Source organism: Mesoplodon bidens, assembly GCF_964165515.1.
Source record: "Mesoplodon bidens genome assembly, chromosome: 17".
In the NCBI taxonomy this organism is placed as follows: domain Eukaryota; kingdom Metazoa; phylum Chordata; class Mammalia; order Artiodactyla; family Ziphiidae; genus Mesoplodon; species Mesoplodon bidens.
This window is the reverse complement of record NC_138174.1, coordinates 6,075,737-6,147,825: the sequence shown is the minus strand read 5'-3', so window position 1 is coordinate 6,147,825 and position 72,089 is coordinate 6,075,737. Positions and strand designations below refer to the sequence as shown.

At 40.8% G+C, this 72,089-nt stretch overlaps 2 protein-coding genes and 1 long non-coding RNA gene across 11 annotated transcripts in view; 2 read left to right on the top strand and 1 right to left on the bottom strand.

Annotated features, from left to right (window-relative positions):
- The window catches only part of SLC46A3 (solute carrier family 46 member 3), an 18,073-nt gene extending 11,988 nt beyond the window's left edge, over positions 1-6,085 (top strand). The window contains exons 4-5 of one of the 3 annotated variants that reach the window (XM_081214973.1): positions 1,391-1,547; positions 3,540-6,085. In XM_081214973.1, coding sequence (XP_081071099.1) covers positions 1,391-1,547; positions 3,540-3,624 — 242 coding nt within the window. In that variant the 3' untranslated portion in view covers positions 3,625-6,085. Of the gene's footprint in view, positions 1-1,390; positions 1,548-3,400; positions 3,497-3,539 lie in introns of those variants that run through there. The other 2 variants (XM_081214971.1, XM_081214972.1) reach the window with 2 other exon arrangements.
- Positions 6,086-23,342: 17,257 nt separating this feature from the next.
- On the bottom strand, positions 23,343-36,249 carry POMP (proteasome maturation protein). The gene is made up of 6 exons (XM_081214970.1): positions 36,146-36,249; positions 33,548-33,645; positions 31,559-31,619; positions 29,697-29,798; positions 27,917-28,010; positions 23,343-23,512 (listed from the first exon to the last, which is right to left on the bottom strand). The coding sequence occupies exons 1-6, from the start codon at positions 36,146-36,148 to the stop codon at positions 23,445-23,447; spliced, it is 426 nt and encodes a 141-aa protein (XP_081071096.1). The 5' UTR covers positions 36,149-36,249; the 3' UTR covers positions 23,343-23,444.
- Positions 36,250-36,260: 11 nt separating this feature from the next.
- Positions 36,261-67,444, top strand: LOC308605206. Of its 7 annotated transcripts, XR_014013641.1 has the most exons (10): positions 36,269-36,365; positions 45,333-45,545; positions 50,085-50,167; positions 50,843-50,961; positions 52,364-52,428; positions 52,521-52,671; positions 53,391-53,593; positions 54,666-54,779; positions 57,271-57,361; positions 67,309-67,444. It is a non-coding gene; the product is annotated as an uncharacterized lncRNA (long non-coding RNA). The 7 variants fall into 7 exon arrangements; XR_014013642.1 differs by lacking the exons at positions 57,271-57,361; positions 67,309-67,444 and having other exon boundaries at positions 54,666-56,672; XR_014013644.1 differs by lacking the exons at positions 54,666-54,779; positions 57,271-57,361; positions 67,309-67,444 and having other exon boundaries at positions 36,269-36,359; positions 53,391-53,567.
- Positions 67,445-72,089: the final 4,645 nt, after the last annotated feature.

The window sequence follows — 72,089 nt, the reverse complement described above, 5'->3', positions numbered from 1 at the left end:
GACAGAACTTTCATTTTGGTCAAAAGAAGACACAGCATTCTGCAGAGAGATGTTTGTTTTATGAACATGTGTCCTGTTGTTCAGTGAAGACTCTGAAGCGCAGTGTATGAGAATATGTTTAATAAAGTGAAAGTTTAAATAGATAAAAATCAATACACAGTCTAAAAGATCAAGACCGTGGGGAAAGTTAGAGTCTAGACGTGTAAACTATAACCAAGCTGGGTCCTCAAGCTTGCCCTTTTCCTTCCTATCAGTCCAATCAAACACAATTATTTACAGGATTTGCACTGTCTGTAAGAAAAATATATTACAATTCGTCATGGAAAAGTAAACTCGGCAAAGTAGGGAACAAGCAATGGCTTAAGAAGAGTCTGCAGAAACTACGTAGGAACTTATGCCACGGAAGCCACAGAGAGCTGAGAACAGCCACATTTGTAGTGATACAGGATTTGACAAAGAGGAAAAAACACATCAAGATGACCAGCTGTCTTTCGGAAGTTTCACTCTTCAGTCAGTATGGTCTTGGATTCCAGACTAAACTCAAAACTTGTAGAATAATGACCATTTCTCTGATTGTGAGCTTGGGCCGACCATGCAGCCATTTCAGGCTTCTTGAGCAATGCTCCATGGCCTGCCCTTTCCCACACTCAGCGTGTGGCAAGCGGGAAGGACAGCAGAGTCCCCTCAGAGGGGAGCCAGTTGTAAGCACGTAAGACAGAAAAATGTGTTTTAAAGAATCACTCAATGTCAGACTGTGGCATAACCTTCACTACAGCACCGGGCACTTACGTAGTTACTTGATGAGTCACACAGGAATCTTGTGTGACTGAACTTCTTGTTACTCTGGAGGAAGAGATCAAATTCAAATTGCAGAATGTATGGTAAGAAGATTATCTCTCCGCCTTGCCTGTCACTCTCGCCAGATCTGACTTGACCTTTCAGAGGGCCGGTGGGTGGGACGTTGCTTGCCTGGGAGCCATCCTGCCCCTGCAGGTGTGTCCCAGATTAGCGCAGGGACTGAGAGTGGAAGGTGGCACTGCGAACCTCAGGGGCAGGTGGGGCTGCGTCTTAGGCTGTAGCACGGACGGGAGATGCGGCAGATTCCACACGCCTCAGCTTAGAGTGCCTTTTAGCTTTGCCGCACGGACCCTGGAAGTACTGATTCCAGCTCCTCTCACACCAGGTCCAGGGAGAACTCCTGAGCTCCGTTTCTTCACCCACAAAACGGGTGACTGCCTTCTCAGGTATTTTGAGGGAGTAGCTTTCCTTCACCAAGCAGTGCCCCCAGGTCTGCACTTTTCACTGAGTAGCCGTTTTCTGCATTATTTTTGTCTGTTGTTTTGTAACTCAGCCTTTTCTCTCTCTCCCTCCACACCCTGACCCCAAACAGGCACCATGTTCGCTTGTCTCGCTTTCTTAGAAACACTTGGCGGAATCACTGCAGTTTCTACTTTCAACGGAATTTATTCAGCCACCGTTGCTTGGTACAAAGGCTTCGTCTTTCTGCTCTCCGCTGTTTTATTACTAATTCCAGCCATCAGTCTATGGTATGTCATTACTTTTTATCCTTTTATCAAAGGACGGATGGATTGAATTCCCTGACCTCACCAGTACAATTACATAGGTCTGTTGAAGTTTTGCCTCGGAATGTACTTTTCTCAAGAACTTTTAGACATGAAGACATCTGTCAATAATTTTGGAGACTTAGAGACAGTGGTGTGGCCAACCAGGACTAAGAGAAGGAAACACTGGGTTAGACAGAGACTCTGAGAAGTTACCCCCTTATCTTTAAATATGAACAACTGATGAATTTAGTGTCTAAGAATATATATGTATAATCAGTACATATATATTGATATGTATATTCAATACACATATATTCTATGAAGATGTATATACATATATATACATTCAAACAATGATTTCCTACAGTATAATATCCCCTGAAGGTCAAAGATTGCTCTAAGAAGATATACTTTAATACAGATTCTTGGGTAAATGACAAGAGCAGATAGCATGCACTGGATATTAAGAATTCTCTTCCCTTTACAGAGAGTTGGCTTATTTGATGATTTCCTTTTCAAATGTAAATATCCAAGTAAATACAAACTACAAAATTCTATTTGTGAATAGTACATAGAATGAAAAGACCAGAGGCATAAACTTACAAGAAATATGTATTCTCCCTCTCCCTTTCAATGAACAAAATGTGTAAGCCAACTAGATGAGTGGTTGTGAAAACGCACAAGCAAATATATTTGACACATTCTCTGGGGCCCAAGCATTGAGCTAAGAGCTCATTAACCTGCCTCTGCTGGGCTTGCCCATTTCACACGGCTGCCGCAGAGCAGGGTGATGGGGATGGGTAGAAGGTGGGGCACAGGGTCTGGCATCTGCCTTCCCCTAAGCACTGTGGGCTGTGGCTGTGAGGGAGCGAGGACAGAATCTATCCACACAGGCTTTAAACTCTGCCATGGCTGTGAACTCCTTAAAGGGCTGGCCTGCGTCTTATTCAGAGTAGGACCTCGGTACATACTGTCTCAGTGGGATGCTGATACCTCGATCCGTGTTAGATGGACTACAGTAGTATTTACAGTTCCTCTGTAACTGTGATGAAAAGCTATTTTTACTAGGTATCTTTTTAGAAGGAGACTATCACCTATTGAATTGGCAAAATTAAAACTCCATGCTTTGCTAGTGAGCACATGATGAGACCATCAGCCTTATACTCCGCTGGGAGTAGTGTTATTCGGCATTATCGTTCTTGGAAAGCAATTCATGAACATGTATCAGAAGTTTCCCCCCAAAATTCATGGTATTTGAACCTGTGATCCCATTTAGAATCCTATCCTGAGGAAATGATCAGAAATGTCAAAATTTTATATATAAAGAAGTTCATTATGGCAAAAAATATTTTAATGACCAAAATGGCCAACAACAGGAAATGGTTAAGTAAGTGATGGTGCATCCATATCATGAAAAATGACTTTAATAAGAACTGTATTACATGGGAAGTAGAATAATGGATCATTTTAATTTTATTCTTCATGTATTTATAAATATCCTGTATGAACACATATAACTTTTATAATTGGAAAAATTAGTGCAGAGAGATCAAAGGTCATTATGCTTTTAATAATGCACCTAGTGTAACTGTAGTTGGTCTTCTGAGATTTTTTTTTTGAATCTGTTCAATATTTTTAAAATTAAAATTACATGCTATTTTCATTATTTCCTGATGTCTTCTATCCCAGCTTCAGTTATAGGTATTAAACATGAACTTCAGTAATAGCTTTAGTTACAACTATTTTATGTGGACTATGCAGAGCAGACAGTGGGACAGGTGGACATTTTAGGGATCTGGAAGGGGAAGAACTCATGCAGATTCTTTTATTTTCAGAAAGCTACGCATACCAAGCCTGTTAGATTCAAAATACCAGTACCCTCCTTCTTTGTGTGATTTTCTAAAAGCCACGTAACCAGGGAGAAGATAGACTCTACAGATTCTGCCTTAATCGATGTCTTCCTTGCTTTGGCAGTGCTGTCAAGCGCATCAGCCGGAATGCGGGAAGCTCTGTCCTTCTTATACAAGAAGAATCCAGCGAAGACACTTCAGACAGATGATTAATTGTGATTGAAAGAAAATCCAAATGCTCATATCATATACCCTGGACTTCTGAAGGATATAAACTAGCTCCACAATCAGCACTTCATGAATAATCAAGGCTGCAAGTCCTTTCTTCTAAACAGTCAGAGAAATAGTTGCTGCTCTAGCTTCTTACAGCACCATGCGCTTTGAGCACTTTATGAAGATCATGTGACATATTCCCAGTAGATAAAAGAACAAATCTCAAGACACCTCCCACTCTGGGATTTACTAAAGAAACTGAAACTTATCCGTATAAGATGGGACTAAGAAATCTGATACAATCAAAAGCAATAATCTCCCTGATATACTCCAGTCTCTCACATTAAGACAAGGAAGAACTCTTTGTCTGCCTCAGTTTCTTCATCTGCAAAATGACTTTTTGACCCCTCTCAAAGATTTTGAAGGAATAACTGTTGAAAATTATGATGAGTCAGTCGCTTATAGGAAAATGATAGAAGTTTCAAGTATTCATAATATAATTTTCTTCTACTTGGGTAATGCTTTGTTTTTTAGAGCCCATCAAGGTGTTAGTGATAGTCAAAGCTCTCAGTAGCTGCAATATCCTTCAAAGGGAAGAACTTTAATGAATACGTTTTCACTTTTCCTCATACGTTTCATCAGTGACAGGCATGATAATATTTCCATAAGTAACACAGGGGTGACTGAAAAAAAAGATTACAAGTAGTTCCTAAAGAAATGTAAAAACTGAGTAAACAGGCAATCATGATGTAAAGTAACTAGTATTTATAGAGTCAATATTCATTCCTTCTTTCTGTCAAAGGGTATCCATCTCTTACTGCCTTATACTCATCCTGGGACCACCATGGTCCCTGAAAACACCGCATCCTCTCCTGCCTCCTGTCTGCACACAGGGTTCCATGGGGCCTTCTTCCCTCCCTACGTTGAAACTTTTAAGTCTCAGCCAAGGCATAGCTTCCGCTTCCTCCGTGTCCCTTCCGGACATTTCTACCCTCACCTCCTGCCCACCTCCACCCCCCACCCCCGTCCCTGCAGGGCTCCCACAGCTCTCTGGGCACTGCCATCCAAGCATTTTCCCTTGTCTTGTAATGTTTGTTCCCCTACTAGACAATGAGCAGCTGAGGACAGGGACAATCTTTGATTCCTCATTATATCCACAATAAAATTTGAACTAAATGAACACAGAGTTTTGTTTTCACTTGTAAAAATCATTTAAAGCTATATATTTAATGCATTATGAGAGTAACCACTGATACCATGCCACAGTCATTAAGCCAGCCTTGCAAATAAATTGAAAAATATGTAGCCCATATGCATTTATGGTTTATGGTATTGTCACAGGTCCTTCAATATCTCCCATGTTCTAAGTTTCCATACATAAGAACACAAATGTCTTGAAGTACACCTAGCTGACTAACTCCTCTGTAATCTCTTGAAAGTAGGTAGAGTCTTCTGTTTCATAACATTGTTTACGGCTTTTTCCTGTAAGGTAATCGATGATTGTTTGACCAGCAAATAGCACTCACAATTTAAAAGACTAGAAATTCTTTTTTCCAAGACCATTCCTTTCAGGTTTAGCTAATGCCTTCTGGGCTATTCTCAGATTGACCGATTGATTGATTTTTGTTTTACTTCCTGTTCAATGCTCTTCCCAGAACAAAAGAAGAAGTACTTTATGGTTTACAAAATGCTATGTCAAGTTATTTTACCCTCTTAACAACCCTGCAAAGTAGATCTTCCTTTTTCCCATTTTATGGACAAGGAGGGCAAGTCTCAGGCTTCACCTGACCATGGTTATTCAGCTACCACTAAGCAATAGTATTATACAGAGATGGATTTGGCACTGCTGAGGTTCTTCACAGAAGGGTGACAGATTATAAATCCAATATTGAGAATTGTATCAAGGAGAGTATAAAGTACCCCCCCAAACACATTAGCACTACCAGTACCCAACTAACTGCCCATAAGATTGACTTTTTTTTTTCCTTGTTGCGGTACGCGGGCCTCTCACTGTTGTGGCCTCTCCCGTTGCAGAGCACAGGCTCCGGATGCGCAGGCTCCGCGGCCATGGCTCACGGGCCCAGCCGCTCCACGGCATGTGGGATCTTCCCGGACCGGGGCATGAACCCGCGTCCCCTGCATCTGCAGGCGGACTCTCAACCACTGCGCCACCAGGGAAGCCCGAAGATTGACTTTTTTGAGGTTAAATAAGGTCTATAACAAAGTCCCTTCCAGCTCAACCTTCCCTGATTTTACACATTCCACCTGAACTGAAGAGAACACACATGGGAATGTTTAATACAGTGGGAGGATTAACAGATAGTTTCTCAGTTGAGCAAAGACCATTTGAGATGCAATAAGTGTATCAGGGGACTGGACTGGGGTAGCCCAGGGTAAGAACACAGCATGAATGGGCTTAGCCATCTCCAAAGAGTCTGTCCTAAGAGATAATTAGTAAATGGGATGCCGGGAGCCTAGAGAAGCATGCAAGCTGATGGGGGTATTTAGCCAAGACATGGGGTGGCAGGGGTGGAGGGGAAGCTATTATCTAACCTCCTGTAATGTGACCTGATTATCTAATTATCTGAACAAAGAATATTAATGGATGACTTGTTTTTATGGTGTCTATATAAAGAGGAACCAAAAAGAAAAACATGTTCCTTTCATCTAGGACTGTACAAGGGCGGTTAGATATACCATATCTAACAGAAATAAATATTTTCATGACTCGGGAGGGTGTATTTCCATTTCTATGAGGCTGGACTATTCAGTAGGATCCTCCATAGCCTGCACTGCACAACTCAAGAAGCCCCTTTTCTCCACTCCTATGCTCACTAAATAATCCTCTGGTTACTCACTCAGTATCCAAAAATCTTGCTAATAACAATAAGGTGCCCTAAGTTCAGGCTTTCTTAAAGAAATGTCTGTATATCAGGACCACCTAAGGAATTTTTTAAAAATCTCTGGAGATTCTAATTCAGTTGGTCTGGAGTGGGGTCTCAGAATCTATGAAAAAAATCTCCCCAGGTGACAGATACACATTCAGATCCGGAAACTACTGCTCTAGATAAGTGCTTCTCACCCCTAAATGCACATTCAGACAGTCAGCATGGGCGGGCAGTTTAACAAATACAAATACCAAGCCTTACTTTAGGCCAGTGGTTCTCAGCCTTGGCTGCTGGGCAGAACTGCTGGGGAGCTTTAAACACCGCCGATGCCCAGCTCCCAGCCCAGGCCAACCAAGTCAGAATTGCTGGGAGTGGGAGGCGGACAACAGTAGTTTTTCAAATGTTCTCCAGGTGATTCCAGTATGTGGCCAGGGTTGAGAATCACTGCTCTAGATCAGGGGTCAGCAAACTTTTTCTGTAAGTGGCCAGAGAGCCAGAACGTAAATATTTTAGGCTTTGTGGGCTACACAGTCTGTCACGGCTACTCACTTACCTGCTGTCGTACCACAAAGCATCCTAGACTGTGCATAAGCGAACATGCATATAGCTGTGCTCCAATAAACAAAACAAGCAGCAAGCTGAATTTGGCCCAGGGCAGTAGTGTGCTGAACCCCTGCTCTCTCAGTGGAGGACACACATATTTTGGTTACTGGAGAGATATGTCCCTCATTGTAATTACTGGGATTCTAGGTTATAGAATACATAAAATAGTGTTAATATAAAACACTTGTTATAGCGCCTGGCTCAGTTCAGGCTTAAAAAATCAGTCTCATTTGATTAGCGTGAGGTAGTCCCTTGAGTCAAACTGATTCTGGTTGCACTTGACAGAAGTTTCTGGACTTACATGGCTACAGATCATTACTTAGAGACAGCTTTCTTGGGAATGATATGCAGCTAGAATGTGATCAAGATGGGACATAGCCCAGATGGTTTCATTGCCAAACATTTAAGGAACAAACAGATCAATTCTACACAAGTGTTTCCATAAAATAGAAGCAAGGAACATTTCCCAACTTGTTTTATGAGGTCAGCATTATCCTGATACAAAACCAGACAAAGAAACGACAAGAAAAGCAAACTATTCCTAAAAAAAATAATAATTTAAAAAGACAAGTTAGGTGATACAAACTTTAACACTTCATGAAGGGGACAATCTACATTGGGAGAACGGCAAAACGGAGTGGAAGGCAGGAAGCTTTTTATAGGATAAAGAACACGGATCAAGAAAAGTCATCACTCAGGATCAGTTCCAGGACCCTTCCCTCCCCCTCCCCCTGAGGATACCCAAATCCATGGATGCTCAAGTTCCTCATGTAAAATGGCACAGTACTTGCATATAACCTATGCACATCCTCCTGTGCACTTTAAATCATCTCTAGATTACTTATGATACCTAATACAATAGTTGCTGGAATGGCAAATTCCAGTTTTGCTTTTTGGAATTTTCTGGAATTTTTTTTTCAAATATTTTTTATCTGAGGTTGGTTGGATCTGAAGATGTGGAATCTGTGGATACAAAGGACCAACTGTATAAAGCCCAGAGTTGGTTTGGCATTTGGGGATGGGCTGACTGGATATACTGCCTTTCTGGTCAAGAGAAAAATTTATGGACACAAAAGTTACCTAAGTTTTGGTTTGCTGATGTGGCACCCAGGCAGGAACAGCTCCACCTTGGGCCTAGAAAGTTATTTCAACACTGCACACTCATATGTCTTATGAACATAAACAAAAAATTCACAAGAAAATATAACGAATCAGGTAATATATAAGAAAGATACTACATCCTGACAAAGTGAGGGTATCCAGAAACTGTAAGGCTGACTCAATATTTGAAAATCACTTAATGTAATAATGCATCCTATTAACAGACTAAGGATAAAAAAACCACATGGTCATATCAATAGATGCAGAAAAAATATTTAACAAAATTCAGCATCTATTCATGATAAAAATTCTCAAGAACCTAGGATCAAGCTAATAAAGGGCATCTACAAAACAAAAACAAACAAACAAAAAACCCATACAGCTAACACGATATTTAATAGTAAAAAGACTGGATACTTTCCCCCTAAGACTGGGAATGAGACAAGGATACCCCATCTTACAATTCCTATCCAACACTATACTGGAAGTCCTAGCTGTAAGGCAAGAAGGCATACAGATGGGGAAGGACAAAGTAAAGCCGTTTACCTGCATATGACATGACACAGAAAATTCTAAAGCTTCATTAAAAAAAAAAAACTACTAGAACTAATAAATGAACTTAGCAATGTCATAGAATACAAAGTCAATGTACAAGAATCAATTCTATGTCTACATACTAGCAACAAGCAACTAATAAAATCAAAATCAAAACCAATACCACTTAAAAATAGTATTGAAAAAAACCCACAAAATATCTAGGGACAAATTTAAAAAATATGTTTAAGACCTATACACTGAAAACTATAAAACACCGCTGAGAGAAATTAAGGAAAACCTAAATAAATGGAAAGATATGTGCTTATGTATTAGAAGACAACACTGTTAAGATATAAAAGTTCCAGAAGAAAACATTCAAGGAAATCTTTATAATCATGGGTTAGGCAAAATTCCTTAGACAGGATGCCAAAGACACAAAACACCAACACTCAGATTAATTGGATTTCATGTAAATTAAAATTTTCTGCTGTTTGAAACACACCAATGAGAAAACGAAAAGGCAAGCCAAGACTCCAGAAGGTATTTGCAATACATATATCTGACAGATGCTTTATATCCAGTATACATTTAAAAAAAAAAAAAACTCTTGCAACTCAACGAAGTAAGCAAACTACAGATCTGCCTCAACTTATGATGGGGTTACATCCAGATGAACCCATCATAAACTGAAAATAGCCTAAGTCAAACATGCACTTCATACCCTGAACGTACCGAACATCACTGCTTAGCCCAGCCTACCTTGAACGTGCTCAGAACACTCAACATTAGCCTACAGCTGGGCAAAATCATCTAACACAAAGCCTATTTCAAAATAAAGTGTTGAATATCTCACGTAATTCATCAAGTACTGTACTGAAAGTGAAAAACAGAATAGTTGTCTGGGTCCAGAATGGTTGTAAGTTCACTGGTTGTTCGCTCTTGTGACGGCGTGGCTGATGGGGAGCTCTGCTCGCTGCCACTGCCCAGCATCACAAGAGAGGATCTATGCATTTCGCTAGCCCAGAAAAAGAGCCACAGTCAACATTCAAAGTATGGTTTTTACTGAATGCCAATTGTTTTTGCACGATGGAAAAGTCGAAAAATCATAAGCCAAACCATCGTAAGTTGGGGACTGGCTGTACCTTTTAAAAGGTGGAGGAAAGGGCAAAAGATTTGAGAAACCAGTTCACAAAACAAAGATACAGTAATGCTCAACACCATTAGTCATCAGAGAGATGCAAATTAAAACCACAATGAGATACCACCATGTACTCTCCAGAATGGCTAAGTTTAAAAAGTGTGACAAGGGCTTCCCTGGTGGCACAGTGGTTGAGAATCCGCCTGCCAATGCAGGGGACACGGGTTCGAGCCCTGGACTGGGAAGATCCCACATGCCGCAGAGCAACTAGGCCCGTGAGCCACAACTACTGAGCCTGCACGTCTGGAGCCTGTGCTCTGCAACAAGAGAGGCCGCGACAGTGAGAGGCCCGCGCACGGCGATGAAGAGTGGCCCCCACTTGCCACAACTAGAGAAAGCCCTCACACAGAAACGAAGACCCAACACAGCCAAAAATAAATAAATTAATTAATTAATAAAAAATTTAAAAAAAAAAAAAAAAGGAAAATAAGTTTAAAAAAAAAAAAAAAAAAGTGTGACAAGACCAAGTACTAATGAGGGTGCAAGCACCTGGAATTTTCATGCACTTACCATGTGACTCAGCAATGCCACCTAGGTTATTTATCAAGACAAATGAAAACAGATGTCCATACAAAGGCTTGTATATAAATGTTCATAGAAGCTTCATCCATTATAGCCCCAAACTGGAAATGACCCAAATATCCTTCAATACATGAATGAGTAGACAAAATATTGCTATATCCATATAATGAAATATTAATCAACAATAAAAGAGAACAAAACTACTCAACATTGATACGTTTTTAAACATTATACAAAGCAGAAGCCAGACACAAAAAATTACATACTGTATGACTCTTTTTTTTTTTTTTTTTTGCGGTACGCGGGCCTCTCACTGCTGTGGCCTCTCCCGTTGCGGAGCACAGGCTCCGGAAGCGCAGGCTCAGCGGCCATGGCTCACGGGCCCAGCCGCTCCGCGGCACGTGGGATCCTCCCGGACCACGGCACGAACCCGTGTCCCCTGCATTGGCAGGTGGACTCTCAACCACTGCGCCACCAGGGAAGCCCCTGTATGACTCATATGAAATTCTTGAAAAAAAAAAAAACTAATCTACAACGTCAGAAAGCAGATCAGTGTCTGCCTGGGGCTCGCATCAGGAAAGACAGGGGTAAAAAGGGACAGGGCAGAACTTTTAGGGGTGGTTTGGTGGTGCTTATACAGTTGTATACGTGTATTTGTCAAAGTGTATGTAACTGTATACTTTACGTGGGTACATCTGTTTTAGGTAATTACACCTCCATAATGTTAAACAAGAAAGACTATATCAGGGCTTTGAAGCCAGCACTAATATTATGTCTGAAAGCCTTGGTAAAGGTATGTTATCCAGCTTGTCTGGCGAAAGAGTTAGGTGGCCAGTGAATAGGGGATTTACATCGGCGAACTACTCCAACCTTCCTTCCTCTCAAAGCATTTGATCTCCTCCCTCTATACCAGCAGTTCTCAGAGTGTGGTCCCTGGATTAGCAGCATCACCATCACCTGAGAACTTGCTGGAAACACAGATTCTCAGGCTTCACCTCAAACCTCCCAAATCACAAACTCGAGGGGCAGGACCCAGCCATCTGTGATTTTAAAAGCTGCCCCATGATTCTAATGCACAAAGAAGTCTGAGAACCACTGCTCTGCACGACACGAAGGACCTCTGGCATCTCATCTTCATTCCGTATAGGGCTGTGTTGAATCCAGTTTTGGAAATTATTAAAAACACATCCACTTTCTTGAGTTAAATGAATCTGGAATTATCTTGTGTAAGGGCATCATATTGTTAATCTAAAAGCACATTCAAGATCTCTTCCTTCACATGTCCCTGAAATTCCTGTAGACATAAACTGGCAAGGTCCCCACATTCTTTCTACATGTTAAATTTCTTTGGGTTTGGCCTCCAGGGGGCATGCTGGGCTCTAACCACTAGCTCTGGGTTTGGAAATAAAGAGCACCGGGGCAAGAGGCTTACTGGCTTCCCTGATACACTGACCCCTCAGGTGAAGAAAGTCTTAAGGAAAAAAAGGACGACTTCTAAGTGAAGTGAATTCTTCCTTCTAAGTGAAGAATCTGCTTCCTTCCTCAGTCATACTCCCCCTTAGTTCTCAGGGTCCTACACAGCGCTCCAGTTTTCACACTTTAAACCTGGCAGGGCAGTAACTGCACCAGCTGTACTAAGTCAGGAGACTCACATCTGTCTTTTGCCAAGTGCTCTCTACCTGTAAGAAATGACACTCTTTAGGTTTCTGTAGGTTGGTCTGGAGATTTGAATATGTTATTTACTTGCTTTAAACTTTCACTGCTGTCAGAAGCAGCCACCCCACCATCCTTACTTCTTCCCATTCTGGTTGCCCAGAACCTTGCTGTAAATTGCGTGTGTGACTTCAAGTGACCAGATGGGGTAGCTATTTTACAAGTGCCTGCCAGGGACAGCTAGATTTCCTACCTGGATTCACTGCCTAACCTGACTCAGTGAGATAACTCAGCCCTAGTTCCCAAATTTCTCTGGGGACGTGTTTCCTGTAACACCAACTGTTTAATGCCAATCACTGCATCATTCAGAGATCCCGTTTGCAGGCAACAACGTGTACTGTTTATTTCTGTTTATTTAAGCCCACGGGGATTTACTGGAATAACAGTAGGAGCTCACAGCTCCAATAAAAAGCTTAGGAACAGCCTAAGAAAACAATCAAGAGCCAGGGGGGCTCCAGACATAAAGCAGCAGTGACACAGCAATGCTCATGCAGCACGAAGGGCGAAGGGCACTGCCTCTGGCAGTGATGGGTCACCTCACTGTTCCCCTCCTGTCCTTGCTCTAGAATCCAAGTCCAGGACTGAAGCTTGATCAGCTGACCTGGGTCACAAGCCTTCCCCAGGAGGCATTAGGAGCAGAGAGGTGGGCCCTCTTAGCACTCTAGAGAGGGAACAGCACGACCTCCCCCAAGACAACACAACTCAGAGGAAAGGTGGTTCCCCTAAAGCATTCAGAGTCTATCAGAGTAGATGCCGGACAGCCAAAATAAGACAAATGAGTCCTACAAAGTGCAAGGTGAAATAAAGAGAAATGGGATCTGGGTGCTGACCTTGCCTATCTTTCACCCAAAGCCAAACCCTGTAAGTATTCAGTTCTCATTTTATTAAGGAAAGAGAGAGCCTCTGAAGCCAGGGGTGACAAGAACACGTTAAACTGTATCACAAAGATGCAAACGGTAAAAACCAGACTGTAGAAAACTCTATGGAACAAACAACTTGGTTTCTTCAACAACTAGCAAGAAAAAGAGAAAGAAATGGAGGTAAAAAGCCGTAAATTATGAAACAGCTGGCACAAAACCAATCACAATGTGTGTAAATTACTTGGATCTGATTCAAACAAAATAGCTTAAAAACTATTACTGGACCTTCAGAAATCTGAATACTGACTGGACATTTAATTATAAGGAATTATTGTTAACTTAGGTATGATAATAACAGTACTGTGGTTAGGTTAGCTTTATAAACTGAAACATTTACACCTGTAAATAATATCTGGAATTTCTTTCAAAATGACGTTGAGGGGGAAAGTGGGTAAAAAATATAGATGAGGGCTTCCCTGGTGGCGCAGTGGTTGAGAGTCCACCTGCCGATGCAGGGGACGTGGGTTCGTGCCCCGGTCCGGGAAGATCCCACGTGCCTTGGAGCAGCTGGGCCCGTGAGCCATGGCCACTAGGCCTGTGTGTCCGGAGCCTGTGCTCCGCAACGGGAGAGGCCTCAGCAGTGAGAGGCCCTCATACGGCAAAAAAATAGATAGATAGATAGATAGATAGATGAAATAAGATTGGCCATGGATAAATTATGGAAGTTAGATGATGGAAACGTGAGATTATATTGTATTTTTCCACCTACTTTTAGACTTTTGAAATTTTCCATGATAAAAAGTTTAAAAAGAAGAAAAATGCAATGCTTCTTGGGCCTTATCAGTTCCCATTGTCTTTTCTTAAATGTTCATAATATAGTGCCTACTTTTAAGCCACAGTGCCAAATGGAGAAGGCTCTGGCTGCCCTTGCTTGTCCTGGACTGGTGACTTTCTCATGTGATCGGGCAAGACATCAGCAGTATTAAGGGCAGCAGTGTTTCCCTATGGCTAATGATAACTACGATTATGATAACTAAAGTATCTCAAATATATTCAATATTCTGTGAAAAACATTAATTAGTAATGCTAAAAATTAAATGTAGCACTTTAAAACCAATGTAATTTTCTGTTCAAATGGAACGTCTATGTATTCATTAAAATGATTAGATTTAGGGCATTAAGAAGAGTAATGATAGAAATGGATTATAATACATTAAGTAGGAATCCATGAGTCCAAAGGATACCTTAAAGAGGAAGAGAAATGGGGGGGAAACCTGGCTTTACAAAAATCTGTCAACCAATAAATGCAGAAGGAATAATAAAATATCACAATTTTTCGGCCCTTTCCTGTCTCCAATGACCATGTTGCACATGACTGAGGTAAAGATTTTTCATGGATGCTAAAACCTCTGGGTGAAAGGTTCTTCGGGAACAGGATGTATACAAGGTCTCAAGTTATTACTTCACAGATTATTATTATTAATTACAAAAGGAAAACTGTACTATTACAATGGAGAGCTCTGACGGCCACCACTTGTCCACCAAGTGATCGTACTTAGCATCACCAATAAGTGGGACAACCTGACCTCACATGGCTCTTGACATGACACAGGAAGTACATACATCACCTTTGTAGACTTCTTGCCAAAAACGTTTATCCTGAATCTACTCGTGAGGAAATAAGGCAGCATGCTGACAATTGGTGAATCTCATGAATGTTATACTGGGTGTTCTATGTATTTTTTTTTCCTTTTGGCTGCACCGCATGGCTTACGTGATCTTAGTTCTTCGACCAGGAACTGAACCCGGAACCATGGCAGTGAAAGCCCAGAGTCCTAATCACTGGACCGCCAAGCAATTCCCCTCTATGTATTATTCTATTTTTCTCCAAGTTTCCAAATTAATAAGAGTTGGTGAAAAAAATAATTTGGTTTATGTTTTGCAAGGTTTCTATACAATACAGAAAACAAAAAGAGTGGCTGAAGTCTTGAGTTAAAATCAATTCATCTCTCCAAAAGCAAATAAGCCTAGCCAAAGTGAAAGCTGAATTCCTTCTGGTCCCTCACTGATCCAAAGCTGTATCCTCTATGTGACCTCTATTTCGTCACAGAGATGAACAGTATAGCTTTTGTCTCCACCAGGTTGAGACACCGAAAAGAAGCAAAAAGACAAAGTACAACTGACAAAGCATGTCTACTGGCTCTAGACATAAATTCAAGATCTCGGAGCAAACTCTAAACTTTCAAAACTTGATTTTTCATCTTTAAAAGAAAAAACATTTTAGGGCTTCCCTGGTGGCACAGTGGTTGAGAGTCCGCCTGCCGATGCAGGGGACATGGGTTCGTGCCCCGGTCCGGGAAGATCCAACATGCCGCGGAGCAGCTAGGCCCGTGAGCCATGGCCGCTGAGCCTGTGCGTCCGGAGCCTGTGCTCCGCAACGGGAGAGGCCCCAACAGTGAGAGGCCCGTATACTGCAAAAAAAAAAGAAGAAGAAAAAAGAAAAAACATTTTAAAGTCCCTTATACTTTTTTTTTTTTTTTTTTTTTTTTTTTTTTTTTGCGGTAGGCGGGCCTCTCACTGTTGTGGCCTCTCCCCTTGCGGAGCACAGGCTCCGGACGCGCAGGCTCAGCAGCCATGGCTCACGGGCCCAGCCGCTCTGCGGCATGTGGGATCTTCCCAGACCGGGGCACGAACCCGTGTCCCCTGCATCGGCAGGCGGACTCTCAACCACTGCGCCACCAGGGAAGCCCCCCTTATACTTTTTCAATCTGGGGAAAAAAAAAAAAAAAACTCTGCTGAAATTCTATTAACAAACCTAACAGTATGTTCTCATACTTAAACAATATTTAAGGATGTATAATACAACAGAAGTATAGTTTTTTTAAAAATTGAAATATAGTTGACCACAATATTATGTTAGTGTCAGGTGTACTACATAATGATTTGACATTTGCATACATTATGAAATGATTGTCATGATAACTCTAGTAACCATCAGACCCCGTACAAAGTTATTACAATTTTATTGACATATTCCTTATGCTGTATATTACATCCCTGTGGCTTATTTATTTTATAACTAGAGTTTTCTACTTCTTAATCCCCTTTACTGATTTTGCTCAACCCCCCCTCCTCCTCCCTTTGGCAACCACCAGTTTGCTTTCTGTATTTGTGAGTTTGTTTCTGTTTTGTTGTATTCCTTTTTTTTTTTACATTCCACAGTAAGTGAAATCATATGGTATTTGTCTTTCTCTGACTTATTCACTTAGCATAACACCCTCTTGGTCCATCCATGTTATCACAAATGGCAAGATTTCATTCTTTTTTGTGGCTGAGTATTATTCCATGATATATATATACCACATCTTCTTTATCCATTCATCTGTTGATGGGCACTTACATTGCTTCCGTATCTAGGCTATTGTCAATAATGCTGTAATGAACATAGGAGTGCATGTATCTTTCCAAATTAGTGTTTTTGTTTTCTTCAGAAAAATACCCAGAAGTAAACTGCTGGATTGTATGGTAGTCCCATTGTCAATTTTTTGAGGAACCACTCTGTTTACCACAGTGGCTGCACCAATTTACATTCCCACCAACAGGATTCAGGACTCCCTTTTCTCCACATCCTCGCCAACACTTGTTATTTGTGGTCTTTTTGATAACAGCCATTCTGACAGATGTGAGGTGTTATCTCATTGTGGCTCTGATTGGCATTTCCCTGATAATACGTGATGTCAAGCATCTTTTCTTGTGTCTGTTGGCCATCTGTACGTCTTCCTTAGAAAAATGTCTATTCAGATCCTCTGCCCTTTATTTTTTAAATTTTATTTATTTATTTTTGGCTGCGTTTGGGTCTTTGCTGTGCGCGGGCTTTCTCTAGTTGCAGCGAGCAGGGGCTACTCTTCATTGTGGTGCTCGGGCTTCTCAATGTAATGGCTTCTCTTGTTGCGGAGCATGGGCTGTAGGCACTCGGGCTTCAGTAGTTGCAGCACGTGGGCTCAGTAGTTGCAGCACGCAGGCCCTAGAGCACAGGCTCAGTAGTTGTGGTGCACAGGCTTAGTTGCTCTGCAGCATTGTGGGATCTTCCCAGACCAGGGATGGAACCCATGTCCCCGGCATTGGCAGGCAGACTCTTAACCACTGTGCCACCAGGGAAGTCCCTCTGCCCATTTTTAATTGGGCTGTTTTTTTGATGTTGAGTTGTAAGAGTTCTTTGTATGTTTTGGACGTTAGCCCCTTATCGGATATATCACTTGCAAATATCTTCTCCCATTCAGTAGGCGGCCTTCTCATTTTGTTGATAGTTTGCTGTGCAAAAGCTTTATTTTTTTCTTCTTTTTTTCTGACTATTTATTTGGATCCCCTCTCTTCTTCCTTGATAAGCCTGGTTAAAAGTTTATCAATTTTGTTTATCTCTTCAAAGAACTAACTCTTAGTTTCATTGATCTTTTCTACTGTTTGTTTTTTGTCTCCATTTCATTTATTTCACTCTGCTCTTTATGATTTCTTTCCTTCTACTAACTTTGGGTTTGGTTAGATTGAGATTTTTCTTTTTTGCTGAGGTAGACTTGTATTGCTATGAACTTCCTTCTTAGAACTGCTTTCGCTGCATCCCATAGATTTTGGCTAGTTATTTCCATTTTCATTTGTCTCCAGATTATTTTTTTTTATTCCATCTTTGACTTCTTTAGTGACCCATTGGTTGTTTAGTAGCATATTGTTTAGCCTCCACGTTTGTGTTTTTTGTAGGTTTCTTTTATTTTTTTTCTTGTAGTTGATTGCTAGTCTCATCCTGTTGTGGTTAGAAAAGTTGCTTGATACGATTTTAATCTCCTTAAATGTATTAAGATTTGTTTTGTGGTCTAGCATATGACCTAGAGAATGTTCCATGTATACTTCAAAAGAATTTGTATTCTGTAGCTTTTGGATGGGATGTTTTATATATGTATACATGTTAAGTTCATCTGGTCTAAGGTATTGTTTAAGGCTAATGTTTCCTTCTTTTCTGCATGATCTGTCCAATGATGTAAATGCAGTCCCCTACTATTGTGTTACTGTCAATTTCTCCCTTTATGTTTGTTAACATTTGCTTTATGTATTTAGGTGTTCCTATTTTGGGTGCATATATATTCACAATTGTTATATCTTCTTGTTGGATTGATCCCTTGATCACTAGGTAAAGTCCTTTGTCTCATGTTACAGTCTGTTTGAAAGTCTATTTTGTCTGATACAAGCATTCCGCAACAGATTTCATTTGCACCTTTTCCCATCCCCCACTTTTAGTCTTGTGTATCTCTTGTAGGCAGCATATATATGGGTCTGGGTTTTTTTATTTGGCCACTCTGTCTTCTGATTGGAGAATTTCCTATGTTTACATTTAAAGTAATTATTGATAGATATGTACCTATTACCATTTTGTTAATTGTTTTCTGGTCGTTTTTGTAGTTCTTTTTTGTCCTTTCTTCTTTTGCTCTCTTCCCTTGTAATTCGATGACTATCTTTAGTGTTATGTTTGAATTCCTTTTTTTTTTTCCTTTGGTGTGTGTCGGTGTGTGTGTGTATTATAGATATTGGGGTTTTGGTTGCCATGAGACATATATAACAACATGTATATGATTATTTTCTCTCTTAAGTTCAAATGCATTACTAACCTACATTTTTACTCCCCACCCCATGTTTAATGTTTTTGGTGTCATATTTTACATCTTTTTCTGTAACCTTTACTTATTGTGGATATAGGTGATTTTTACTACCTTTGTCTTTTAACCTTCCTCTTAGCTATATAAGTGGCTGATCTACTACCTTTACTGTATGTTTGCATTTACCAGTGAGATTTTCCTTTCATAATTTTCATTTTCTAGTTGTGGATTTTTCTTTTCTGCTTAGAGAAGTCCCTTTAACATTTTTTTTTCTTTCTTTTTTTTTTTTTTTTTTTTGCGGTACGCAGGCCTCTCACTGTTGTGGCCTCTCCCGTTGTGGAGCACAGGCTCCGGACGCGCAGGCTCAACGGCCATGGCTCACGGGCCCAGCCGCCCCGCGGCATGTGGGATTCCCCCGGACCGGGACACGAACCCGTATCCCCTGCGTCGGCAGGCGGACTCTCAACCACTGCACCACCAGAGAAGCCCTAACATTATCTTGTAAAGCCAGTTTAGTGACACCAAACTCTTTAGCTTTTGCTTGTCTGTAAAACTCTTTCTCTCTCTTTCAAATCTGAATGATAACCTTGCCAGGTGGAATACTCTTGGTTGTTAAGTTTTTTCCTTTCATCACTTTGAATATATTGTGTCACTCCCTTCTGGCCTGCAATGTTTCTGCTACAGTCAGCTGACAGTCTTATGGGAGTTTCCTTCTATGTAACTAGCTGCTTTTCTCTTGCTGCTTTTAAGATTCTCTCTCTTTATTTTGTTGCCACTTTAATTATAATGTGTCTTGGTGTGAACCTCTATGGGTTCCTCTTGTTTAGGACTCTCTGTGCTTCCCGGACCTGGATGTCTGTTTCCTTCCCCAGATTAGGAAGGTTTTCATCTGTGATTTCTTCAAGTACGTTCTCTGCCTGTTTCTCTCTCTTCTCCTCCTGGCACTCTCGTAATGCAGATGTTAGTATGCTGGATACTGTCTCAGAGGTCTCTTTAAAACTGTCATCCTGTTTTAAAACTGTTTTCTGTTCAGCTTAGGTGATTTCCACTACTCTGCCTTCCAGATCACTGATCCATTCCTCTGTACCATCTAAGCTACTGTTGATTCCTCCTGGTGTATTTTTTTATTGTATTCTTCAGCTCTTTTTGGTTCTTTCTTATATTTTCTAACTCTTTGTTGAAAATCTCACTATATTAATCATTCTTCTCTCCAGTTTGTTGAGTATCTTAAAGATCGTTACCTTGAACTTTGTATCAGGGAGGTTGTTTATCTCCACTTCATTTAGTTCTTTTTCTGAGGTTCTTATTCCTTCTCTTGGAACATATTCCTCTGTCTCCTCATTTTGCCCAATTCTTGGGCAAATTTATTTCTATGTTGCATAGGTCAGCCACTTTCCTAATCTTGGAGACGTGTTCCTATGTTGGAGATATTCTATGGGGTTCAGCAGCATGCTTCCCTCTGGTCACCAGAGCTTTATGCTCTAGGGAGGCTGTGTGTGCCCTTCTCTTGTGGCAAGGCTGACTACTGTGGGTGCGCTGGCAGTGGGGCTGGACCCTGGCCCATTTGGTTGCGAGGTTGTGCCTTGTGCAGTGGCTTGTACTTGCTGGAGGGCAGGGTAGGCTTCCCACGTGGTTGGGTGTTTGACCCAGGGGGGCACAGGGCTGCTGCTGGCGCACTGATAGGTGGGACCAGGTCCCTGGCGCTAGCAGGACATGAGAATTCCAAAATGGTGTTTCACAATGCTGGTGTTGTTGTGGCAGCACAAGTTCCCCAAAATGGATGCTGCCAGCATCTCTCCCCAGGGGGAGTCCCAGTTGCCTCCTGCCTCCCTGGATCCAAGATCAGCAAGCAGGTCTGACCCTCTGTCCTTTTGAATTAACGTCTACACTGGGAGTCAGGTTGCATTTACCCTTTCAGAGAGAAGTCTGTTTCCTGTAGCCCTCTGGCTCTTCTGAACATAAGCCTCACTGGTTTTCAAAGCCAGATGTTCTGGGGGCTCATTTTCCTGGTGGAGGACCCCCAGGCTGGGGAGTCCAATGGGCTCAAAACCCTTGCTCCTTGGGGAGGATCTCTATAATTGTGATATTCCTCCCACTTCCTCACCAACCTGTGGGTGTGGGTCCTGATATACTGTATCTCTGTCCTTCCTACCTGACTCGTGCTTCCTTCTTTATGTTTTTAATTGTGGGAAATCTTTTCTGTTCGTCTTCAGGTTGTTTCCATAGACAGCTGTGTGCTGTAAACAGTTGTCATTTGGGCATGCCCATGGGAGGAGGTGAGTTCAGGGACTTTCTACTCTGCCACCTTGGCCACTGCCCCCACCAAGGTATGGGCTCTTAATTAAGGATTTGTTGTACTTGAAGGAACCTGAATTTCAACTTTGAAATCATGAGCTAAATAAGTTCAATAAAGTATCACATTTTTGGTTTTGCTTTATTGAAATATCAAGTCAAAATTTGGTTAAACTTAGATTCATCCAATTGTAGACTCCAGTGGAAGATTATACACTATACAGTCTTTCAGCTTTTCAAAAGTAATCTACCTGTTCAGACAATTTTCTACACTCTTGAAATGGCTGTATTCAAAGGAGTAACAAAATGCAGGAAAGCACTGGGTTATACTTATGTGTACTCCTGAAAGAGGGATAAAACCCACTGCAAAAAGAAAAATTAATAAAAAATAATAAGCCTATCGTTTGTATTTTGTACAGAGGGTAGGAGTGAAGAGACGTGTCTAGTGAAAGAGCCATCCCATGATGTGCCAAACAGCACTCAGTTATTTGCAAACCCACCCAACGCTTTGAGACAATAAAACCCACAAATTCCTTTAATCACGTATATATTTTAAAAAGTAACACAGAACTGTATTATAGTCCATTAATTATGTTTATATCTCTTTTATTGTGAATTTTATCATTTTAGTGTTAATAAAATTAATTTTAATCAGGCACCGATCTGTGAAGTATCTCTTAAACCCCCAAAATACTAAACTAATTCCTTAAAACAAACCCCACAGCATCTGAAAGAAAAAATGCCTAACTGAAGAGTCTGGCACCTAGGCAAAGTATCTCAGAGGAACCTGAAATTTACTCTTATGAAGGAACCCAAATCATCCCAACTCCAGGCACACACTGTAGTTTGCAGAGACTACTAGAAAACTTTCCAGCACCGAGGTACACAGGAAGAATTAACTGATGCTAATGAATGTTATTACTATAAAGGCAAAAGCAAGCATATAAATCAAAGGTTCTCATCCCTGGAGAGCTTTTCAAAAGTAGACTTCCTGGGATCCACCCCAGACTCGTCCTTCTGGAATTTCTGAAATTCAGACCCTGACACCAAAATTTTTTCACAAGATTTCCAGGTGATTTTACACGCACCCAGGGATAAGGATCATGGGTGTAAACACAAAGGAGGTAAAAGAGGAAAAGGAGAGAGGGGGAAGCATGAAGACCTTCAGAGAATAAGCACTAATCATGATTACCAATTTCTGTGTTTAAAGCATCAGCTTTTCCATTTAAACTATGTTCATTAATTTTACAGTACCTTCTACTGGTCAGGAAGAGTATCTATTATTCCTAAAACTAACTAAGGTACAGAAATCTCCAACTTTGTTAATTAGTTGAAAGAGAACACATTTAGAAACAATCCATTAGTGAACCTTCATTATTTCTATATTTTCTCATAATTTAAGTGTAAAGTGGGTTGGCAAATATTGTGTTGGCGAAGACAGTTTTAAGCTCAATCTCAACGGTCAGGAGCAATTTTTACCGTAGGATGTTTAGCAGCATCCCTAGCCTCCTTGCACTAGATGCCAGTTGGAAACCCTCCCCAAAGTTGTGGCAACCAGAAATTTCTCTAGACATTGTTAAATGACCCCCCCGACTCCCAGTGGGGAGGGGAAACATTGCCTTCAGTCATAAATCAGTGACTTAGACAATAAAAATACTCCTGAGAAATTGATAATCTTTAATTTTGTATACTAGGTCCATAAAAAAATACCTTATTAACAAAGAACAACCATAGGGAAGATTTATTTTTAAATAAACTATTATGGAATTTGTTCATGAACAGTTGTGTGTGTACATGAATGTTCTTTTTTTTTAATTTAAGCATCTTATATTAATCTATGCAGTAGTACAGTTTAATTGACATGTTAATTGTTTAATTTTTCACTTTAAAGACAAGACCAAAATCAAAACCTCTGAACTTATACTTTTCAACCTGAAAGAATCAAAGAATGTAGTTATAATTCTAAAGTAGCATCAATAAAGCAAGTGTTATTCTTATGAGTATTAAAGGACTATACTGAAACAAGGTAAAATATAATACTCTTATTTTGTACTTACTTTGAAATGCTGCCACTGAACAGATGTTTATTCTGAGAGATGCTACTATGAAGTTTGCAGGCTCAAATACCAATAATGGTTATTCAAAATTAAATTTATGAAATAACCAGGAAATAGGCTGAATTGGAACCTGTGCGTAGTTTTATGATATTAATTAGCAACATTTTTTAAAGACACAGAAGCCTATTGTTTTAATATAAATTAGAAGTTTTTAAACCACCTCCCTTTAGTGCCTTCAATTATCACATAAACCAAAAACCCAAATAATTTCAAATGATCACAGATACTATTTAGGCAAAAATTCTCATGTGTCAGTACTTTTAATGTTGTGCACATCAAATTATAGTAAAAAACGACTATAAACAAGATGCAGCCCCTCTATTTCCATGAACAGCACACTGCATTACAGTAAACCGAGCTTATATTCAACCATCAAATGTGGTTCTCCCATTAGTTCACTTTGTGACGGGTCTGAAAACAAACAAAAACAAACATATTAAAGAACGAGACACTTAAAATGGGTGCATTCTACTGTATGTCAAGTATACCTCAATTCAGGTGATTGTAAAAGAAAATATAGATTGAATAAATTCTTTTTCAAAGTTCTTAAGTTTTCCAGTGCTTTCAGTTGACTCTAGGAACAATCTCTAAGAGATTAAACAATCCGTAATCTAATTTGCAAAACCCATTTTATTTCTATCACTCTGTGCTCTGTTGCAAATACATATATACACAAACCAGAATTCTAGAGCAAGAAAACCTTAAAAACCTTCTCTCTTGTCTGTACTGATGTCAGACAAAAGTCTTACTTTAACTGCAATAATGCATCTAAGAGTTTTTAAAATGAATAACAACATTAAGCTTCCTACAAACAAAGCCTCCTCTCCTCCACACAGGACAAGAAACAGAATAAATACCCAACGAAATAAACTGTAAAATCAGTTTGTAAAAATAAATAATCATTAAAATAATGATTACCAAGAGTAACAGCTCAATTTGGATGTTTCCTCACTGGATCTCCTAAGAGACTGGAGATTACTGTGTCACATTAGTTCAGCAATCTCTACTCTTGACATCTGTCACACAACAAAGTAACCTTAGCAACAACTGATACTGTTACAATTATTAAGAGTAAATGGCTATGTACACAATAGGCATCCAAAGCCCAAATTAAGAAAAAGTATGTCCGCACATAAGTACAAAGAACAAAGATGTTTGCTGCAGCGCTGTTTTGTGTTAATAACAGAGAAAACTCAATACATGTATTGATGCAGCATACCTACTACCATAAGATAGACACAGTATGATACCAATTGTGATAAAAAAATATATACACAAAGCAATGCCAGATATTTTCTGATTATATATATTTGTATGAAGACACACAGAAAAAAGTCTGGAAGGACATACACTAACTAAAAGCAGCAAGCAGCAGGCAAATAGGGAAGGAGGGAGAGAAATGGGTTTGGGGTAAACATGGAGGACTTGAGTCTCAGCTGTAATGTTTTCAATTTTTAAACAAAGAATATCCTTATTTATATAATAACAACTTTCCTTTTAAACTCTGCTTTTTAAAGCTTTTGACTGTAATAAAATACGTGCTTATTAAATAAATCACTTGCACCAGAAGACAGCACACCATGTAAGCAAGGCCCTGGCCCGTGAGACTCCCAGGGAGGACCCGGCCTCTTGGTCAGTCTCAGTTCCCTCATCTTAAAGTGACAGAACTAGAGTAAACAGAAGGCCGCTTTCAGCATTAAGAAAAAGTCTAGTTGTGACTTTCTTACTGCCTTCCTCACATTCTCTTCCCTTCCTTAAAATATAATGTGCAGATTTTTCTTGGCCAAGCACGTCCCCGATGAGCAAGCAAACAAAACCCTGATCACCTCCAACACTTTAAAAATGTAAATTGCAGAACTATACAGATTTTCATCACAGTTGACTAGTCTTCGTATCACGCTTAGATTAACACACTACTCCCTCATTAGAGACATTAAAATTCCTTCTGGGTCAAATGTGATGAGAATGTGGTGAGCAACAGCTTTCAACACTCATCATGGATTAAGCACCTTATGAGGCACTGGAGACACAAGAGTTAACAAGACAAAGTCCCCAGCTCTCATGAGGCCTGTATTTAAGTTGGGGAAAACAAATAAGAAACAAGAAAAATACTGAAAAAGTGATAAGCAAAGAATGAAAATGAGGTGACAGGGTGACTGGGACTACTTTAGACTGCGTAGTCTCTGAAGGAGTGACATTTAAACTGGCATCTGAAAACCGAGGGGGAAAGTATTCTAAGCAGAAGGAACAGCTAAGGCAAGGCCCTAAGGTGAAGCCATAAACTGTCCATAAATTATACAGTCACAGTCCCCACAAGGCGGAAACTACCCAAAGTACAGCGCAGTGATCTCATCCTGACAAAAATCACCTACCTAAACAGAGGATCTTTCTAGTTCTTAGTTGCCTTACAGAGATGAAAGGAATGAATATATAAAGATGTCCATAAGATAGCTAGTGATCTTTTTTTTTTTTTTTGCGGTACGCGGGCCTCTCAGTGTTGTGACCTCTCCCGTTGCGGAGCACAGGCTCCGGACGCGCAGGCTCAGTGGCCATGGCTCACGGGCCCAGCCGCTCCGCGGCATGTGGGATCTTGCCGGACTGGGGCACGAACCCGTGTCCCCTGCATCGGCAGGCGGACTCTCAACCACTGCGCCATCAGGGAAGCCCCCGCTAGGGATCTTTTTAAATCTGAAATTCCATCACATGTCGTGGCTTAAAATCACTCAATGGGTATGGACACCAAGGGGGGAACGTCGGAGTGGGGGCAGGCGTGGTGGTGGTGGGATGAATTGGGAGACTGGGATTGACACAAATACACTAATATGCGTAAAATAGATAATAAGAACCTGCTGTTTAAAAAAATAAAATTCAAAAAAAAAGATTATAGATTGAAAGAAAACAAAAGAGCTGAAGAAAAAATAAAGTTACAATCTTCAGATGTCAAAAGAAAAAACAAATCACTCAATGGCTTTCTGTTGCATTCTGAATAAACTTTTTATGGTCTGCAAGGCTCTGGCTCCTCTGTACCTGCCTGGCTTTCCAACCTCACCTTATTCTACTTTCCACTTCCCTCGAAACACTCCAGCTACATGGGCCTTCTTAACATGTTCGTATGTGTGTTGAGAGACAATTCTCTAGGAGCCTTTCTTGATTCCGCAAGTCTTGGAGGCAGAGGCACTGTCTGCCTTTGTTCTGGACTCTCTTTCCAAGGCTGTTTCTAAAGAGAGATTGTGTTGCCCTTGGGGCACAGAATAGGCAGGCTGACTGCCCATTATAAGATTCAGGTGCCCTGAACTTCAGGTTCCCCTTACTGTAACAAAATACACTCTATATGCAGGTTTCATCTAACCCTCTTCTTGCTGCCCTGTGGGAACTGGGGCTTAGGGACCCAACAGAAAAGCTGATGCTCTGGCTTCTGCTACTGCTGTGAATAACAAACTGCCCTTTGTCTCGAGGAGTCTGTCTCTGCCAGCATCCATGAAACCACAGAGGGCTAACTTGTTAGCTTTTAAGTGGAATAAACCCTTCAGAGCTCTTTGGCTGTTCTCAGGTTAGAGACCCTGGACATATAGCTTCTTCTGTCTGAAATATTCTTCCCTCTACTTTTAGCTCAACTAATTCATGTATCTTTCAGGAATCAATTTATATGTCATATTCCCAGAGGTGCCTGGCCCTCCTACCCAACAACAAACTATACACCTACCCTTTTTATTCCTAGAATTTAATCACTGTTTGTAACTACATGTTTGTGTTTTATCTGTTAATGTTTACCTCCCCCATTAGGAAGCACAGATGTTTTGTTTTTTTCACCGTCGTATATTCAAAGCCTAGCCCAGTGCCTGATGTATAACAATTATTTTACTGACTGAATAAAATGCTCAGTATAAGTCCCTCTCCCTTTCTTTCACATGACTTTACAGAGGCCGATTTTTAAATGAGTCCATTTTTATAACTAAAAGATAATTATAAACCTGAACTATCACCTTACTAATTTTAAATGAGGTCTAAATTCAATGTAAAAGCTTAGGGATTCCAGGTTTTCCTTCATTCAGAAAGTTCCCTCAAGGAAGATTCTCAAAGAGGAGGCTTATGAGACTTCTGCTGCGTCCACAGCATCTCGTTACCGGACATTAGCAGCCAAGCAAAAGTAATATAATTTAATCCTGTTGGGTTTTTCTGTTTCTCCTAAACTGCTGAGGCATAATGAACAGAGGTAATACTGGACAGAATTATATTTGTTTACCTTCCTCAGAACCAGAAAAAAATAAAGGATGCTGCATGTACTGCTCTTACTTAAAAGTCATTTATGTCATACATAAGACAATCATGCAGAGAATTTTGTTAAAAATGACAGATTCTTCTTTACTATTCACCATCTATAGAAACACAACAATTACTTAGGAGGACAGGGTGGGTATTTTTTAAAGAAAACTCTGATCTTATTTTTTCTAGTTGTTTTTAAAACTAGTCACATCCCACAAACATTCTGAATAGTGCAACAACAATCCTTGTTTAAGCTACCCTAAGAATATTGTATTGGACTCACACATCAGACTTTATCCTCAGGATATGAAAGGAATGACTGTCATTAGTTGACTGAAATGACTATAATCTCAGAGCTCCATAAATAATTTTCACTTTTAAAACCAGTTAAAGAAGTTATTACCATTCAACTTTATCTTATTTCATTGAATAAACACAAATGAATTCAATCAGCTATAAACTCCACGAGGAGGAAGACGCTGTAGGTTTCATCTGCTGCTGTTGTCTTGTACATTATTGGGGCTCTATAAAAAGATATGGAATGACACTTACCATTAAGAATATCTTCAAATCCAATAGTCTCATCATTACCCCTCAAAATATCCAATGAAAGGTTTGAGCTTGGAAGAAATGGAAGACGCTGAACCTTCAGGAAAAGTATAAAAAGGCAAAATTAGAAAAAACCAAGGGGAAAAAATATACATGACCAAATTTCACATTCTTCATTCTTTATTTGTAAAATTCACAAAACTAAGTAACATATCAATTTAACCAATGTGGGTTAATCAATTTAACACGCAAGTTCACATTTGAGGCCCAAACCAAAATTTTAAAAATTCCTCAACACTTTATGCAAAATATATACACTGAAACTGAAAGCTTTTTACTAACACTTAATAATCCCATCAGGTTTGCTCATATTTGAGGGCTTTGCTTCTGTCCAGGAAAACCAAAGCACATACCATGTGATGAAATGCAAACTGCTAGAGCCTAACACCATTCTTTGTTCCTAATAAACGTGGGATGATCAAATTCCTTAAGAAATTCCAACTCAGCGAGAGCATTATTCTACTTAGTAAACCAATTATTCATTTTTTACGTTGTTCTGTATTGTTCACACAAATGTTTAAGTTATGACCCTTTAAAACGGTACCGATAGGGACTTCCCTGGTGGCACAGTGGTTAAGAATCCGCCTGCCAATGCAAGGGGCACGGGTTTGATCCCTGGTCTGGGAATATCCCACATGCCGTGGAGCAACTAAGCCCGTACGCCGCAACTACTGAGCCCGCGCGCTAGAGCCCACGAGCCACAAGTACTGAGCCTGCGTGCCACGACTGCTGAAGCCAGCATGCCTAGAGCCCGTGCTCCACAAGAGAAGCCACCACAATGAGAAGCCCAGGCACCGCAACAAAGAGTAGCCCCCACTCGCCACAACTAGAGAAAGCCCACGCAGCAACAGAGACCTAACGCAGCAAAAGATAAACTAATTAATTAAAAAAAAAAAACAGTAGTGGTTAACTAGAAATGAATCTCAAAGTCACCTGTGGGCCTTTAAAAACCACAATGCCATTGTGAACTAGTGTTATATACTTTTTTCAATTATTAAATAAAAATACTGCAGACTAGTATCTAAGTACAGTGGAGAAAGCATGGGCTGTAGAGTCAGAGAGATCGGGATTCAAATTCTGCTTTTCTTACTTACTTAGGCTTTGCCTAAGTTACCTGACCTGCCTCAGCCTGTTTCCGTATCTGTGAACTAGGATAGTCGCACCTTCCTCTCAAACCTGTAGCATGCTGCAGTGTGAAGTATACATATATAGTCACCGGCATATAGTTTGTACGCAACAAACTTTAATGTAGCCAAAGCAAATTTTCAGTTTTTCTGTCCTTTGGAAGTTGTCCAGCAAAATCACTGGAATCAATGCAGCGTGATATGACAGAATCCAGAGCACAGGTGGGGAGACACTTGGAAGGACATTCCCGAAGATCTTCTTCCTAAGCAACAGGTGAACTCAGCAATACACCACCTGCCTCTTAGATACCTCCACCTGGATATTCCTAGGGGCATCTCAGATTCAGTGTAGCCCCCCAAAGGAGAAAAACATGGGAGGTGAACACAGATACTGAGCCTATAATTTAAAGGAGTTTTCCATTTCAAAGCTTCTTTTCTCTATGAAGTAGAAATCAAGGTCATATCCTAAAAGGGGGAAAGTAGGGGAGAAGAGAAGGTAAGGTCTGTACAGCCGTTACTAAAAGAGAAGGCTCCTTCCAACTCATGTCAACACACAACACACAGGTGGGATGCACACAAACTGACATTCATAAACCCACCTGCTGCACTGCCTTGAATTCCATTTGTAGTTTTAATGGAGCAAATAGACCCTGGATGTTTCTTAGTGTGGAAAAGTTCATTTTATCTTGGTTGAGCTGGAACTACAAAGACAACAATGTAATTTTAGATGTTACTCCACATTCTGCTTCCAAAACAGTTAGCACTGATACGCACGTGACACAATACTTAGAGGAAGGATTTCAGTATCCATTAACTGAAATAAAAACGAAGTATTTTTACTAATTTCTTTGACAAATTTTAGAATATGTATGTCTATATTTTACCTGGCATCAGGTGTCCTTCACTGGTGTACAATTACCACCTAAAATTCAGATTTACAGAACTAATACATTAAGGGAATGTTTTTCACATTGCAGAAGTGTATTTACAAAGCATAATCATATTTCAGTGCTGTTGATTAGAATTACTGCAAAACTGGTAGAGCAAAGAAAAGGTATAAATAACCTCAGATCCAGAAAGTTTTATACAGGGACAATAATTAGTAAGAAAGTTTTAAGTATGAAAGGATTTCATAAAAGAAATAATCACACCCATTATACGGTCCTGTTAATTAAACTACAATGCTTGAACTCCACCTTTCTGAGTAATTGAGTCTGGGGGAAAAAAGAAACCCAAACTCTGAAGCCTGTCCAATTTGTGTTGGGTACTAAGAAGCAATTTTATTCTGGAATCATACTCTAAGCACTAATACTACTTCTAAAAAACGAGTCAGGTTTACCCCCATCTAAATATGTATAATTTATCTTTTGAACCCAAATGCAGAGCTTCACATTCACCTCTTTGTTTTTCTTGAAGTTGTGGCCTAGTCTTTTGGTCTATTGGGTCATCTATGATGTAGTTCACTTATTCATCAAAATGAGCTACCCTTATTGGCCTTTTCTTCCATAAACCTGATTTGTATGTTTCCTATGGCTAATCCGAAGTCTCTGAAAAACAACCTTCTCAAGTCATCTTCTGAGCATGAAACTAGAATGCAGCTAAAGCAGCCAGGGGCCTCTTTATTTTCTCGTCTAATTTGAACTTCAATTTCATCATCAAATTATTTGTTCTACTCTTTCTTAACGAAAAATCTTGCCCCTTGCTGAAGAGGGAGGAAACAAAACAAAACAAAACAAAACGGAATAGGTCAGCTTCCTGTTAACTGGGTAACACTGCACCATCAGCCCCAAGTAGTAAGACACCTCCTTCTTCTTGCTCTGAATGTGTTATTTAAAAACCCTTTAGGTTGTCTTTAGGACATCTGTACAAGCTATACCCTCTGAGGAATAACCTTTCCCCACCTATTTATCTGGTTAATACTGTTCTAAAACTGTTCAAATGCCCTCTTCTAGAAAGCTTTCCACAGGTGGTTGCTCCATCCCTAGTCCTCTACAACACTTTATGAAGCCCCTATCCACTGCTTATCCTCCCATTAAAATTTCAGCCCCTTAAGGATGAGGACTATGGCATATTCACCTGTGCACCTACCGTGCCCAGCAGTAACTTGGAGGTGCAGGGCTTGAAAAAGAGGTCAAGGCTAGAGATATGGGCTTGGGAAGATCAACAGCAAAAATGGCAGAGAAAAAATATAAAAGAAAACGGGATCATCAAAGAGAACATATGAAAGGAATGGAAAGGTGGACTAACCTCTAGAAATGTCTACAAAAAAAGACAAAGAAGAATGTGTAGAAAGGGAGCTTTAGTGAAGCAATACAATGATAACTCAAAGATTAGGATATTGAAAACAAGGCCTCAGGTTCTTCATGGTTAAATGCTCAACACCATAAGTGTCTTAATCAAGTATTATTAAAAATATTTTTCTACTAGAGGATAAAAATAAAAACACAGGTAACATACTTACATTTTTTTCTGATAATTCAAGAGGATGACTGGGCAAAAGTTCATTTTTCACATAAGAAAACCTGAAAATAAACATATAAGATGGAAGATTATACATTACTGAATACCCAGAGCTCAAAAGCACATCTATCACTGCTGTCGTGTAAATAAATGGCACAAAGGAGTTCTGGGGGGAGGAGTGAACTCTTCTGCATCCTGAGTGTGGTGGTGATGGTTCTGGGAATTAACACGTTTTAAAATTCATAGAACTATATACCAAAAGGAAGACAAGAAGTCAAATTTACTGAATATTGTTTGAAATGCATCTATTATAGATACTGGTGGTCAAGACTTCAATTCACTGGGGAGAACCCCCCCCAAAAATGGTGCTAAATGATGCCCTGTATCTAGAAGAAATTTAATAAAGTATGTTTAATACTATTACTCTGATGACATGATTCTTGTATTATATAAAATATCTAAGCCTCTTTTGTTCAGATCTAATGCATATTCAATAGTTAATATATTTTTGGTAAACACATGTTGAACGATCTGTTTGACATTTACCAAACACCTACTATGTATAAAGTACCATATTAGGTGATATACAGCTAGAACCAGGCCGCTGGTCTTTATCACCCTTGATATATAAAGATGACTATCTTATTGTCCAAACCAGGATCTGAGAGCTGAAGGAAACCTTAGAAATCCTGGAACGATCGTTTACTGAATACTATCTTTGTACAGAACATTATCCCCAAAGTGGAATTTGATAATGGCTCTGCTCATGGCAATCTTTTTTTTTTTTTTTTTTTTGCGGTACGCGGGCCTCTCACTGTTGTGGCCTCTCCCATTGCGGAGCACAGGCTCCGGACGCACAGTCTCAGCGGCCATGGCTCAGGGGCCCAGCCGCTCCGCGGCACGTGGGATCTTCCCGGACCGGGGCACGAACCTGTGTCCCCCGCATCAGCAGGCGGACTCTCAACCACTGTGCCACCAGGGAAGCCCCTGCTCATGGCAATCTTTCAGTCTAACTGGGAAGGAAAAGCATTTCATGTGAAAACAAAAAAAAACAAAAAAGAATCACCCGGATTGGTTACTGGCGATACTATACTACTGCCAATTCCAAAGGCAATATAGTGCATCTTCTACTACGGAATGAAAAGACAATGGTGAGGGATTATATCTGCTCCCAGAGACCAATATGAGAATGATATTCTAAGACAGTAAGATTAAACACCTTAAAATTGGATATAAAATTCAAAAACTCAAAACACAGTACGTACAAAGGGGGGAGGAAAGCAGTATCCTTATTTGATTAAGCAGAAAAACAATCTGCCAAGGAAAAGGACCAGTACTAGAAATTCAGACCTAAACATAGAGAAAAATAAAGAAAATCGAGGGAAGGGGCATAACTGTACTGAAACTAGAAAAGAAAAATAAGAGCAGCTAAGACTTACCCAGAGCTTACTAATGCCATGTACTGGTCTAAGTATTTTCCATGTGTTAGCTCATTCAAAATAACATATATGCTATTACTAGCCTTATTTCACAGGTGTGGACACTGAGACGTATAACAATTAAGTAACCTGCCCACAGGCATACATCTAGTAAATGGCGGAGCCAGGACCAAAACCCAGAGTCCATGCTCTTTACTGCTATGTTCTAGTGTCTCCCAAAGAAAAGTCAATTACTCCAATAGTTAATCAGATAAAGAGACAAATGGCTCTCCAAGTTATCAGCAGCACAAAGAAGAATCCGACCAAATCATGCTACTGGATAACATCTCCTAGGAAGATGCCCTTTCCTGGGAACCTACTACTCTGATAAGATGCTTCTTCCACTACAGAACACATCCAATCCTACCCTCCCCCTCCTCCCCTAAAGTGTATTACTTGCTACCTCCTAAATTAAATATACATTTATGGCCTATCAAAATATTTAAAGAATACTGTGAGAAATAATTCACATTTTACCATAACAAAGTCAAAGTCACAATTCCCCCATATACCCTTTTCGAAGAAGATCATGACTTTCAAAAGGTCCACTTGCTGAAAGTTCAGTAACTGGAATACTGTCCTTTAGCTGAGATCCCAGTCCTCTGGCATTCTACAACAGAAAGGAAAAACACGATTAAATATAAACAGTTCAGAAAAACACTGAACATCTCTGTAAAAAACACTGCTTAAGCACTGGAAATTAAAGATAAGGTCTTTGCCCTCAAAGGGCCCAGTCTAGACAAGTACCATGAGCCTTAGCATTATGGTAGAGGAATATACATGGTTCAGTGAATAAAATCGAATTTGGGGTAGGAAGAATTCCTGAGTTGGTCTCTGAGTGCTGTCAGATGGAAAGGCATTCAAGTAAAAGAAAAAACATGGGTAAAAGTACAAATGAACAAGCTACAAGTAGTTTGAGATGACCAGGTAACTAACTACATGTCTGAGTAGAGCAGTAAAGGCTGGCAAAAAGAAAAAATGAAAAGGCTTAAATATGCAAAGAAACTTCTGTTTTATTCTGAAATAGACAGAGAGCCTCTGAAGGGTTATGGCATGATCAGATTTACTTTTATTGGAAAGATCCCCCCCTTAGGTTAGAATGATCGGCACAGAATGAAAAATGTTGAGGGCAGAATCCTGGGGAATACCATTCCTTATGGACAAGGAAGAACAAGGAAAATGGGATTAAGAACAGAGAGAACAGCTAGAAGAGAGGAGTCACAGAAGCTAAGAAAAAAAGGGAATTTCAGAAAGTATTTGGTTCCCGTAAGAGGGTACTACCTATGAAAAATAAATGTACCTAATCAGGATGGTATAAATAAAAAGAAATAAAAACAAAGACTCACGGTATATTTGGTACTACTGCATTGTCACCCTACTCCTTTATACTATAATTTAATCACCAAATATTTATTAAACATCTACTATGTGGCAGGTTGTCTACTAGATACTGAAGATACATATCTGTCTTCCAGGGCTTAATCTAATGAAGATAGAGTAAACATGCAACTAAAATGTAATACATGTTACCATAGTTAAAACACAAGATGCTGAGTTTAAGTTACTTGTTTCTGAAATACATCATCCCTGCAATTCTGCAGAAAAACGTAAAACAGCTGCAGGTAGTATGGAGTGTTATACTCTTCTAGGAGAAACTATTCTGAGAAACCAGCTTTTTAAATTGATGTTTTACTTTATTTGTATATTTTACTAGGTCAGGTGCTGCACAGTGTCCCGGGTTTCTTCAATCTACCGCCCCAGTCCAGGCTCACACCTGGATAATGTTAACAGCGCTGCCTCTAGCCTGTTCTGTTTTCCAATTCTGCACAGCAAGATTTGCCTGATAAGCAATTTTCCTCACCAAAGCTGTTAAAAAAACAAAACAAAACGAAAAACAAAAACCTTTCACTGGTTTGTCAATGTCTTGCCTGAAGAATTATGTCCAAGGTCGGAAGCCTGGAACTCAAGAAGCTGTACAACAGGTTTCAACTCTCCCACACAGAAGTCATAGTTAATTAGGAAAAGAAACTGAAATCTAGTGTGGATGCCACTAACCTGATGAAGGCACAGAACCTCTCTGGCCCTGTTTCCTCATCCTTCCAGCTGCCTGAACTCTTTCCAGGACCAGAGTTGTATGATTGTATCTTTCCAAAAATACCTTCTGTTGCTTTCCTACATAAAGGTTCTCCTCCTCCCAGACTGCTTTATTGTAGAGTAACGGAAGAAAAGTTTCTTCTACACACAAAGAAAAGGGGGATTCTGATCTCTGGGATCTACTGTTATCACTTTCCCAATTCCCTCCTGTAAAACATCAGAATCAGTACATGATATTTCTAATAAAGTAGCAGAGAAAAACAAATCTATGAAAAGTTAATTAACACTAGTTACTTGAGGATGTTTGTAAAACCTCTTTACTATGTTCAGCAGTATTTACCAACAGAAACTTTCTAGATTTGGATGGCCCAGCAGCAGTACTGGTGGTATCGCGAGCAATGACGATTCAAGAGTCTCTCCCAAATATCAAACTTTTAAGTTAAAAAGAAAGAAAAGGCGGGGCAGGAGGAGATCCACTAACAATACTGACAAACGGGGAGTAGCAACTATCCAATTTTCCCCCCTCCAACACCTGCCATACTACGAGCTCCCAAAAATGTTTGTGGGGTAAAGCTGAGTGATGGAAATGCGACCCACAGCGTGGGTTTGTTATCAAGGCAGTTCCGAGGGTCAGGGGTGGGTGAGAATGTCGGGCACTCGGCTCCCAAAGGTTCTCCCCTCGGGGGAGGAGTAGTCGGCCGCGCCGCACCCCAGACCGTTGCACTTTTGGGGGTGTCCTTTCCGGCTCGGCGCCAACTACGGGAAGGGACCGGGGTCGGGGCCGACTGGGGGACGTGGGGATGGGAGAGAGAAGGCGGTGGGAAAGGATGAAGCGGCGGCCACGAACCTCCGGGCCCGTGACTCGACAAATCATGGCGCCCGAGGCCGGCCTCCTCCTCCCGCCGCCGCCGCCGCCGCCGCCCCAGCCCCGGGAACGGGCTGGGGAGCGGCGGCCTGCTCCTGCGCCCACGGACCCGAGCCCGCAGGCCACACGGGTCGCCCAGGGTCTCACTCACCATCTTCAACTCGCTCTGCGAACAGCTCCTCAGCCCGTTACCGTCAGCCGACCCCGCGGCTCACTTCCGTTTCCGGGGTTGCCCCCACCCACATCCGCCGGAAGTGCGTCCGTCCGGGTGAGGAAGGAAGAAGGGTGCGGGGCACCTGGAGGGAGCCGCGCGGGGCCGGAGCTCCCACGCCTGAAGTCCCGAGGGATCGGGGACCGAGGGCGCAGTAAGGGTGTGGACTGGAGGAGGGCGGGGGAGAGGGGACGCGGGTGTCCACTCTGTTCGTGATCAGCCCCGACCGCTTGTGCGGCGTTGGGAGATGGGCAGTGTACTTTGCTGGATGCATCGCCCTGTTCATCCAAAATCTCTTTGAGGTCGAGATTACGTTTTTCATAAGGGCAAACGAGGCCCAGGTGGAATGAGTGATTCGCGTGCAGTCATCCAGCTAGTGAGGCAAACGTGGAAGCCAAAGCTTTTGCCGGTTTGCTTTTATTTTTTTAAATTACTTATCGAAGGCCAGCTATGTTCAGGACCCTGGGCTGAGACTAAGAATACAGAAATGAACAGGCTCGTGTCGTTCCTGGGCTCCAGCAGTAGAGGAACTCTTGGGGTGGGCAGGGTGACAACTAAGTAAGTATGATAATCAGTGACCTTTGAGGGCTTTTACTATGTAGTAACACAATTCCAAGTGCTGTACGTGAACTGTCTCCTTTAACCCTTTGAATAATCTTATGAAGTGAGTTCTACACTTACCTCAGTTTTACAGGCGCTGAAAGCAAGATATAAAAGAGTTTAAATAGATATGCCCAAGGACACATTATCTATTATAGTTACAGTCATACGCTATACTCTGTTGCCTTCCAAATGTGATGTGGTAAAACGGACTCACGCGTTGTCACCATGTACTGGAGCTAATTTAAGGAATCCTTGGGCTGACAGTCAAAGTATAAGAGTGAATTAGGAGAGAATATGAAAGACATTGCTGGTAGATTTGCTTGTGCAAAAGCTCAAGTGGGAAAGAAGGCCTGTGTGGCTAAATTTCAGTGAGTAAGGTAGAGAGGAGTGTGAGATGAGGCTTAGGAGATGGAGGCAGATTTATCGTGGAGGCCTTTGTGTGCCAGATTAAGGATGAGGCTTTATCTTTAAAAAGACATGGAAGGATGTTAAGGAGGGAGGTCATAAGGTTGTATGTGTTATGCAGTGCATGACAGTGGATGCTGTCATGGATTCCACAACCTTGAACTTCTGCGATAATCCACATTTTGAGTATTGTGCACTGCTGTCCTCATGTGTTTCCTTCTCGCTCTTCAGAATATCCATGTTTACCTTGAGATTTGAGATCGAGTGTTTCATTTGCATCCTTTTCCTTTCACTCAGTTCTACCTAAGGAGAAATTTTAAAACTGCATCTCTATTTATTTTTTTAATTTAATTTTTATTTTATTTTGAGGTATAGTTGATTTACAGTGTTGTGTTAGTATCAGGTGTACAGCAAAGTGGTTCAGTTATACAGACACATATATCCATTCTAAAAGTGCATCTTTTTTTTTAAGTTTACTTTTTTTTTTAAAGTTCACTTTTTTTTTTTTTTGATTTATGGCTGTGTTGGGTCTTCGTTTCTGTGCGAGGGCTTTCTCTAGTTGTGGCAAGTGGGGGCCACCCTTCATCGCGGTGCGCGGGCCTCTCACTATCGCGGCCTCTCTTGTTGCGGAGCACAGGCTCCAGACGCGCAGGCTCAGTAGTTGTGGCTCAGGGGCCCGGTTGCTCCGCGGCATGTGGGATCTTCCCAGGCAGGGCTCGAACCCATGTCCCCTGCATTGGCAGGCAGATTCTCAACCACTGTGCCACCAGGGAAGCCCAAAAACTGCATCTTTTTTAAAAAGTTTTTTTTTAATGTTTGTTGATTGCTCACAGTTCAGTCATTAAATATTTGTTGAGCATTGGCTTGATACTAGATTCTGGAGCTAAAGAGAAGAAAAAGCCATTTCCCTGTACGTGAGATGCTTTTGTTTTCCTGGGGCAATAGACGCATAAACAGGTATTTAAAATGCACTGTGGTCAATGCTTAATAGAGAAAGGAGCTGGATCAGGTTGGGAACAGGGAAGGACGGCACTTGAGGAAGAGGAAACGTGGAAAGGTGAGGATTTGCAGAAGGGCACGTTTGAAGACTGTTTCCATGGGGCTGGAGTTCTGGGTTAGTAGGTGGACCAAGATGATATGAGACTGGAGGGATTGGTCGGAGCTGACGGGAAGGGCCCTTGGATGGTGTGCTGAGGTTTGGGGCTTTTTCTTACAGGGAACAGGGGATGATGGAGGCCTTGTCATAAACACTTGACATTAAAAAAAAAATTATTGTGGTGGCAGCATGAGGGATATATGCAGTCAGGAGAAACCAGACACCAGAATACCACCTAGAGCATTGCAGTAGTTCAAGGCAGAGACGGTAAAGGTATAAATGAAGGTGGCACAGCATCTTGGAAAGACTTTGAGAAGCAGCGAAAAGGAGGGATGACCCTGAGAAACATAGACTGCAAGGGGCAGCCAGAGGGAGGGCGGCCTGCCACGGAGACAAAACAAATGGTCAGAGAGGCAGAAGGAAAAGCAAACTTCTGTCTTAGAATCCAAAGGGGAAGAAAGTGCTGAGGCGTTGAAAGCAGTTCAAAAGAGAGGTTAGAAAGTGGTTTTAAAATAGCTTAAAAAAATCATGAAGTCTTAAAAATGGGCCTTTGTGACCAATGTGAAGGCAAGCAAGGAGAAAAATCACCTCATTTTGAGCAGCTCACACATTGTTATATCATCAATTAATACAAGACAGTGTTGAGTATGCTAAAGTAATTTGAAGAATTAGATTTGATTCTAGAATGGTTTGATATCATTGCTTAAGCTTTGTGTATGTTATATAGTTTGGAGGATACAATAATAATAGTTAACATCTGTTATGTGTCAGGCCCTGTTCTTAGTTCTTTACGTATGTCATTTCAGTTAATCCTCAATTACTCTATGATGTAGGTCCTACTATACCCACATTTTAAATAATAAGCCTTGTTATGTGCCTTGTATGAGAACAAGTACCCCATTTTACTTTACTTTTTGTTGTCTTTCTTGACTTACTCTTAGGCCTCTCTGGCAGAAATACTTGTTGAAAGTGTGTTGTTGAATGTAGAAAAAAACTCCCATCTAGACTGCAGGCCGGTGATGAAACATGGTTGAGAAGCATGTGAATGAGCACAGCCAAACAAGAGCTGAGCTGGTTATTAGGAGACGTAAGAGCGTGCCGAGTTGAAAGATCCCCATGACTTTGGTTGAATCCTCTTCCCTCCAAAAGAAGAGAAAGGGTGGAGTCGAGCAGATGCTGCACTTCGAGAAGAGGTAGTTGAGTGAGGAAGTTAAGAATCAGCAGTAACTGTCGGCAGCGAGAGGTCGCGTCGACATTTTCTTGCCCCGTGAGTCAGCGAAAGTGGGAGAAAGAGTAGATTCCACCGGACAAGCGTTTGAGGAAAGTGGCATCATTTTTGAGAAACCTAGGTTTTAGCCAGGGCTGAGATGTGCAAAGATCTTGTAGCAAAGTAAAAAATACCGGGGGGCTTCCCCCCTGGTGGCGCAGTGGTTGAGAGTCCGCCTGCCGACACAGGGGACACGGGTTCGTGCCCCGGTCCGGGAGGATCCCACATGCCGCGGAGCGGCTGGGCCCGTGAGCCATGGCCGCTGAGCCTGCGCGTCCGGAGCCTGCGCTCCGCAACGGGAGAGGCCACAACAGTGAGAGGCCCGCGTACCGCAAGAAAAAAAAAAAAATACCGGGAAGTTTGGTTGCATGTTCCAAGGGACACAGTGGCAGGGGTTTGTGAGGGAAGACGAGTGATTTCAGGGGGTTCGGGGCCTGAGCAGGTAACAGTAGCAGCGGAGTACATGGGGCAGAGAAGTTAATTCTCTCCTTTTTGCCCCCGTGCAACCTCTACGCCCTTTACCATAACCTCTAGCACTCAGTTGTGTTGATCTGTGGCCACATCTATCTGTTTCTCTCCCACAAGCTCCTACAGCCAGGGGCGATGTCTTACACATTATTGTATCTGCACCTTGCACATAGAAAGCACCCAGTAAATGTTTATTAAATGAAAAGTGGGGGAAAAATGGATGAATGGATACTTGTGCCTAATAGGTAAGACTGACAATATGGTTGGGAAATAGGCTGGAGGTAGATATGGGCGATCCAAGATAACTTATTTGGAGAAGTTTCCAGAAGCACCCTCCTGGGCCTGGAGCCCAACCTGAAAGCTCAGGACTGAACGCCAAGGCCCTAAATCCTTGTCTGGTTACAGTTATGCCCTTTCCCCTGGGGCTAGACTCAACAAAAACTGGCATCCCACCACAAAGTCTACAATTCTGACATCCTCGAACATCAGGAGTGTGTGTGTGTGTGTGTGATGTGCCCAGCCTTCCTCTCCCCCGCCAGCTACCAATTCTGGCCCACTTGGCCTCTCTCCCTCCCAGCCTCTGTGGCACTTCTTCTCAGCCAGATGGATTCTGTAGAGCTTTGAAATCAGAATGGGGGGATTTGGAGAGGGGCTGGCGGCAAGGGTAGGTAGTGATGGTTTTCCCTCGGCGTTCAGGGTGGAAGAATGAGAGATACGGGAGGGAAAGTAATTCAGTTGGTGTGGGAAGCTTGTAAGACATACTCTCTTCAAAGTACCTAAAACTTAGAATGTTGTATTAAGTGTAAATTTCAGAAATTGCTCCCCTACAAAGTTTGGCAAGGGCGTACACATCTCAACTAGGAAGAAAGTTACTGTGTTTCAGAGGACCTGAAAAGAATCTACAGATTATAAAGAGTACATCCAGATCCTCTTTAAACTATCTAAATTCTTACAGTGTTGGGAAAGGTTCAATGTGCTTAATTTAAGATAAATCCTCTTTACACATTTTTCTTTGCAAGTCCCTTTATAAGTGTTAAGAGATGGAGGAATCCATTACATCAAGTTTATTTGACAGACGCTTCTCTTTAACCCTAAGAGATGTTTCATATTCCTTCTGAAGTACTTTGCTGACTCTGATTTCAGTTGGAGCTGCTTTTAAAAGAGTGTCCTCTGATTATGAAAAGCTGGGTTTTGATAGTACTTACTAAAGTTGACTCTTTTGAATCCAGGAGTTTTGTTTTACTGTTTTACATCTGCAGTGCATCAGACACAGCTGAGGTTAGCGTTCCATTTTTCCATGCTTTCATAGCCCTGTTTCAGGTTTGTGTTTTTAGGAAGCGGTTTATATTTTCAGCATAGTCTTTATTCATTTGCCTGTGGAGCATGCATCTTGTAGATTATATGCAATGAATTTTAAATTCTAGACCTGTTTCTTTTACCCTTCATTTGCCAGCCCACATGTAGGAGCATAGAATCATTTTAATATTAACTAAAAAATTTAATTCAGAAAGCGTTTCTGCCAAAAACATTGTACAGTGCCTTACAAAGCCTAATATATTATGCCCATATGCTTGATGTTTTCTATTTGGATGCTGTTTTCGAATACTAGTGTCAGTGTTCCCTCCACTGGCATGAATAATTGAGAAGGGAAGTTTTTGTATTTTTGAAAATTCAAAAATTTATTCCTTGAAGACAAAGACTTGAGAGAAAATTTGCCTATATTCAAAGCACACTAGAAGGTTATCTCAAAAGCAATTTACATTAATCTTATTTGGAATCAGAAAGCTGAAAAAGACAGCCTAAGTCACTCTGATTGTATGACTGGTTTATTTCACTGTTTTTCTTTCTAGAAGCAATGCATGCTCACTGCAGAAAATTAGAAAACAACAAAAGGCAAAAAGAAGGGAATGGAGAGCAGAGATAACCACTGTGAATGCACCAGATCTGAGACATTCTTTTATATGACAGAATATATCTATTTATCATTCTGAAGAAAATAGAGTGACTCCATTTTCTAAGTGAGCTGGGAAGTTTTCTCTTGGCTTTTTTCATGACCATGTTATTACTTAATAAAGTATGTCATTCTGAAGCCTTAGAAAACACCCTTCCTTTACTTCTTCAAGAGTGGTGAATTACACGTAGGCTATTTACTCAACATTTTTCATTCTGTCAGCATGGTTGGATGCCAAATGGCTGTTCTAATTTTTGAAGGTATGTTTTTTTGGTACTTGGCCAGGGAAATCATAACTCTTAAAATGCTCCATAACCCTAACCATACAATTGGATTTATGGATAGATATTATGTTCCATGTTTTGTTGTTTTCTCACTGTTTTAGTGTCTGGGATTGATGCCAAAGGCTATTCAGCCTCACTCCATTTATTAAATTAGAGTGTACAACTAAGTTTACACAATGGAGTTTAGATGGGAAAAAAAGACCGTGTTTATCATTCTACTTAGGTATCTGTACATCAGCGAGAAAGGAAAGTATTATTTCTAAAATATCTCAGTGAAATCTCCTGAGAAATAGGGTATCATAGTTAACGGAAGTAATTACCCGACGCCTGAGCCACAGGAACTCCTTGCCTTATTCCAAAACATCTTCTCTACTGCTGCCAAGGATGTTTTGTCCCCTAAAACTCAAATCTGTGACTTCCCTCCTTAAACCCCTTCCCTTGCTCCTGGTTCCTGCCCTTCAGGATTAATTCCAGACTCTGTCCAATGGCAAACAGGGCGTCAGTGATCTGACTCTCAACCTTATGCTTAAATCCTTTACACTAGTCATATTAAATTACTTGGAATTCTCTGAAAATGTCACTGCTTTCATGCCCCTGCACTTTTATTCCTGTTTCCCCCTCTTTGTGGAATGCTCTAGTGCACTGTCTCAGCTCAGCATCACTTCCTCTGTGACGTCTTGCCTGACTTGCTCTGCGCTCCCCCTTTCTGGGAGAGGGGACCCTTTGTGCCCCTCACATATACATACTTGTTTCACTGCATCTGTAACACGTTGTTGCACTTGTTTGCACATGTGCCTCTCCTTGTCTTTTTCAAAGCTTTTTAGTCTGCAAACCCCATTCACCATCTTTTGGGAGCTGATCCTTTTGAAGTTTTCATCTTTCTTTAGGAACATTGTAACAGCCTTTCAGCTTGCCTGCCCCCCTCCACTCTCCATGCCATCTCCAGAGTACTATAAGCTCAGTAAATGATGGCTGGTGTTTCAAAGGTCTGATGGGGACTGGGTGGATTTAGCCTCAGGGCACTATTAACATGGGTGTAATTTATTTCCTATATCAAGATTGCCTTGACCCTAGCGCCAGGGTCTGTGAGAAACTAGGCGAGGTATCAGGTGCAGACAGCCAGAACTTGCATGGGTTGGGCGTTCAGGGGTGTGTTACTGGGGCTTCCTTGGGGTCCTGGCTCAGAGTGGTAATGAAGTCAAAAGACACTGTCCAGTGACCACAAGTAGTAGCAGAATTCTCTGTTTGGAGCTGAGAGAGACGTACAGTATGGGAAATACATAGAGCAACAGGAATCAGTCTTTTCAAAATATATTCCCTGAGAATCTGAAATTTCAAAATACTGTAGTTTGTGTGTGATTACTTGGAATACAAAGTAATTCCTTTGCCACTGTATTTATTAAAGGATTGTTTTGAGACATTTTCTAAAAGAAAACAGTGATTCAGAATGTATAAATTCGTATTTCTGCCAACAATTAAAATTGATCTGATGGGTTAGAAGTGATGGCTCATTCATTGTCAGTTTAGTTTGTGTCTTCCTGATTGCTAGTAAGATTAAGCAACTTTTCATGTTTATTTATCATTTAGATTTGCTTTTCTGGAAATGCTTGTTCACACAGTCTTTGCTCATTTTTCTACCGAGTTTTTCTTCTTCCTATAAATTTGTAGGTGCTTGTTATATACTATAGATATTAACCTTTGTCTTACGCATTACAAATATTTCCCACAATCTGTTGTAATATTTTTCTTTTGTTTATGGTATCTTTGACCTAAACATTTTGAATAAGTGTCTCTTTTCCTTTACAACTCTCTGCTTTACTGTTTCAGTTGAAAATGTTTCCCTGACTCCTAGTGTATAAAGTTATTCTCAAATTTTATTCTAAAATAGTTTTTCACATTTTGCTTTTAATTCATATGGAATTTAGTTTTGAATATGGATTAAGGTAGGAGTCTGATTTTATTTTCCTTTAGAGGCTATGTTAAAATCTTGCTTGTACTAAGATACATTTTGAGACTCTCCATTCTAATGATCTAATTATTTTTCCAAATAACCAAATTAGGTAACATTCATTGGGCATATCTGTGCCAAATACTGTCCTAAGCACTTTACATATTTCAGCTCATTTAATTCTGGCAGTAACATTGTAGGTCAATTTTATTATTCCATATGAACTTTAAAATGCTTTTATCAAATAAAAAGAAACCATCGGAATTATGATTAGAATTACATTAGATTTGTACAGTAATTTTGGGGAAATTAACATGTTTTGTATCCTTCAATAATATTTTGTAAATTTTATCATATGTCTTAAACCTGTCTTGTCAAATTTAGCCTTAAGTATTCTGTACTTTTATCACTATTAGAAATGGAATATATGTTTTTTTCATTTTCACTTCTCTCTGGCTATTCCTATAAGTATTCTTACTGATGCAGTAAGGATAGTGTGTCTATTATTCAGCTTAGGGTAAATTATGCTGCAGTGGCAAACTGAATTCTTGGTAGTATAGAACAACAGATAATTTTCTGCTCACGCTACGTGTCCACCACAAGCTGGCAGCATCTCCTTCACATCATCTTCACCCTGGGACCCAGGCTAATGGAGTAACTGCTGTCAGGCACATTGCAGCCTTGGGGTAGAGAGAAAGGAATCAAGGTACAGCGTCTTCTGGCTCATAAAGCTTCTACAAAGAAGTGCCCCATGTCACACCCCTCCCCCCCCCTTACATTTTTTAAGCCAAAGCAAAGCACAAGCCCGAATCTGACACTGAAGTGTCAAGGATGCATAATCCTCCCACAGGGAAGGGCCCTTCAAGTCACAATACCAAGCCTGACGTCAGTGGGATGGAGATGAGTAATACTCCAACGTGAAGGGCAGCAAATGTTCTGATCAGTAACACAGTGTATCACAGTGTTTGGTTTTTACATTGGCAAGATTGAGAAATCCTAGAAAGTGATACTTAGGTGATAGATATCACTGTTCAACAATATCCAGTCCCTGTCTCCTTCCCAGTTGGTAAGATTATACTTCCTTGTCTCTTAAAATTATACACAGCCATCTGACTGATCCTGGCCAGTGAAAATATGAGTGGAACTGATGTGTTTCACTTTGCCTGGAAGCACTGAGGAGCTGGAGACTGATTCCCCACGTTATCTTCCCTGCCATGTTGGTTGTGGAAGTATGTGTTGATGCGGAAGTACCAAAAGACCTATGCAGCTAGAATGCTGGGCCATCGTATAGAAGACAGATGCCTTGCGTGCCACCCAGGTGAAGAGCTTATGATTTTAAGTTCTGAGATTTAAGGGATTTTATTTGTTTTTTGGTTTGTTTGTTTGTTTTACTGCAACATAGCCTATCCTATCCTGACTAATACAACATACCTATTTTACATATTTTAACAAAAAACGTGTGTGTGTGTGTGTGTGTGTGTGTGTGTATTCATTGATCCATATTGTTATGTAGGACAGAGTTCTTTAAGGATCGGTCCAGTGATTTGGATGCCATAATATGGCATAAACCACATTCATAGGGCATCCTATACAGTTTCCAGTTTGGATTTCTCTACCATGGATCAAGAACTTTAAAATACTTGTAGGAAAATAGAAATACAGAATCTTACAACTTCCCCTTAATCTTTTATAATTGTCACACCCAAACCAACAGCATTTTTTGTAACTTTGTTTAATCTTTCTAAAGCAGACAACTTAGTTTTCATAAAAACAGTTCATTCTTTTCACATTATTGTTTATTGGATTCAGTAATATTTCTTTAAATTACTTATTTATAATAATAGTACAACTGTCGTAAAAATGTTTAGGAGCAAGCACAACTGGATATTAGTAAGTGTACAGTCAACTGGTGAAAGTGGGATAAATGGTTATTTCACAAGGTGAGAACATTTATCTTGCTGTAGCTAATAATCTGTAGGTTTTACAGATGAAATTGAGAGCCTCCTAAGTCCCAAGGGTCATTTAAAGAGAAGTGAATTAAGAGAGCTTCTGTACTCTTTGTACTATATTTATATGCGTGCAGGTACTAATTTGTATATGTATGTGTCTCTGTTTTATTTATCTTGTGTCCAGCCACATTACTCAATTATCTTATTAATTCTAGTATGCTTTTTTCTTTGTTTGTTTGGCCATGCCCCGTGGCATGTGAGATCTTAGTTCCCCAATCAGAAATCGAACCCACGACCCCTGCATTGGAGGTGGGGAGGAGTCTTAACCACTGGACCACCAGGGAAGTCCCTTTATTTTTTTCTTTTTTAAAAATTTTTTGTAGTATGCTCTTTTAAAAAAATTTTTTTAATTTATTTTTTTATACAGCAGGTTCTTATTAGTTAACTATTTTATACATATTAGTGTATACATGTCAATCCCAGTTTCCCAATTCATCCCACCCCACCAACCCTACCCGCCGCTTTCCCCCCTTGGTGTCCATACGTTTGTTCTCTATATCTGTGTCTCTATTTCTACCTTGCAAACCGGTTCATCTGTACAATTTTTCTAGATTCCCCATATATGTGTTAATATATGATACTTGTTTTTCTCTTTCTGACTGACTTCACTCTGTATGACAGTCTCTAGGTCCATCCACATCTCTGCAAATGACCTAACTTCGTTCCTTTTTATGGCTGAGTAATATTCCACTGTATATATGTACCACATCTTCTTTATCCATTCATCTGTCGATGGGCATTTAGGTTGTTTCCATGGCCTGGCTACTGTAAATAGTGCTGCAGTGAACATTGGGGTGCATGTGTCTTTTTGAATTATGGTTTTCTCTGGGTATATGCCCAGTAGTGGAATTGCTGGGTCATATGGTAATTCTATTTTTAGTTTCCTAAGGAACCTCCATACTGTTCACCATAGTGGCTGTATCAATTTACATTCCCACCAACAGTGCAAGAAGGCTCCCTTTTCTCCACACCCTCTCCAGCATTTGTTGTTTGTAGATTTTCTGATGATACCCATTCTAATGTAGTATGCTCTTTTTAAAAGCATTATCTTGCAGTCTCTAAATAGGTTATCAGCAAAAGATAATTTAATCTCTTTTTCAAATTTATGTTATTTCCTTTTCTTACTGCCCTTGTTACAACCTCCAAAACGATGTTGAGTAAATAATGGTGATAGCAGGTATTAAGATTCAGGTCCGTCTAACTGAATTTTGGTCAAAAGAATGTGGGTGGAAAAGATTTACCACACTTCCAGTCCTACCTCAGCCTGCCATGTGGTTCTCCACTCTGTCTTCCCTTCTCTGCCATTCAGATGCAAAGGACTTCGTGGAGAACCCTGAGGTCCTCTAAGATGGCAGAGCTACTGATGGAAATATCCTGGGTCTCTGAATAACTGTCTGTAGGAGAGCTGCATTGCTGACCCACATTGGATTATGATGTGATGAGAAATCATTTATTATGTGAAGCCACTGAGGTCTGGGGCTATTTGTAAGATAAGCAAGCCTATGCTAGTAGTACATCTTCTCATAAGATTTTAGGTAGAGTTTATATTTGAGATGACTGCTCACCTTTTTCAGATGGCTTTTAATCATCTATTTATATAAACATTTTCTCCATTAATTTGTTGGTACAATGAATTATGTTGACAGATTTCTTAATATTGAACCTTTCTACTTCCTTCTTTAGAAGTAACTTGTCTATCTTTGGCACTTTGCTCTTTCATTTAAAGTTGAGTTAGTTAAAGAGGTTATTTGGATTTTTATTGAATCTTTAGAGTTTGGGGAAGATTGACAACTTTAATGGAAAAGATGGAACTTCTCCATTCATACAGTATATTCTTCATTAGGTGTTTTTACATATATTTCCATAAGTTTTTATAGCATTCAACATGAAGTTTCCTAAATATTTGTGCTAGGTTTATTCCTAGATATCTTATTTTCTGTGCTATTGTAAATGGTATCCTTTTAAAGTTAAAATTTACAGCTATTTTGCTGGTATATAGAAATGCAAAGAAATGCAATTAACTTTTGCCTTTGACCCTATATCTAGCAACCTTGATAAATTTTCTTATTTCTTATAAGAAATAAGATTCTTTGAGTTTTCTACATAGGCAATCATTTAACTTGTAAATAATGATAACTTGGTTTCTTCCTCTCCAATCCTTATACCCCTTTGTTATTTTTCTTGATGCTCTGCAGTGACTAGAACTCCAGCACAGAGTTGTCAGGAATGGTAATAGCTTATCTCCTCGTCTTAGTCCTTATTTTTAAAGGAAATGCTTTTAACGTTTTTACTGTGGAGTATTATATTTGCTGGAGCTGTTTTTGCAGATATCCTTTGTTAGGTAGGCTAAGGATGTTCTATTCCTTTTTGGCTATGAGTTTTCCATTTGTTTCTATTATAAATGCCTTGTAAAATTTTTTTGAATGCTTTTTTAATCTCTTTTGAAATGACCTTGTTGTTCTCCTCTTTTAATCTGTTAGTATGGTAAATTACATTAATAAATTCTCTAATGGTGCAACAATTTTCCATCCTCGGAATAAACCCAACTGATCATTATTTTCTTACATATATAGTTGCTAATGTTTTGTTTAAGATTTTTGCATCCATGATCAAGAATGAAGTTGGACTGTAACTTTTTTCTTGTCTGGTCTTTGTATAAAGTTATACTAGACTCATAAAATTAGTTAGGAGATGTTCCTCCTTTTATATTCTCTGAAGGAGTTTAAGATTGGAATTATCCATTCCTCGAATCTTGGTAAGTCTGCCTATAAAACTGCCTGGCCCTGGTGTGGGAAAAACTTCCTCTGTGTGAAAAATTTTAACTATTGATAAAATTTTATGAATGATTATAAGCTAGGTGGTAATCAAATTACTTAACCAATTAGGATAGTTGCACTAATCAATCAGAAATGACCCTGGCCCTGAGCAAACTGTATGATCATACAGTTGCATATAAGCTAAGTATCAGCCCTTATATTTTAAATTTCAGATTTACAATTTCTTCTTAAGTCAGTTTTGTAAGTTTATGTTGCCAGGAATTTCTCCATTTTATTTAAGTTTTAAGATTTATTGCTAAATTGCTTGTAATGTTTTATCTGTGTAATTTCTGTTATATTTTTGACTTCCTTTTCCATTCTTAAAATTGTACCTGCTTTTTCTCTTTCTTCATTAATTTGCTAAAGGTTTGTCAGTTTTATTAAAATTTTTTCAATGAGCCAACATTTTGCTTTGTTGATCCTTTCTATTGAATGTGTTTTCTGTTTTGTTAATTTTTGCTCTTATTTTTAATTATTTCCTTTATTCAACTCTATTTAGATTTGGGGGGTTCTTTTTGTAATTTCAACTTTTTTATTAATGTAAGTATTATAAAGCTATTCACCTCCTCCATCTACCACTTGGCCTGTATCTCACAAGCTTTCCTATATAATCATTATTGTTGGTTCTAAGTATTTTCTAATTTCCCTTTGCTTTCTCTTTTGTCCCATGAACAATTTAGATTTGAGCTTTTAAATTTCCAAGTCTTTTTGTTTTTGTTATTAATTGTGTAATGGTCAGAGACTGTGGTCTATGAGATAGTGATTCTTTGACATTTGTTGAGATTTTCTCTGTGGGCTAGTATATTGTCAGTTTTTATAATTGTTCCTGTGAACAGAAGTGTATTCTCTAGTTACTGGGTACAGGCATCTGCATATGTTCATTAGACCTGGTTTGTTTATAGTGATGGTCAAATCATTCATATTCTTACTGATATTTTTATCTTGTCAACTTGTGACAAAGACTTGTTAAATTCTACCTCAGTAATGGTGTATTTGTCCGTTTCTTTTTCTTGTTTTGTCATTTTTTGTTAGATATTTTTTGAAGCTATGCTATTAGAAGTATGCAAGTGTAGAATTGTTTCCATCTCCCTAATGAATTGGACCTTCCTCAATAGGTAATGAACCTCTATCTCTAGTATTGCTTTTTACCTTAAGGTATTTTTTACTTATCTGATAATATATTCACACAAGTTTCCTTTTGGTCAGTATTTATTAAATGTCTTTCTATCTTTTTACTTTCAACTCATTTATGAACTTATTTGTTTTATGTCTCTCTCATAAACAACATGTAGCAAGATTTTGCTTTTTATCCAATCTGATAAAAAATTTTGTCCACTTACCCTTATTCTTATTTTAATATATTTGGATTCCATTTCTACCATATTTTATGAATTCTGTTCTACTTTTTCTATATTCTTTTTTTATCTCCTTGAATTTTTTTTTGATTAAGTTTCATGTTTTATTTTTCTCTTATCTGTTTTCTCTTAATCTGTTTTTTCCCTTTATTTGTTTAGCACTTATACCTTTGTTTTTTTTATATTTTATGGGATGTCCTAGACTTTTTATATACATATGTGTATGTGTAATTTAGTAAAGTGTATAACTAATCAAATGTGTAATTTAATGTCTTAAGTTAGTCAGTGTTTTACCCTCTTGAGCAAAGTACAGACGTTTGAATGCCTTATTTCTATTATCTCCTTCCTACTTATATGCCATTTTTTACTAGCATTTTGATTCTATATTATTTCTTAACCCCATAATTAAGACATTATTATTGTTATTTAACACAGCCAGTGATTGTTTAGATTTACCCATGTATTCATCATTTTCTTTGCTATTTTGGATCTCTGACCTTCTTTCTGGGATGAGTTTTCTTCATCCTGACGTACATCCTATAGAGATTTCTCTGGTGAGTGATAGTAAACTCTCATTTTGTAAATAAATGTTTTTATTTTGCTCTCATTCTTTTTTTTAATAAATGTATTTATTTATTTATGCTTGCATTGGGTCTTTTTTTTTTTTAGTTTATTTTTGGCTGCATTGGGTCTTGGTTGCTGTACGCGGGCTTTCTCTAGTTGTGTTGAGCGGGGGCTGCTCTTCGTTGCAGTGCGTGGGCTTCTCATTGCAGTGTCTTCTCTTGTTGCGGAGCACAGGCTCTAGGTGCGCGGGCTTCAGTAGTTGTGGCTCACGGGCTCTGGAGTGCAGGCTCAGTAGCTGTGGCACACGGGCTTAGTTGCTCCGCGGCATGTGGGATCTTCCCGGACCAGGGCTCGAACCCGTGTCCCCTGCACTGGCAGGCAGGTTCTTAACCACTGCACCACCAGGGAAGCCCTGCTCTCATTCTTGAAAGGTAGTTTTGCTGGGTATAGAAATTTAGGTTGTCAGTTATTTTCACTCTGCATTGAAGATATTATTCCACTACTTTCTGGAATCCATGTTGCTTTTGATAAGTATGCCCAAAGTCTGTTATTCCTCTGTGAATAGTCTGTATTTCTCTCTCTAACTGCTTTTAAGATTTTCCCTTTGTCTGCATTTGACCACAATGTGTCTTGGTGTGGTGTGAATGCCTTTTTATATATCCTGCCTGAAATTTGTTAGGCATATTTCTATACTAAAACAGGGGAGACACTCAAAAAAAGTCACATTTACCCTTGCCTATCTTTCCCCCCACTGCCACCACCTCCTTTGAACACAGTTATGAGATCTGGAGCTGTGAGAACCATCTTCAGATCATGAGGTTACAAACACAAGAATGGAGAAATTGAAGAGAAAGAATCCATGTCCTTGATAACCTCACTGAGCACTGAATTGCCTACCTCTAGGCTTCATGCTATAGTAGGAAAATAATTGCCTTTTTACTTAATATATACTCTTTAGTCAGGTATTCTGTTACATTCAAAATTAATCTTAAAACATGATCCTTTATTTCTCCTGTGAAGTGCAACAAACATTGTAACAGAATAAGTGCTCAGTAACATTTTTCAAATGACTACTGATCATTTTGTATCATGTACGTGGAGAAATCTGTGTTTTATCTTGGAAAATTTCTGAAAATATTGATAAATTTGATTATATTTAAGAATTTTTCATGAAAAACCTATAGGTGACCTACAGATCAATTTTTTAAAAAAGACAAACTAATATCAAATACCTGCTAAAGTACCAGTCAGTGTTTCTTCTACTACACCATAGTTTGTCAGACTTAGCTGGAGTTTTAGGAACCAGAAATGCAGTCTAAGACATGTGAAATACATGACTCCTGTGTCATTAGGTTTGGTCTGTACTCATTGAGACAAATCATTCATTCTTAGGGAGGAAGAGGCAAAACAGATGAAAATCCAGATTAATCAGAAGATCTGGCTTGAGGGAGTTGCAGGTGTAAGTGGGGATGAGGAGGAAGGAGAGAGTGAGATAGAGAATGAGAGATAGATCATTTACCCCTTTACTCTTCTTCTCTCTCCCAATCAGCTCAGCTGTCTTTTAGAAAGTAGACATGTCTTTTGAGAAGGAGCAACCTGCAAGTGAGCTGGAAGCAGAGATGCCATTGATTGACCTGTGGAAAGTTCTCCTGTTCATCCACTGCTAACTGCATTCTGGGAATACCGACTGCATTATTCAGGTGTGGTTTCCTGAGACAGAACGTGATTGTGTACTGCAGTAGGACACCTAGTGCCCGCGCTCCAGGGAAGCTCTGAAAGCATTTATTAACCTCCTTTCCCCATCACGCAGACATACTCTCCCAGAATCTAAAGAGCTGGGCTACTTTACTACAAAAATTCAAATATACTTGAAAAGCTTGTTTCTCTACTTTGAACACTGCTGGGTTTTTACCTCATTCAGTGTAAGGAATCCCACTTGAGGTTCTACACAGAAAGAGAAGTTCCGATGGTCATGGCAGTCACCGTAGACTCAGTCATGTTTCTGTAATGAAGATATGAAGCTGCAGTCTGGCTTGGGGTTTGAGAGCTGGTCCTATAGTTGACAAGATTACCTCCCCGATTCTCCAGGCCCACCCACCTCATGATCCCTGATCGACAGAGCCCAGGCTTCTTAATGGGTCAGAGTGTCATACACATCTTTAAACAATCAAAATGGTCATATCTTAAAATAGGAGAAACAGCAGCCCAGCCGAACACTCCCCAAGCAACCATCTCTGTCCTGAGGAGGGTTGCAGCTTGACCTGCTGGGGAAGAGAATGGCTGCCAGTGGGGTGTTTGGATTTCCTTCTATTTCCACTATGTCCTGGTCATTAAAATGGGGGATCTCCGCAGAGTTAAAGGTTATTTTACACAGGAAGCAGATTCAGTATTAGTACAACAAATGTCTTCCTTTCTCCAGCCATGGAAGAACTCCACTCAGAGGGAGTCGCAGTAACAGCATCAGCCCTTTCCGCTTGGATACCAATAAGTCCTGCACTTCAAAATTGCTGACCTAAAAAGGATACTTGAGAAGGAGCATGTCTTTTTTTTTTTCTTTTAAAGAAGGCAACACCAGAAGCAGTCTAACTTCCTTGTTCACTTAGATGCATGCAAAAAAGAAAAGTGAGTCACTCTGAGTTTCTAACTTTAGTATATAGAAACAAAGCACTGAATCATAAAACTTGTCAGGGAAGACCTAGATATAGTTTTATCTAGGTAATGTTCATATTGACAGAGTCTGAAATTCTATTTTTGTGGTAGAGTTATGGAATTGGGGCTACAAGTGTCTACTCACCAATAATTTGCAGATCAGGATGTGACTATAAAAAACTTTCCAATAAAGATATGGCAGGGCCATCTCATAGCACAGTCTACCTTCACTGAGTCAGCCATACTCAGGCCAAAGCTTTTCCGAATCCAGAATTGCAAAGGAACTATGAAATCAACTTTAGGAAAAGCATCGTAGACTTAGTCCAAATATTAAAGTTAATCATGCTGTGGATGAAAGGAAGGGTTTTAAAAAATCACTTATTCAGTCAGTTGGAAACTAAGTAGAAACCTATGTATGATACATATTTAATAGATAGGATCCAAGCTCAAGTCTTTCTGCAAACCAAAAACAACTCTCTTGGAACCCTGATCTAACAGAATTAGTCTACCCCAAATAATTTATCCTATTTCCTCCCTTTTAAAATAACTAGTCCCCTGCCCTGTCTTCAATACTTTTAAAACTTATTATCTCTCATAGATATGAACTACCTTTCCAGCTGTTCTGATGGGTTTGTAATTACAAACTGTCAATCAGCAATCACAAACAATTACTAATAACAATACCATGAAATAATTTTTAAAACAACAATAACAACCGAGCTTCCTGACTTCACCATTCTGCCATAATGCCCATTAAAGTAAACTAAGCAAAACAAAGTAATCTGCTGATTCATTGCATTCCTAAACCATGATTTGGGGAGTATCTGGTGTTTGGAATATTTGCATTACTGCTCTGCCAACCATGAGAGGGTTTTTTTGTTTGTTTGTTTTCTGTAAGATTTCCCAGAGTCATGGGATATTTATCACACTGCAGTTAAATTCAGTCCCAGGTAGGGTTCTGAAGAATGATTGGACCAGCAAAACCCTCTTCAGTATGAATGTTCTGTCATGTCTGCATTTGTCGGGGTCACTCTCTTTGCTGCAGGACCTTCTTCCTTCTTCCACCCCTTGCAGCATGAGGCTGTGGACTGCCCCCTGAGGAGCACTCTACTAAGAACTTCCAGATCGTTCCGTGAGACTATAGCAGAAAGGAACCAAGGTGAAAAGAGAGGTGGTATGGGATTTCCCTCAACTACTGCCTAACGTCTTTTAGGCTTCTTGTAAGTGATTTAGGGTCTTGGACACGACCCTAAATCACTTACAGGTGATTATAACAACAGTATTATAACAACAGTTACCACAGAATGCCAGGCCCTGTGCTGAGCCCCCGACCTATGTTCAAACCTTGCAAGTTCATTCCTATTAACATTTGCCATTTTGCAAATGAGCAAATGACGGCTTAGAAAACTTCATTGCCCAGATCTCGTAAGCCAGTGACAGAATCAGTTTGTCAAGCTCTAGAGCTCAAGCTCTTAGCATTTTGCTATACTTCCTGGGTAGAAAATTCAGCCACAATGCCATAAAAAAACAGAAATCACAATCTAGCCACATGCAAAATAAATATTAGTTGAAAGCTTTCATAAAAAATAGCAAGCATATTTTGAAGCTCTTTGGAGAGGACACATAGGAGATAAATGAAAAGAACTGTCCTTTCTCTTTGAGTAGTGTTTTTGCAGCATTTGGTAGGGCTCACCTGACAGCTGCAGATTGGAAACAGCCTGATATTGCACCATCTAAAGTTGCTTCAGGGCTTCCCCGGTGGCGCAGTGGTTGAGAGTCCGCCTGCCGATGCAGAGAACGCAGGTTCATGCCCCGGTCCGGGAAGATCCCACATGCCGCAGAGCGGCTGGGCCCGTGAGCCATGGCCGCTGAGCCTGCGCGTCCCGAGCCTGTGCTTCGCAACGGGAGAGGCCACAACAGTGAGAGGCCCACGTACCACAAAAAAAAAAATAAATAAATAATCAGCTTCAGCTGATTACAATGGCTTCATAAAAGTAGGGTCCACCGTTATACAAACTCATCTCTTACCGGCCACCACCAATTGAACTGAGAGTGTATTTCCATCTTATCCTATACTGACATGTCAGTCCATAAGTGACTTAACTAGTATTACTGACTTAAAGAAAACCCAGATCTGTAGGTACTTGGGGAAAAGGGGCTTTCATGCTCTAAAAGCCCATTTCTTCCCTTCTTTATTAAAGGTAGCATCAAATCAGCACAACATGAGAGGTGCATTGAACTTGGAAGCAGCTGCATTCCATGATGGATACAGAAGCCCATTCAATTAATTCCTACTCAGTGCTGCACTGATTACATATTGCCCATACACAAAATAAAGGAAAGCCCAAAGTATTCTCTCCCCCATAATTTTAAATAAGATTGAAAGACGTGCCCCCAAAATGCCATTGACTTGATTCATGTACTGCCTTCAATCAAATCTCAGCATTCCATTCTAAACACGAAGTATATATTTTTAGCGTCAATAAGTAAATTTTCCAGCTCTGTGAATGTGAGGGGTGGGAAGTGTTTATCTTGTTGGGGTCGGGCAATGGAGACTTCTCCTAGCCTCCTTCAAGTAGCCACCAAATCCCTTAAAGTGAAAGTACTTGTTACTTGTCTTTAGCAAATAGAACAAACAACAATCCTTTGATCTTTAGGAAGCTCTTTCTTGTTAAGGTAACATTCTGTCTGACTTTTATGTTTCAGCATTCATTGTATATTTAATTATTTTTAAAAGTTTTGTTTTAAACGATTACACTTTTTCCTAACTTAAGATAAACACGGTCATGCTTTGTTAAAGATTAAAAATAAATCTCACACGAAACTGCAAAATTGGCAAAGATAATACCACATGGGGTTGGTATGTTCCAAAACACTATTCTCAGGGGGCCCCTCTAAACACACTGAATTAGAATTCTTGTTCTGTAAATTTTCAGGAAGCCCCTGACTCTAACCCACCCTTTCCTGAAACTGGTGAAAGTATGAAAAAAAAATTACCACTGAAGTGAAAAAGGAAGACTCTCAACACATCAGGGAGGCATGTTTTGTCTTTTTTTAGATTGTTACTGTGTTCAAAAATATCTTGATGCTAACCTTGTAGTAGCTTTCGGACAAGGAACACACAGGGATAGCAATGATAAAAACGGGTGTTTGGGCCTCCCTGGTGGCGCAGTGGTTGAGAGTCCGCCTGCCGATGCAGGGGATACGGGTTCGTGCCCCGGTCTGGGAGGATCCCATATGCCGCGGAGCGGCTGGGCCCGTGGGCCGTGGCCGCTGGGCCTGCGCGTCCGGAGCCTGTGCTCCGCAACGGGAGAGGCCACAACAGTGAGAGGCCCGCATACCACAAAAAGAAAAAAAAAAAAAAAAAAAAAAAAAAAAACGGGTGTTTACATCGCTCAGTAAATATGTTATCAAATAACTGCTTTTAATTCGATTTGAGAATAATTACTAGATCTTATTGCACTGGAAACATCACCTTATTCCAACCTATTCGAGTTTGATTGTAACCTTTTATAAATAAGGGTTCCCTTTTGGAAATATCGAAATAGAGATAGAGACAGGTTTTCCTTGGTGCCTCATTTTTCAGGCTTATTCCGCAGAATCTTTGTTCACTTGCTCTTGCATTTTATTCTTTCCTTCTATTCCAATAGGTTTCTTCTTTTTGCCGTTGGGAGAGTTGTCTCCACTCATGGATTTGGGACTGGGATGTCTGAAATATTAATGCAGTTCTTGGAGTAGACGGTAGGTGGCGATGAAAAGCCATGCCTCTCAGCCAGCCATCCTCTGGCAGTCCCAAATCAGAAGTGTGAGAAGTCTGATGTAATGGGGCAGGGGAGAGAGAGACAGATGGGAACCAAAAAACCTGGGTGTCTACTCCTCCCTTAGACACCCACTTTTATGACTAGGATCCAGCTTCCTTACTTTCAAATGGAAAACTATTCTACCCCAAGTGAAATTAAATATTCAGACCCAATGAACACTTTGCAGAAGGGTTTTTACTTACTCAGTGCCCATGATGTTACAACTTCTAATATGCCAATACCGTTTGCTAAAACTAAACAAAGATGTACACATGTGAATTCAATAAAGTATAAAAAGTGGATTTTTTTTTAAGTTTAGAATTACAGGAGTCATTTACAGATCTATCCTAGCCTCAGATTCATGGAAGGAAATATTTTCCATAGGGAATCATGAAATAAAAAGATTTTCTAGGGTTTCTCTAAGAGAACAGTTAGGAAATGAATTGCCCGAAGTTGTCAAGCAGAGCTAGAACTATGGTACTTAGCTCGGAGTGGAATGCGGTAGGCCATTGGAAAGGAATGTGATCTGGGTTTGCTGGAATGAAGTGGGGTTTATTAGTTTTTCTTTCCCAGGACCAAAAATTGACAATTGGATGGCCTAAATGAAATTGTTGCTATTTGGACAGGGTTGTGGGAATTAGGAGAAAGACTTAGAAAGCTGCAGGTTCAGGCATATTATAACTCTGGCATTGGGTCACTGAAGTCTGAAAAGCAGAGCTAAAAGCAAATTAATTCCAGGTTAAATCTTCATAAAAACTGGAATTATATAATCTTGGAATTAGAGATAATGTGTTCTGACCTCTCTCCCAAAGCAACTATCCCCAGAAGAATGTCTTTGAAAGGTGACCTTCTAGGCATTTTCTGGAACACTTTGAAGAAAGGGCTCTAGCAACTTTTCAGAATACCCCATTCCATTCCTAAACCCCGATTTCAGCACTTCTTGAACCACGGTGAGGAACCTAGAACGCACAGACATATTTTTGGAGGTCTAAGTGTTCTAAACAAGATCTGCAAATTGTTGTTTTATTTGGACAACAATTGAAAGAGAATTAATATGTAAACATGCCACCGTGACCACTTTTTTCTCATTAGTAAACTTTCTGTTTATGAGCTGCTTTAGGTTTACAGAGAAACTGAGTGAAAAGTTTAGACATACCTCATACCCCCTAACCCCTCCACCTCCAATTTCCCTATGATTAATATCTTACATCAGTGTAGCATGTTTGTTACAGTTGATGAGCCAATATCAATACATTATTATTAATTAAAGTCCATACTTTAGTGCTAGGATTCATTTTTTGTGTTGTGCTTTCTAGGGATTTTACTTTTTAAATTTATTTTATTGAAGTATAGTTGATTTACAATGTTGTGTTAACTTCCGCTGTACAGTAAAGTGATTCAGTTATATATATACATTCTTTTTCATATCCTTTTCCATTATGGCTTATCATAGGATATTGAATATAGTTCCCTGTGCTGTACAGTAAGACCTTGTTGTTTATCTACTCTCTGTATAGTAGTTTGCATCTGCTAATCCCAAACTCCTAATCCATCCCTCCCTTACCCCTAGGGGTTTTGACAAATGCAATGACCACTTTTTATCTGAGGACCACCAGAGGTATTTTCAATCATACTGTTGTTTCTGTGTTATGGGACTAGTTCTACTTTAATTGTTTGGGATGAATAAGTAAAGAACAGAGCTGGACTGACAGGCAACGAATGATGTTACTTTTAGTGAAGGAAAGTGACATCATCGTATGCCTCATAAATGAAGGTTTGTCTGTGGTTCAGAAAAGGAAATGTGTTTGGTCTGAGTTATCACAAAGTATGCAGCGGTCTACACCTCCCCAAGGCAAAAGCCATCATGGGTACCATATTCATGTCCTGAAGGGTGATTTTGTTTCGGCAAATGATATCATCTCTCACATTAAAATAAGGCTATTTCAATATTGTTGATATTGTAGTTTGTTTGCACTTAATTTATATATTTGTAAATGTAGTTTGTTAATTTAATTTCCACATTTGTATAACTGTAGGCATAAGGACTTACACCTAGTTGTATGCCCCATAATTAAGAAAGACTATAGAGAAAATACTTGCAAATGATCTAATAAAAGGTTAATATCCAAAATATATAAACAGCTCATACATACAACTCAATATCCAAAAAAAACAAACAACCCAATTAAAAAGTGGGCAGAAGAACCGTATAAACATTTTTCCAAAGAAGACATACAGATGGCCAACAACCACATGAAAAGATGCTCAATATCGCTAATCATCAAAGAAATGCAAATCAAAACCTCCACGAGGTACCACCTCACACCTGTCAGAATGGCCATCATCAAAAAAACACAAATAAAAACCGTTGGCAACCATGTGGAGAAAAGGAAACACTTGTACATTGTGGTGGGAATGTAAATTGGAGCAGCCACTATGGAAAATTATATGGAGGGTCCTCAAAAAACTAAAAACAGAGCTACTATATGATCCAGCGATTTCACTCCTGGGTATACGTTTGAAGAAGATGAAAACACTAATCTGAAAAGATATGTGCACCCCATTGTTCACAGTAGCATTATTTACAATAGCCAAGATATGGAAGCCACCTAAGTGTCCCTCAACAGACGAATGAAGATGTGGTATGTATGTATATACAATGGAATGTTACTCAGCCTTTAAAAAGAAAAAAAGAATGAAATTCTGCCATTTGCAACAATGTGGATGGACCTAGAGAGTATTATGTTTAGTGAAGTAAGTCAGACAGAGAAAGAAAAATGCTCTGTTATCACTTATATGTGGAATCTAAAAAATAAAACAAACAAATGTATATAACAAAACAGAAACAGACTCACAGATCTAGAGAACGAACTAGTGGTTACCAGTTGGGAGGGTGTGGCAGACAAGATAGGGGCAGGGAATTGAGAGATATAAACTACTCTGTATAAGATAGATACGCAACAAGGGATACGTAGTACAGTACTGAGAAATATAGCCATTGTTTTGTAATAACTTTAAATGGAGTATAATCTATAAAAATACTGAATCACTGTGTTGTATACCCGAAACTAATATAATATTGTAAATCAACTATACTTCAATTTTTAAAAAGTTGTAGAAAAATATTTGTAAACCCTGGGGATTTGCAAGAATATTTTTTCTCTATGAGGGAGTCTGTACGGGAGTCAGGTTTAAGAAACCCCATTCTAAGTGTGAGAAAGTTTTTCCCTATACGGAGTGCAGAACAGCCTCCCTATGTTTTGTGCACACTTATCCTGGTTCTGCCCTCTGATGTCTAATCCTTTACTACACAACAGCCCTCTGAGTATTTAAGAGTAACAACTGCCTGGTTTAAAGCTTCCTCTTTTATATTTTAAGAGCCAGAAACAGAGTAATATAGACTGAATATATGTCTGATCCCTGGAGGGCAAGTTATAACTCCTTCTTGCACTGATTGTATTGAGAGCTGAGGTTAAGATTTGCTTTTCTCATTTACCAGCCCTCTCAAAAGTGAAGGCAAGGTCAGCCTGGCCTGATTTGTTCTTTGTGAATTTGTGATGGTTCTTGGGGCTTCTCCCTGGGCTTCTCAGAATGTTCTAGGTCATGTCCAGAGTGGATTAAGCTATAGGGTTAGAGTTTCTGTGATACAGCCTTCTCCCATTTGAACACTGAGGCAATGTTTTCCTATAACCAGTGTTCTGGCCACTCTGTCATTCTATGTGATTTCTCAAAGAGAACTCAGAATGGTTCTTCAAGTAAAAACTCAAGTCATTTTTTTCCCAGGACTGTATTTCTATTAACCTGGACCTAGATGAAGGATGTGGTACTTGCTGGAGGGCCCAATATCACTGACAACTGACAATTAGAAAGTTACTGCCTGAGTCTTTGATGCTCCAGCTCAAGTTGCTACTTTGGAGGTTGGGGTCAAGGTAGGTGGGACCTAAAGGCCCTGTGGAGTTGGTCGCAGTGTTGGCCAGTCGCTAAGACAGAGCATAAGGACTCTGTGAAAAGAGCCCATCCTTCTCCCCTGAAAGATTATGGTGTGCCTTAGGCCAACAAGTGAGAGTCAACAGAAAAACTAAAGAAAAAATACAAGTCAGTGACCTAAAAGGCTGAGAGCAGGTTGGGATGAGGTGTGAGGAAAAGTTTCTCTGAACAGGAAGTTGAAAGATCAGGAAGAGAAGCAGAGCCTGTCCTGAAGTACCACCAATGTGGGTGCTGTGTGTGTGCGTGTGTGTGCGCAAGCACTCGTGTGAGACAAGGGAGGAAATGGAGGGAAAGCAATTCTGCAGGCAGTCTAATCTACACAACCTAACCTCAAAAGGGTAGGAAAAAGAGGAAATTAAACATTCTTACCTGCTACCTTTCAAAAAGGTGATTCTGACTCATGTTTATGATTAATTGTGAGGCCTTTAAGAGAAACTCTGAATTTTGATGATTCAAAGCCAGGAGGTAACTCCTGTGGGAATCACTGGTGATGACGAAGGCGGTACAAGAAAGCCAATGTCTCCACAGGAGAACCTTTGCTCCTTCAGGCATATACTTGGATGGACTCCTGGTTACGTAAAGACAAGCCTGGGTATTCCCCATATGACAAAGGAGCATTGATCTTGGAAGCACGCCTGAGTGAGAGTCTTTGCTCCAACACTTGCTAGCCATGTGACCCTAGGAAATTTACTTAGCTTCTCTGTTGCACAGTTTCCTCCTTGGTAAAATAGGATGGTAATACTATGCTTAGCCCCTAGGGTTGTTTTGAGAAGTAAATGAGTTTAAATATACACAAAGTACCTAAAGGCACGTGGAAAATGTTGTATCATCTATGAATTATTATTTTAACGTGGCCTTTCCTAACCTCAGAGGAAGCTGGGAAAGTGAGTATGTGGCTAAGGAGAAAGGAATTACTGCAAGTGACTCAAACCAAATATAACTTTCCCCTGGGGCTGTGTCAGGACTGATTTCCCTGAGAAGAGGGACTCTCCACCTGGCATTTACATAAAATCAGAGTAGTGTTAGCAAGGAAGAAGGAGGAGGGTGGTATGGCTGTAGGAGAAGCTGCAGACCGTGTCTGCTGCACACCTAGATTTCCAGGTGAAACACAGAGATGCACATGGCCACCCCAAGATGGCAGCCAACCACAGCCAAATCTAGGTCTCTTGTTTCAGTGTTACTTTCTGGTACCAAATGATTTGATAGCTTTGTGCTTCCTAACTATCATGGCCCGGGTACAAAGTGTTGATGTACAAAATTTGTAGACCTTTAGACATTTTGAAGAACAAAGTACAGCTATCATGTGAACACACACCAACAATTCAAGTGTCACTCTAAATAACAGTACATCCGATTCAGAGCACATGTTGCTGGGCTACCTGGTCATGATTCTCTTGGTTGTCTTCATCTGAGGCGTTCTGCTTGGCTTGTTTGACTAGAGAACTTCCAATATCTTTAAGAACACATGTTTCCATCCCCCGGTATACAACTCCAGCTTTTAGAGCTTGGACAGAAATGAGTTAGCTATTTGTTGCCCACTCACTGGTTCCATTTTGAAGCAATGCAAATATCTAATATTAGAGGGATAGTTAGATTATGATTCCATTATGAAATACTGTGCAGAAATTAATCTCATAAGGGTAAAGACTGTGTAACAACAAGGACATGTAGGTAGGTAGGTATTGTAATGAGTGTAAAGTGAACAAATCAGTAGAGCAGACACTCTGGGTCCACCCGTGCCACCAAGCGTTCTCAGTTGTTCTAACCAAGTTCCAGCTGCCAGATTGAGCATCTCTGAATGGGGGGGGGGTCTTTCCCAAGCACCCTCAATTATGGACACACACACAGAAATTAGGAATTAGCTAATTAGAAATTGACTCCCCTTCTCCACCCCCGAGCAGTCCTTAAACAATGGCCGTGGGGAGTCGATGTATAAGTTCCCCAGCTTCAGTACCCCTTTGAGCTGCGTGTTTTGCACTGTGTCCCCAGATTTCCTATGGGGTTAAGCTTCTATCACGTGATTAGGGTGCTCTTTGTCAGCTGCTTTCCCTTCCCTGTGTTGATACCCATGCCCCCCGTGGTGTTGCCTGCACTTCCCAAATAAACTACCTTTGCATGAATACCTCATCTTGGGGTCTGATGCTGGGAAAATCCAAGCAAAGACATGCAGCACAGGGGATTGTAGACACGTCCAAATAAACTACCTTTGCATGAATACCTCGTCTTGGGGTCGGCTGCTGGGAAAATCCAAGCAAAGACATGCAGCATAGGGAAATTTAGACACATCCCTGTTTGGCCCTATAGAGGATGTATATACACACAGGCCAGGATGAAAAGGAAAAACACAACAATAGCAGGAGTTTGAATGAGAATGGTGAGAGTATGTCAGATTTTTTTTCCTTCTATTTTCTAAATTTTCCATAAAGTTGTTATATGAGTATAAACTTTTTCTGTTTTATATTTTTAAGCAACAGTAAAAACATCTGTGTGCCTTAAATCCACATACACAGAAAGGTTGGAAATAGAAGTGAGAAATAACTGTTAAAGAAATGGGTTGCCCACAGAATGGTCTGTTTTAGGACAGCACCGGGTCAGTGAGGTTTCTGGAGCCAGAACGTGACCCTGTAGAAACCAGACCTCAATCTGGTCCACATCAAACATCTACACAAATTCAAGGTTTACACTGTTTAGTGCCCAAAGTACAGCAATGTCTATTTTTTCAAAGAGCAAACTGTATAAACACAAACACATGTTGCATTCATTCCTATTTTTTCTATATTCCAAATAACTAAGCATTTTCTTTGGAAAGTTTCCTCACAAGTAAGTAAAATCATTTCTGTTTAAAAATTGTGATCTACAGTTTATATGATCAGAGCTTCTTTTATTTTACTGAGCTGTTTTCCATGTAAAACCTATTTTTAACCCAAAGAGTTGAATTTAGTTATCTTGCTTCTAGGAACATTATAGCAGGCTGTAGAAATGAACATTTTACTTTATTTTCCTATCATTTTCTACTTTAAAACTTTTGATTAAAAAAAAAAGAAATATACACAGGCATATGCAATTGATTCTATTGTAAAGGGAATTTAGGCTCCAAACCAGGAGCTAAACAGATTGTAGGTGTAAAGCCAAACTATTTGGACACGTAGTCTCTGAGATAAATACTGTACCCAACAATGTCACTTTTTGAAATAGGGAGGAGTGGATAGCTGCTTCATTCAAGAGAGTTAGTGATTTTATTTGAAGGGCTAATTAACTCAACGTACAAGTTTTTCTTCTCCTATAGACAAAGCGAGGGTGGGGTAACTTTCTACCAGTAAAATGAGGGAGGAAAATGTGTTCTGTACCTCCTGTTATCTTTTTCTTATGGGAAGGCTGATAGAGGCTGTAGAATAAAGTGGTGAAAGATGACATGCTTCAGAGCTAGAGAGACCTAGGTTCAAATCCTGGTTCAGCCACTTATTGGCTGGGAGATCTTGGGTAAGTTATTTAACTTCTCTGTGCCTCCATTTCTTCCTCTGTAAAATTGACATTATACCCAAGAGAAACAGCCCTTCATAATAACAAAGAATAGAAAGCAACAGAAATGCCCATCAACAGAAGAATGTATGGAAAAATTACACAGCTGAGAAAATGAATGAACTCCAGCCCCTTGTGAAAAGCATGGATGAACCTAAGGAATGTGATGCTCAGTGGACAAAAGCCTGCCACCCTTCTCATCAAGTCCAAATCTAACTAAAACTAAGCAATCAAGTATTTGGGTATACAGTAGAAAAAAACAAGGAAATGCAAAATTCTGGATAGTGGTTGTGTGTGGGGTGAGAGAATGGGTTGGGAGGAGCACAGAGCACAGAGATGGATGCAAGTTACTGTTCATGTTCTGGTTCTTGGGTTGGATGGAAAGTTCATTGGCAAGTTCATTTTTTTAAATTAAAATATGAATAAAAGACGAGCAGGAGAGGGCCATGCCGGGAACGACAGTGTTCCTTAACCAATTAACCCATTACAATTAACCAATGTTGTGTTAGTGCATCTGAAATCGCAAAAAGAAAGAGAAGAAGTAGACAAAGTACTATCTACTTTTATAGAGTTGTGATAAAAATTAAATGAGAAAATGCATGTCACATGCTTAACATAACTGCCTAGAAAAGAGGACATTTTTAATAGATGATACCTCAAATTGCTAGTTTGTAAAACCATAGTTTTTAGACGATTTCAGAGTTTGGAAATGTCTCATATACTTGGAATGTATCCATTTCAACCGAACAAGATTGATTCTAAGACTGTTCTTGTTGTCAGCTCAGTTCTACATATATTACAGATGAATAGAACCGGTGCTTGAACCTAGCCATTCGTTTTCGAGGGCCTGTGCGATGTGCCAGGTACTGAGTTGGGTCCTGGAGACACTGGTGAGTGTCACAGGTCTAGTCTCTGCTATTGCGGAGTACACAGGGCTGAAGGAGTGAACAAATAATTAGGTGGTTACCGAGGTGATTAGGGCCAGAGGGAGAGGAGCATGCTGTGACCCAGCACTGTTGACCCTCAGGGAAGGTCAGGACAGTGAGGTGCAGGGGGCACAGACTGGCACCAGCCGTGAAGTGTCCCCAGCCCAGCTCCACCTCCCTGGGGGAGCGACCAGGCTCAGGGTTGTCATGAGTGAACGTGAGCCTGAGTCAGGCATTTAGGGAAAATGCCCAGCACACAGTGAATATTATGTTAGTATTATAAATAAAACAAAGCAAGGATATGTACTGACGGGTTCAGCTGCCCACTTCCATTTTTACCCACCACACGCAAATGGGGTTGTCTTACCCATTTGGGCTGCTATAGCAACTACCATCGGCTGGGTGGCTTATAAACAACAGACATTTATTTCTCCCAGTTCTGGAGGCTGAGAAGTCCAAGATCAAGGCAGCAGCAGATTCAGTGTCTGGTGAGAGGCCGCTTTGTGGTTCCTAGCTGGTGCCTTCTTGCTGTGTCTTCACATGGTGGAAGGCAAGGGAGCTTTCCGGGGTATCTTTTATAAGGGCACGAATCCCATTTACAAGGTCCCCACCCTCATGACCTAATCACCTCCCAAAGATCCCACCTCCTAATACCATCACCTTGGGGATTAGGTTTCAACATATGGATTTGCGGGGGTGGATCACAAGCAGCAGGGTCCACCATGCCTTCCTCCTATGGTACTTAGTCACATGGTCATGATTAGTACTGTCACCTTTGACTCCCTTGCACAAAATAACCTGAGAGAACTTAGCTGTTCTTTAACATTCAATGCAAGGAAGTGGTGCCGGGCACCCTCACCTGTGTAAATGTCACATCACCTGGGGGTTTGTAAGCAGAAAGTACTACAGGCCTCCAACTTGACTCCCAGTCCTCAGCCTCATGCTTGAGTCCACAGCAACACTGAGCACACACCCCTTCCTAGCTCCCTGGGCCCAGTGACTCAAGTTTCATTTGTGGCTGTTTATTTGCACATAAGCACAAACATAGGATCACCCCAGAGCCAAAGACCCCAGGGGTCTCTCTATCACCTTCCTTTCTCTCTCCCCACCCCTAAAAGCCAGCAAGAAACAATTTGACAGGGTAAACTTGCTTCACAAACGTGAAAATTGTTGCCTGCTAATGTAAGATCAGCAATACTCTGGATATAAATGACAGGTGTGATTAACGTAATTAGCTTCAGCTTATTCCAGCCAACAAAATGGAAGGAGGCATTTAGCTGTAATTGCTGAGACACTTTTCATTCAACAAGTGCCTCTTAAACATCAGGCGTGCTCATCTAGGCGCAAAGAGGTATTCGCTTTCACTTATCACTTGGAATAGGTACTCATAATAAGCTTATGAGATTACTCATAATAAGCTTTTAGATACATTTCTCTGCTTCTGTGCTACACATAGGTCTCCTATGGGGGAAATGAAGCATTCACGTGGGGAAGATGAATCCTTAATCACAGCAGAATGATGATCCGTGACTCCCTAATTCAACACTAAGAGATTCTACCCTTGGCTTAGAAGTGTAGGGGGATTTGGGACAGGACTGTACTCAGAAAAAGGTAAGAATAAGTTGGGTTTGCTTCTTCTCCGTAATTGTGAAAAAGTGTTAGATGATTGTGAGAATGGGTATAATTTGGGGTGGGGGGAAGCACCCTTCCTATAAAAGGTACAGTAAATGTTCTTCAAGTGAGGAATGATTGAAGTTTAACCCTCTAGCTGCAGGGACGCCCAGCCAGGGCCTTCATACCTGGCAGGATGGGGGCTCCAGGGGCCCGATCTCTTACCCCGAGTCACCCGACCTGGGGCCTGGCAGGGAGCTGCCTCTACCTGCCCACTCCCCCAACCCCTCTGCCCCACCTAGATTTTGATGTTAAAAAGCTTCTTCCCGGGCTTCCCTGGTGGCGCAGTGGTTGAGAGTCCGCCTGCCGATGCAGGGGACACGGGTTCGTGCCCCGGTCTGGGAAGATCCCACGTGCCGTGGAGTGGCTGGGCCCGTGAGCCATGGCCGCTGAGCCTGCGCGTCCAGAGCCTGTGCTCCGCAACAGGAGAGGCCACAACAGTGAGAGGCCCGCGAACCGCAAAAAAAAAAAAAAAAAAAAAAAAAAAAAAAAAGCTGCTTCCCACTCTGCATGCCCCTGCTCCCGCCTCAATTTCACATTCTTAATGTACATACAGGCAGTGGGATATTGGGAATTACTGAGTCCTTTCATTTAAACCAATACTGTCACGTTAACTCAGTTTGCCCGTCCTTGTAGCCCTCAGTGTGACGTCTCCTGCTTTCAGAGGAGGACAGAGCCGGGCAGCAGTGGCAGGTGATGGAGAGCCTGGCCGGGAGGCGGGGAAGCAGGCGCCAGTGTTGGGTCCCCACCTGCTGGCCACATCCCTGCTCCTCCTCAAGTCCTGGGTCCTCGTCACTGAAGTGACAGGCTCCACCTAGGTCACCTCCAAAGCCCCTGCCATCCCAGAGGGCCTAATTCACAAGTTGTCCGTTTCTGCAGTCTGTTTGCTGGGCACATCATTTGTACAGGGGAGAGGAATTCCACAGACCGTCATGAAGCCAGCTCAGCTCTTCAACCCCGCTTCCTCCTGGTGGTGGAGCCTGGCTCTTGCCAATTCGAGTAACTGGGTCACTTCCGGTTTAAACTCTGTTGCTTTGGGGTAAACCCTCAGTCAGCTTAGGACTCTCCCACTTCTCTTTTTCCCTTTCCTTTGGTCAGGATTAAATTGGGATTAAGGGAGGCTTATTTAAGGTTTTGTTACGTTCGTGACAGGCTGGAGAGCAAGGGCAGGTTGTGTCTGTTCCATGGTTGTCTTTGGCCTCCAATGAGCTGGGACCCGCCCCCTGGTCCAGAGTGTTGCCCTCGGCCCCTGCCGATGGCGAGGCTCCCCCCCGGCCCCCTCCCCGGTTGTGGTGTCCAGCATGTGGCTCCCCTTTCCTTTGGCCCTTCTGTGATCCCGTGCTGGGTTGGGGGGGCGTAGCTGGGAGACTTTGGTGGTCTCCCTCGGGATCATGCTCTAGCTGAGGGCCCGGGGAGCCCTCCCTCGTGCCTAGGTGCCAGTCCTGAACAGAGACACCCCCTAAACTTCTCAGGGATCTCCATCAGGGCTTGTTTTGCTGGAAGATGCTGCCCTCGTCTCAGGAGCTCGTCAGCATCTGGACCCCAGCTCCACTGCTGCTGAGTCTCCTTCCCATCCCTGACCCCACTGAACTCATCTTGGCTGGAAAAACAGTTCTGATGTTATCCTGACTCTCCTCGCCCCTGATTTATTTATGGTGTAATTTATTTATGGTATAATACATGCTGGGAGGACGAGGGAGCCACTTGGGAATATGGAAAGCCATCCAAGTTCATGCTCAAGGGAACTTAGGAGAAAAAAAAGATAAATCCATATATAGTTGGTTAAAATATTTATAAAGACACAGGTTACTTATCTCAAAACCTGAGAAAGGTCAGAAATGACCGACGAGACAGTGGGGTGGAATGAATCTGGGTCACAAATTGCGATCCAAGGAGAAGGAGGGAGAATAGGAGGGTGGGGACTCCTGGCAGTGTACAGGAGAGGAGGCGCAGGACCGAGGTGGCTTAGGTGCCTGTCCACAGGCTGGAGGTGGAGGTGAAGGTCAGGTGCACGGCTTGGGGGTGAGGCGGGCCCAGAAAATACCCGTAAGCAGAACAAAGCTGACCGAGGAGGGTCAGGTGAAGATGGAGGACGCGAGGAGGAGCAGCTGGGGGAAAGACCTGAGCAGGACAGTGCTGAGCTTGCCTTGATTAGATGATTGTGGAGAAACGGTTACAGGTAATTCAAGACCAGCCTTCGGGGGTGGGGGAGGGGAGGGTGGGAGTGTTGGGGGCGAATAGGAAGAACCACGTTGCAGGTGCAAAGCCCTCTGGGTCTGGTCGAGGGATTTGGATGGGATTCTGGGGAAGGGAAAGATTCGGGCTGCCGAGGAGGAAGCTGCTGTCCTTGGCAGGGGCTGGTGAGTGATGAAAACCGGAGAGGCGGCAAAGATTACCAGGATGCAGACTTGCAGAAGCAGCAGGACACTGGCACAGCCCACAGGACGGGGAAGTTGGGCAACAGGGAAGGCTGGGTGAGGAAGGGTGGGGAGTTTGAGGTCTCAGGGCTATTTATATTCAGCCGGAGACGTCCTGGAGACCTTGGTACGTGACATACCGGAGAGGAGAGGCCCGGGCGTGTGCTGGAGCAGGCGTGTGTCGGGAGGCGGTGATGGGAGGAGTGGCGAGCTGGGCTCTGTGCGAGGAGAAGGTCGGGGTGCTTCCCCTGGAAGCGTGTAAGTCAGGCAGCCCTCTGCCACTCCACCTCTGGGCTTGTGATGCTGAGAGCGGAGCCGGGACACCGCCGTCTCACTTCTCTTGCATTTAATGTGTCATGTGAAATTTACAATTCTCTTTAAAGCACTGACCAGGGAACGTGGTTTATGCACAAGAGAGGAGCATGGGATCTGGAGCCTCCCGAACTTGGATTAAAATCCTAGCTCTGTAAAGAAAATGTGGTGTATGCATACAATGGAATATTGCGGAGCCTTAAGAAGAAAGGAAATTCTGACTCATGCTACAACATGGATGGATCTTGAGGTCATTATGCTAAGTGAAACTAGCCAGTCACAGAAAGAAAAATACTAGGTATGATTCCACTTATAAGAGGTATCCAGAGTAGTCAAACTCATAGAAATAGAAAGTAGACTCACGGTTGCCAGGGACTACAGGGAGGGGGGATGGGGAGTTATTGTTCAATGGATTTAGAGTTTCAGTTTTGCAAGGTGAAAAAATTCCAGAAATCTTTTGCACAGTATATGAACAGAGTTAACACTACTGGACTATACCTTAAAAATAGTTAAGCTGGTAAATTTTATGTTATGTGTTTTTAGCACCACCACCATAAAATTTTTGAAATCCTAGATCTTCTGGTCTCCTAGTGGCTGTGTGACCTTGACCTTGTACAAGCCAGCTAATTTCTTAGAGTCTCGGTTTCCTCGTCTGTAAGATAGGCATAGAACACCCACCTCATAAAGACATTCTAGGACTAAATAAAAGCATGTATGTGAAGCTCCGAACATAGCACCTAGGACATCAAAGGTGTTCACATTTCATTTAAATTAAATTAGTTCCCCTACTATCAAAACCTGGATGGTTTTCTTTTTAGGACCTAGACCTACTGGGGCCTTTAGCAGCATATCGTAGTGCAGCCTCCACAATACTGAGAATGAAATAGTTAATAGGAAGCCCCCTGAACTCTTATTCCTAAAGATTTGTGATACACTACACACCAAGTGTCCCAGCATCCCTGTTCTTGATCAGAGGAGGGTCCCAAATAAAGAGGTCACTCTTCCCATCAGAAGAAGCTGAATACAATCTCTTCTGACACAAACTGGGCAGAATCCAAATACAACTGGCCAGAACCATGGGTTTTCAGACTTTCTGGTAGAGAAACCCTTTGCAAAGCAGCAGTCAGGAGTAGCAGGCATTTGGGTGAGCCCATGGCAGAGAACAAATCTCCTTAGGAGTATTATTACTGGGTATTCACTGCATAAAGTGAAATTTGAGCAAGTCCCATGTAGAGACATGAGACCAATGTAGAATAAGCTTAGGAGAACACCAGAACATGAAAACCCAAGATGTAGAGGACTTCAGACCAGAACGTTCTCTGAGCCACCCCTGGCTAGAGAGTTTTTCTTACCCTTCAGGGAGAAGAATTTGGAAGTTTAGGCCAGAACTCCTTTCTATATCATGTACAGTTTGTTGCATCAAATTGTAAGTTATCTAGAAATACCTGCATTGGTCTTATTTCGTAGTGTGGGTTCAAGCATTCTCGATACTTCCTTCTGTCATCTTCATAAAGTCCTGGGTCACAGACAGCTGCCAGCTGTTATTACAGCAAGATACCTGCACAGGGTGGACCCCTTCTGACTCTTGCAGTTAAAATCCTGGTGCCTGGAGTTTCCAGGTAAGCAGCAACCCTCACACAATGTTGTCTGGGTGTGCAACCTGTAACAATAGCGCACCACACCCAGAAAAACAATACGCCAAAATATCAAACTCTCCTACTCAGGCACTATGTCACGTAGGCCATGAATCTTAAGATGTCAGAGCCCTTGAGAGGGTCAGTCAGACTGATTCAATACTTTCCTATTGCTCTCAACTTTCTCAGGCTGTTTCTTTTTT

Excerpts from the sequence above, each read along its gene's own strand:
- POMP (XM_081214970.1), bottom strand. Across the intron at positions 31,620-33,547 it reads CATGATCTTCTTCGAAAAGG|GTTTTCTTATGTGAAAAATG; the intron begins GTATATGGGGGA and ends GTTTATTTTCAG. Across the intron at positions 28,011-29,696 it reads AATTCAAGGCAGTGCAGCAG|GTTCAGCGTCTTCCATTTCT; the intron begins GTGGGTTTATGA and ends CTTTTCCTGAAG.